Here is a 72,089-nt window from a genome sequence, read left to right as displayed (position 1 = left end):
TCTAACTTGGAAATCCCACCACTTAGTTGTGGTGAGATTTCATGAGGTAATGTGAGGAGGATGGGCCCCCGAGCCAAATGGCCTAGCCCAGAACTTCCAAGTAACCTTGAACCAGGAGAAACAAAGAGAAGGTCAAGGCTTGTCCCAACAACCCCTTTTACCCCATGAAAGGGGTCCCCAGGCTGTGGACCATGATCAACAGAGAGGCCCATCACAAGCCTAGGCCACTCAAGGCCATCACAAGAATTGGAGCTTGATGGGGTCACATCGAGTAGGAAGACAAGCGGCATGCTGGCAGTCAAATTTGCCCAGGCGTGGGTGGCCAGAGGTATGTCGCATTTATGACCTGCTTAGGCGTGGGCAGCTAGAGGCACGTCACATTTATGACCTGCCCAGTCGTAAACGGCCAGGGACACATCCCATTTATTGCATGACAAAATATACCCGCATGCAACAGCGTACCCCTAAAACTACGCAATCACAGTATGGCAAAACACTATCAGAGTAGGGATGAGATAGGCTTGACTCATACATGACTTGGCATCCCACCCTTCTCTTGAAGACAGGGTCTAACCCAGGTATAAATACCCCAACCTCTCCCACATAAAAGGTTTGGATACTCTTTGTTTACACATATACTAGAATTCTAGGCTGACTTTGGCATCGAAGGACTCACAGGCTCAACCTGAGTCTACTCTTTGTTTGTCTTGTAGGTTCTCTGAAGTGGACTCCATGGAACTGCTCAAGCTGCGAAACACAACATCAATACCTTCATTGATAATGAGATTTAAAATATGTGCACAACATAGTGTATGCACAAACTCAAACAATTTCTAATACTATACAATTTCTAACTTTGTCGCTTTTGCTCAATTAATCAATGATCGTTTGATTAGAAGATGCATTGTCGACAGTAATAGTAAATATTCTCTTTATACCCCATTGAAGAATGAATGATTCAATTTCTCCTCCTATTGTCGCCCTTTTATGATTAGAAACTTTCATAAAATTTATTACTCTTATGCAAGTTATAATCATTATCAATTAAATGAGCCATTATGCACATATAGTTAAGGTCTTCAATTGATGTCCATAAATCAGTTGTGATGCAAATCACTAGATGTGATAAACATGTCCTTTGACTTGTCCTTCTCTTACATATATAATTTCAAATAGTCTCGCATAATAGTAATGTGAGAAAGGATTGGAAATCTAGGCTCAATGGTGGCCATAAACTCTTTAAACCCTTGACCTTCGATAGCTCTAAATGGCATCTCATCCAGAATTATCATTTTAACTACAACGAACCTTATCTTGTATTCATTGTAATTAGCAAATTCAACACTAGAACTGCGAGTTGTATATCATCACCCCCTTTTCTAGCTCCGGTGGTTTTGGATTGGAAAGCCCAACAGCCTTAGCTTTATGGCTTTTAAAAATCAATTAAATTAAAAATGAACCATAATAATGACATGAACATAATAATGGCAATTAAATTAAAAATCCATGTACATTCAGCATGGCATGTAAAACAATTCAACATTTGTCTTTGACCTATTATGTTCTAGTGCCTATGGGTGACAAAACGAGAAAAATTGCCCACAGAGAATGATGGGGTCACAAATGAGCCTATAATGACAAGTATAAAATCAGTGCTTCACAATAGAAACCTGAAAGGGACATTCAAGACCCCAGAATTGCCATTAATTATATGTAGGTAATATGTAATACTCAAATTACCAATTTTGTAAACTTCCACTACTCTTGATCTTGCTTTGCTGGAAGCTTTGAAGTTTTTTCTGAAAGTAATTCAAGCTAGAATAAATTATCATCTCTATCCAAACATGTCACATGTCCTGAAATTCCCAGCAAACAAAACATGTCAAAAAAAAGAAATAAATATCCCCCGTGTACAGAAAAGTAAACATGTGCAAAAAAGAAAAAGAAAGCATATGCTAAGTTCAGAGGAGATGGTGAGTTCAGTATTGATGGGGTCAAATTCATGTAGGTACAAAAAGTTAAGAATGCCCTGAACTGAGTACGGTAATAACCCATTTACATAAGTTTGTAAACCCAACATTTCTATAAAAAAAGTTTGTTAGTCAAATCAAGTATACTACAAATTATTACTAGAAAGAACACAGAACTTCTCAATGTTTTGCAAAGCATTTACACAATGCGGTATGATTCTGGGACAATTTAAATTGCTAAAAAAACTTCATGCGTCTCTCTCTAGCAAGAAGTCAGCCTTTGCTAAGTATGGGGCAAAATAGAAGTGTCTAGTAGTTCACCGTGACCAATGCCAACAACAGTGTGAAGCATAGTTTTCCAGGTGTCCAAACAGTAGGTAATGCCGTGAAAAAAGAATAAAACTGCAGGAAATATGTAAAGTCCCGGTCTGGAGATCTGAAAAGTTAGTTTTTATTACTTAATATCAACTCCAATATCATAACTATAAAGTCCAGAAACTTCATAAAATATTAATTTATTTACTCAACTCAAAGATCCATGGTTCTTCATAGGGATAACAAAGAAATTCTCAATAAAATAAATTAGAAATTTCCCAAATTCTTAAAAATATACTTAACTCAACATATCAAAATAATAAAAAATAAACAATTTACTAACTATAACTCTCAAATAAGTACTTATTCCTCTATGATCATCAACCTCCCTATCACTGCCTATTTTTGCTCTCTAGCAGAACCATCAAGATTATTTGAAAAATCTTATAGATCGAGATAAATGACGAGTTATCAACAACTCAATAAACAAAGAACATATACTAGTGTACAAATATAAGCATTTACAGAATATAATATGCAGAACAAAATATTCTCAAGAGTTATTATGCATAACAAAATATTTTTTCAAAATTAACAGAGCGTTAGTTTTAAGACACACATCCACATAAAAACCACTTTGTTTCCAAAGTGGGTGCATTTAGAGACAGAGAAGTTGGTACCAACCCAAACAGAGTAAAGCAAAACAAAGCAAAAGAGAGACAATCAGATACAAAATCAGTACACCATGCCAAAGATTTTTCAAATGTCATATCAAAAGAAAATAGAGTACCAAAACATATTCAGATCATTCTCACATTCTGAAAACAAAAGTCAGAGCATCTTTATAAATCAATGCATAATTTTTTAGATTTTCAATATCCCTCTTTTTCATATTTCAGAGACATCATGATAAAATATAGCTCATGTCCACACAATGCATGCCAAAAAAATATTTTTTATTTTTCATACAAATTTCATGAGTAATGCAAATAAACAACCAATATTATTTTTTCCAAATTTTCATTTTATAACAAAGCATGCAAAATTTACAGAAGAGTCAACCTTACACTTACTATTCTGTTAAAAACCCTAAAATACTAACTTAACAATAAAATCCCACATGCAACGAGTCCATAGAAAAACCAGCATCTCACGTCAAACGTCAACTACCTTCAAAATATCAAATCCAAAAATAAAATAAGAAAACCCCATCAATAAACGGTCCAGCCCAATTCCTTAGCATAGAAAAATTACCCAGAGTTTGAACCTAACTCAAAGCAACCGAAATTATCCTAGAAGGTGCCAATAGCCTACCCAAAGACAAGGCCAGAGACAACACCACCGAGCGAGAGAGGTGCTAGGAGATGGGCTAGGTGGCGCGCAACGGAGAGTTGGAAGATCTCAGACGGACCGACGTTGAGCACCTAAATATATATATATATATAGAGAGAGAGAGAGAGAGAGAGAGAGAGAGGGCGGTGGAAACGTGAGGAAAAACTCGTCGAGGCTTACTGAAAGTGAAAAGGCAGACCCACTGTGACGTGAGGTACCCAGCGGTTGATTCAGTGCAGGCGGCAACGCCGGGGTGGGGGAGGGCGACGTGTCTCACGATGGGGAAAACCTCCCCTGTTTCAGCATGTAAAAACAGAGCACCACGTCCAAAGCTTTTCGGTGGCTGGGCAGAGCGCTACGGTGGCTAGGGCGGAGTTTTTCGGGTTGCTTGACCGGATTTTGTGTTGGCTGTTGGGCAAGGCACCATGTGGATGGAAGCACACGAGTTGGCCTTCTGTGCTGGTGAGGACGTTCAAGTACTAGAGTTGGACGGCGGCAGCAAGTGCTTGGTTAGTTTCTACATGCATGGAATAATGTACGTGTGCGTATATATATGTGATGGAAAAACCCTAAGGGAAAACTGAGAGGAAGAAACGTGCATGGGGTGGAAACAGTGCAAGGCGTGCATGACATGAAGACTAAAGCCTGTAGGGTTCTCCCGGCTTGCGTTTTGGACGGGGCTTTTTCCTTTAATTTTTGGCTTCGATATAACCTCAAAAATAAACTAACTTATCTCACTAATTTTCTCAGCCCAATAAAATATTTGATATCTGCCAAAAATAATATTTTGGGCCCATAATCTAATAAAAAGTTTTTACGTGATAACTTCAAATGGGCCTTTCATACGTATAAACTAAAAAAAAAATTAAAGTCCCTTAGTGCTGGACTCGGGTGTTACAAAATAAATGTCTAAATTAGAGGAAATTTCTGACAAACTTTCTTTGAGAATAGAGAATAATACTATTTTGCAGCCCCGCCTTAAAGTCTAGCCCCCACCACCTCTTGCCAACCTCATCTCTATGTTAATAGGCTTTCAAGACTGAAGACTTGGACTACTGAGAGTCCGACCTATAGGCATAAGAAACACGATGTTAATAGTGGTGCCGTATATGAGATCTTGAGAAAATTTAGCGTGTCCTCAAAAGAAAATATAAGGAAATGATGAGGAAGATGGGCAGCTCGTTATCAGTAGACCAACTGCTCGTCACCATATAGTGCAAAGGTGATGGTGGTTCCATTACTACCAAAGTTCTAGGTCCCCCCCCCCCCCCTTCTCATGGAGGTGTATGATGGCACTCAAGACCCGGTTGAGCATTTTGAAACATTCGAGGCACATATCACCCTATATGGGTTTCCTAGGAAGGTGGCTTACAGGGCCTTCTCGTTAACTTTAAGAGGACTAACAAGGGTGTGATTCGGGTCCTTGACACCTAGCTCCATAGAAAACGTTAAAGAATTGGCCCGCCTATTCCTCACCTACTTCATGGCTAGCAGGAGGACGAGGCGCCATGCGGTGTTCCTTCTCACCATCAAACAGAGAGAAGACGAAAGTCTGAAAGCCTACCTGGCCAGGTTTAACAAAGAGCGCATAATGGCAAAGGTCTAGGATGAGAAGATTACCCTGCCAACGCTCTTGGGGGGAGTATGGCCCTAGTCCACGTTCATGGCAAAGCTAGCAAAGAGAACCCCCATGACCCAACTAGAGTTCATAGACCAGGTAGATAACTTCGTCAATACCAAAGACACACTCCACGCTGTAGCCGAACCAAAGAGAAAGAAACTAGAGAGAGTAGACCAAATAGGGAAGGCCTTGGCTAAAGGCTCCTTTGTTGCGACAATCTTGGGGCTACCTATCTCTCCATGAATCCAGTCTTATATTCATGCATGAAATACATGGAAATTGAATTCTATTTCGTACATGACAGGGTCACTGCCAAAGCCCTTCAAGTTGCCTTTTTACCATCAAAGGATCCATTGGCCGACATCATTACTAAGCCCTTGTCTCAACTTTTTTTCACCAAACGAGGAGCCTCAATCAAGGAATCTAGCATACTAGGATGATAGCTCGACATTCACCATTCAAAGGGACTTTGGCCAGTTCGCTTAGGAGGACCCGATGACGCCTTGCTACCACTAGTCAACCACCCATAACACAAGTGAATTCCATTCTAAAGGCAATAACCTACACCTACCATTTGAAAGTGAAATTTTCAACTGCCCAAGGGATAGGTGAGATCTGCGGAGAACAAGCCTTGGCATGTGAATGTCACATGCAGGATTTGAAAACAAAGCCTGGCGGAATGAAACATAGCATGAATATGCACCTCTCATGAAGCCACGAAAAGCTCTTGCTAGAAACACGACCTATCCTAGCTGGAGGAGGGATGAGGGGCACATATAAGAAAAAAATAGAAGCAACCCGATCCCGCCTGCAATTTTGTAAACTTAATTCTCTATTGTATGAACTCTATTTAATGAAAAATAATAGTCTTTTTAGGAATTGAATGAGCAAACCTCCATCGAAAAAATATCTCCTTCAAATGTCAAATCTTCACCAACTAATTACCTCCCCATGGGACAATAAAGGAATAGGTGTAATGCTGAAGGCTTTTTATCCATCCCACGGTAGACTACGGGCTAGCCCTTGGCTACCTATCAATTTACCTTTGTCGTAAGCGTCGATAAATGGGAGCGGTTCTATTCAGACACACTTCTCGAATGGAGTACCTCCACGTGATAGTCAATAGGTGAGACTAACCCTAGGCTAACCCAACCTCCCCCGCGAAGGAGAGTAAGACCAGCCATAGTGCTACCTGAATTGATTACCTCGTCTCACCATGACAAAGAGTGGGCACAACATGAGCTCGTCCCTCACCTACCTTCCCTGTGAAATCAATGGGTGGAGCGGGTCCAGCCACAAACTACCCAAATGACTACCTCCACGTGAAGGTCAACAGGAGGGACTAGCCTCGGGCTAATCCAACCTCTACCGTGAAGGACAGTAAGTCCAACCCTAAGACTGTCCAAACAAACTACCCCATCCCATCACAGTTGAAGTGCGGACCAACTACACAAAGATTCGATGTTACCTTCCTGCGGGGTACCAAAGGGACTAGTGTAATGCCGGAGGATGCTTAATCCTTCCAGCAGCGAAGAGTAATCCAGCTCTAAGGTCATCGACTAATTACCTCCACCGATGGGACAAATAGGGAGAGCATGTTTTAAGGCACCTCTGCCCTTCATCGACGAAGTACGGGACAGTCCCAAGACTGCCCAACACAACTTCAAAGAAATTATCTCCACCAACGAATAACGATTTAGAGCTCCCCCACACATTGGTGCCCTCTTGCCAAACTAGACGAGTTCAGCTTAAGTGCTGCTTGACATCCGTAAGGATTGCTGGGTGAGCTCGACTTCACAACACCACTTATCCCTCTCGCCAAGTGCGAGAGTCAATGAGGCGAGTTCAGCCTAAGTGTTGCTCAACCTTTGCAAGAATTTCTAGGCGAGCCCAGCTTCATATACGGCTCGAGCCACTCTAGCCAAGCGTGAGGGTCAACGAGGTAAGTTTAGCCTAAGTGCTGCTTGACCTCTATAAGGATTTCTTGTCGAGCCCAATTTCACATGCCGCTCGACCCGACCCTCTCGCCAAGCATGAGGGTCAACAAGGCACGTTTAGCCTAAGTACTTTTCGACCTCCACAACGATTTCTGGGTGAGCTCGGCTTCACAAGTAGCTTGACCCCTCTCACCAATGCCACTTGGCTCGATGAGGTGCCATGAAACACACCGGACTGCCCTTATGATTCGGGCAGCCAAGCCCTTGATGAGCAATCAACACTCAACCACACCCTGCCCGCGCAAAACACGAATGGACGGTAAGTAGGACTGTTCATCCGAGTTCCAACCCAGGAACCCGAATACACTCGGACCGAAACCCGGGTATCAAATCCTAGCCAAAACCAGGCCCGGGTTAAGCCAGGTCAGACCCGGTCCGAAACCTGAATGTATCCGGGTTTTGAAAAACCTGAATTTCGGGTTGAACCCTTTCTTTTTCTTTTTTTTTTACCTTCCTATGTCAGATTGTAGACACTCTGATTATGTGATTATGAACATAAATTTATCACATTTTTCCATTTTTACAACAATTATCAAGATCCAAACCAACCATAAAAATGATGTAATGCTATAAAAATTACAAGCACCCACTTGATTAACAAACAAAATGACAAAAACAATCTGGAAAAACACATCTAGAAAACAACTAGCCAAAAGTAATGCTTAAAATATGCTTGAATCTAGTGAAGATGACCACAAGCAACACATATGACAACCATCAGACTGCAAAACAAGAATCAAAGAAGAGACATTAACATGGAATCCTAAAGAAGAGTGGTCCTTCAAAGGGAACAAACAAAAGTTCTGACTAGTAACATGGAATCCTGAAGAAGAACTACATACACCAGAAACTATGGCATATACAAAGAAGTATTGGAGTACCCATGATGAATAGGATGGCATTTCCATTCAATCCTATCCAGCTTAATTATAATACATGGTGCCAAGGCATTTAAAAGAAAATATAAAACTGAGTGAGATAAATGTGGTCAGCCTCATATCAAATTAGGATATGATCTACTACTTCTCTATTTGTGGTATAAATCCAGTTCCAAGGGGTATTAACCAAATTGGATTTACATAAGAAAAATCTCATTCAGCATCGATCATTGCAAAGGCCAACTAGCTAGCAGCTTATTTATTTACGACTCCAATCCTATTATATTTCATATTTGGATCAATTAGCAAAGGCCAGTTATCATCAGATCATCCACTACTTACATATATATATATATATGTTTTTGCTTTCGCTCTTGCTATCTACTTATAAATTAGTAGTCATGCTAGAAAGGAATATGATACCATATATGCTGTAATTTGAGTTTGTCCTTTAGTATGACTAGTACTCATGATCTATTTTAATTTTTTGTTTGATAATTAAGGAAGTGATTATTAGTGAAAATTATTTAAGTTCCATGCTATATGAGTTTATTATGCAATCAAACCATTCAAGAATAGCAAGTTAACAGAATGATAAACTACCCAAATAAAAAATTAGTCCAGCTCTCCATCATGTCCCCAACATTCACAATTAAGGCCCAGCAAATTTAAGAACACAAACTCTTAAACTGATGTAACCTCAATATATTTTTTGTCCACAACATTATTCACATATATATCTTCAGTATAGAGAATTAATTAATAGATAAACAGAACAATTAAAAGTTTCACTTACTCTAATTTTTTTCAACATGATTGGGAAGGCTGATTCATAGCAGCCTGCTGTGAAGATAAAGCTATATAATCATCTAAAATAATATTAAAAAAATAGAGTTAAATATATAATAAACAAAATTAGATATATATTAAAAAAATATGTCAAGTTTCAAACTTACTTTCAAGGTCCATCAACTCTATATATTCTTCTAACTCCCGGATGTCGATAGGTTTGGTCCTTAACCAATTTTGGGTGCAAATGAGATCTTCGACAGTCTCTGGAGACAATGAACTCCTAAAATGATCCAAGACGCGTCCTCAAGTGATGAATCCGGACTCTGAGGTAACAGTGAAAATGGGGATGGCTAACACATCACGTGCTACCTCAGCAAGAACGGGATAATTGGCAGCATTAACTCTCCACCAATCCAAGATATCAAAACTAAATGATTTTGGTGCACATCCCTCCGAAAAATACCTATCTAGTTCTGATATAAACTCCATAAACCCTTGCTCCTCAAGGTATTTCTCTAACTTGCTCTCAAATTTAGTCAAGCTACTAGAAGAAGTAGAAGTAGTGATTGGCCTCTCTTGAGCCACATTAGAACTCCCCCGTTAGCTACACAAAATTTGTTATACTACTCAATCAAGCGACTTAACAAAGTTTAGCCTTGGCCTCTACCTTATCCCCCAACTCATCCCCTTTGCATCGTCGCAACCAAAACCTCATTGACAACATTTTGTATCTTGGATCAAGCACAAAGGCAACATATATCATCAAGTTAAACTTATATGTGCTACCCCAATACTTTTCAAACTTATTTTTCATATTCGTGCCCATGGTCCTAGTGATTCTATCATTACTCATGCACATATTAATTAATGTATCTTCGATTGTGCACAGTTCCTAGAAATATACATTAGTTGTCACATACAAAGAACCATAAATATTCAATATAACATCATAAAATATTTTCAGCAACTCTACAAAAATCTATGCTTTTTTCCCATCATCATTAGCGGGGCTTACGAATTCATCATCCACATACATATAATAGCGTTCAAAGGCTAATTTGTGTTTTATAGTGATGCTTGACATCAAGTATGTGAAGTTCCATCTAGTGGAAACATCCAAGCAAAGCATCATCCCGCTTATATTTTCCTCTATTACACAAGCCTTGAACTTGGAAAACCTTGACAGTGAAGACTTCACATATTTGACAACTTCTCTAATCATTGATATTAATTGATAAACCTCTCTCAAACTGTGATTAACAACTAAATTCAATATATGGGTAGCACACCGCCTGTGAAGGAACTCACCATCCAATATGGTACAATCACTATCCTTTATCCTCATCCTCATGTAATCAACAACAACATCATTAGAGGAGGCGTTAGCAACTGTGATGGTCAAAATCTTATTAGTCTCCCAATCATGCAACCCCAAGTCTAACACCCTTCCAATAGTTTTGCCCCTATAATTGAAAATTTGGCAAAACTTTATTATTTTCTTATGCAATCTCCAATTGTAATCAATAAAATGTGCAATAATGCACATTTAGTTCATGTTTTGCACTGATGTCCAGGTATCGGTGGTTAAACAAATTCTTTGACCATCTAATAATTTTTTTAACTGTATCTTCTTTTCATTTTACAGCTTAAAACAATCCCTTTTTAGAGTAAGTTGGGATGCCAATGTAAATCGAGACTCTAAATCAGCCACATACTCAATAAGCCCTAAGTACTCCACTAGCCTAAAAGGCAATTCACACCTAACAAAAAACTTAGCAGTTGACACCTTAAGTTTTTTAGCGTCATATTTTACGAGACCTTGTGGGCTACATACTTGTGATATCCCGTTTTTACGTGTATTTTCACTGAAGGAATATTTTAATTTAATTAAAATATTAGTACCTTTCTTTTAAATTATCGTATTTTAATTGGATTTATTTAGTTGTGATATTTATTTTATAGAGCTTTCTTAATATTAATTACGTTTTGATTTTAAATTGTTGTGTAATTTATTTTAGTTTATTTTTGGATTTAAAATTATGTTATTAGTTTTTACTAGTTATTTATTATATTTTATCTTGATGTGGTGTTTAAATTATTTTAATCGTTTTATAGCTTTTAAAATTATTTTCATCGGATCAATTTTCTGGACTCTATAGATGAGGATTGGACCTCATTTCTTTTCCCCATCTTTTCTTTTTTTCTTTTTCTTTTCTCTTTCTTTTTTCTTTCTTTTCTTTCTTCTTCTTTTTTTTCCGTCTTCTTTTCCGATTCTCCTCCCACGCGAGACGCACTCTCTCTCTCCTCACTATGGCTGGTTTCGTTCCACCACCCAGTGCTGCCGCTTGCCGGCGACGTGATGAACACCACCCACCCAGAAATCTTCCCCTCTGGCCGGCGCACCTCCCCACCAAATTTTACCTCCATCCGAGCCACCATTAGCCACCATGAGCTCCTCCAAGTCGCGGCATTTTTGTACATGAGCTCCGCCGTCGTTCCACCTCCGGCCACCATCTCTTCACATCTTCATCACCTACCTCTTGCTGTCCTAAACCACCTATTTCCAGCTCTGATCCGTTGCCGGAGCAATCCTCACGAGCTCATCTTCGTTTTGACCCTTTTTCTCTTCCACCACCATTTCCTCTGCCACCCACGGCCCATTCTCAGTTCCATTAGTTTCGTAAATACCTCTAGGCCATTCCTTATCAATCCCACATCTTGGTTTGTCCCCATTCAAAAGTGGGCATTTTACAACCCACTGTTACAGTATATTTTACACTATTACATTGTTTTTTCTCCGCCATTTGCAACTCTTGATCTTTCAAAAGTTATTATATAGTGCTGTAAGTATTTTTCAAACTCTACTTTAGATTTAAATATATTATTGCTTTTACAATAAATTCATTAACTGTTGGTTAATTCCGGACTGAGTCCGAGGAGTCGGGGGTCGGATGGATTGAGGACAGAGTTGTTTGTTTATTGTTGATGTTGAGTTTTGTTGGTTAATTTGTGTCTTGAGGTGTGCATTGTATGGTGCATTCATGTGCATGTATTAAATTGAGAAAAACTGGTTTTATTAATGTAAATGGATTTTCGGGTGCGTGTGTATCACAACCCCAAGCCGGGATGGGGTATTATTTTGGTAGAGCTCCTCTGGTCACTCGGGAGTAGATAATACTGAGTGAGATCTCCTGGATTGTTGCTGGACGACGACCGGATCACACGATATGGTAATGCTACCGTGTCGACTCCGTGGTCCCTAAGCTGGCGGGGCCTAGAGGATGACCTGGTCCAGGTACGCGCTAGGCACGAGACTGAGCATCGCTCGTTTAGGTGTCACATGCGTAGTCGTTACTTGCGGTGTGCCACAGGAGCCAGAGTGTGCGGATGATTCCTAGGGGAGATCATGGTGCATGCAATAAATTGGAACAGGTTTTGGATATTAGATATGGGCCATTTTCTGGAAAAATTGTGAGGTTTTGTTTGAGATTATTGTGATCCATTTTCTGGGAAAATGGTGATTTCCTTGGTTTGGGCCATTATCTGAGATAATAGCAAGGACTGATTTTAAGGGATATGTTTTGGGCTAAAATGGGATTTTTAGTGTGCATGAAAAAAATGTGAATTTATGGGACATGTGCATTTGGCATCTTTTCATGCATATTGTTGAGTTTAATATATTTTATCTTGTGGCGTTTGGATTATTACTTACCTGCGGCACCATTTTGGTACCGTAGATTTTGATGCAGATGTTGAGGAGGAGGAGGAGGCTGAGCCCGAGGAGGCGGCTCTGCCAGAGTTTTTGATTTGGAGTTGTTTATGTCAAAATATAGCTCTACTAGCTTTTATGTCTTGAAACAATATTTGAGACTTGTAATATTTTATTAGGTGTGGTTTAAACGGGTTTGTATTAAAAAAAATTCTGGTACTTAGTTATAAGACTTTCATTATCCGCTTCATGATTTTATGGTACACTTGTTGCATGTACACATACTTGGCACTTGACGATGGGATGTGTGACCCGTGTTGTCATCATCCCAACGCTTCAATTTCCACGTGTCCGTACGTGGGAATTGGGGGCATCACAATACTCTTCCCTCTGCATCTCTTTTACCACTAGAGGATTTACTTTTTCCATCTCCTTTAATCCTAAGAGGGAAATTTTCACATACATTATAAAGGTGGTGATTCATAGAAGAAGTGTCATTCTTGTAGTGGCAACTATACTGCTTACCACAATAATTACACTTAGCTTTTAGGTTATTGGGGTCAATAGGTAGCACTTTCGTAAAGTATTCCCAAACCCCCGATTGGTTACTAGGTGTTTTCTTCAATTTGTTGGGTAAAAGTGGGATGGAATGGGTAGGTTGTTGTATATATGTGAATGAAGGAGTTGGAAAATGTCCATACTCCTCCACATCAACTGAAAGAGAAAATGAGTCACTACCAACCCCTTGAGTTGTACCGACATTACAACTCATAGAATCTTATTCTATCTATTATTGAGTAACGAACACAATAGAATAAAAAATCAAACACATCAAACAAAATAACCGAACATATATATAAACAAAGTTAATCATTCAAATCAAATGAAAAGAATAATAACAACGACAAAAATTATCATCGTGTAATATTTTTATTTTATTGTAATATTTTTATTTTATCATCATGTATTTCACCAATATATATATCACATTAACTTGGACAATAATAACAACAACAACAAAAATTATAAAAGCAAATAAAAGAATATAACATGACAAGACAATAATAGGAAAGAAGATTTTTCTTGTGAAAGAGGCTAAACAAGTAAACATGATGTCTCCTTCCTTGGTGGTTTCTATCAATTGCTGCATTATATGAGATTGAGTAGAGTATGTTTCCTGCCAAATGGAGGGAGGGTCTAGTCTGGTTGTTTTGAGAGTTCTTGGAAGTTCTCTGTTTTGAGAGTGTTGGCTCATTTGAGTTTGTATTAAATTATTAAAATTTAAATCATAAATAAGTAATCATATTTTAAACGTGCCATTTGAATTGTATGTGAAGATAGCAAGCACCATTTAGATGATCAACCTGATCCCAACTTCGAGTCCCTCACGTCTATGATTCATGTGATAGCTTTTGCTTAACAACATAATTAAGTGGTACCCATCCCTTCAATTTCATTTCTTTTCATTGTTTATGATATATAGCTACCTAACCCAATTCAGCTGTTTAAACTTTGACTTTCTATGCAAAGTTATGCTAGTTTTAATACTGATAGATAGCAACATCCATGAGAAAATTGATATATCTATACTTATATACAAAGTGCGAATTCGCTTGGAACAGTATTTTCATCTAAATTTTTTTTTTTCCAATTTTTCCCTTTGTTTTATTTGAAAATTATGCTCGTTTTAGTTTTTTCTTTTTTCTTTTTTTTTTGCCGATAGAGGTTTTGGTCTTTTCACATTCTTATTGCCTGACTTTTTTTTCTCTATTTTATTTCCGATTTTGCCCCTTCGTTCTATTGTTTAGTTCATTATGCTTGCTGCCGTTTTACTTCATCGCCTAAATATTATTGTCTTTTTACACTTAAGATCTTATCACTTCGTCTGCCACAAATTTAAAATTTCATATTTGCATTTCATTTCATTTGTGTTCTATATTCTCACTTTCTCAAAAAAAAAAAAAAAAAAATTGCTCATGTCTTTCGGATTTATGCTACTCGCCAATCTCGACAGTTGTAGGTATGCTTCTTATTCTTTATTCTTTCAGTATTGCATGAATGAAATATTTCAGTATATATAATTACATCATATGCATATGCATATGCATCATAGCCAAAAAAAAAAAGAAGAATAAAAAAGATGTTTGCATATTTACATCTGTAGTTTACAGAAAATATCCCCTACAAAAAAAAAACAATCAAACAAATAAAACAAATCTGATCTTTTGTCTTCTAATTTGCTAGCGCTTTACGAAAGAGAAACGACCAAAGAACGTTTCTACTGAGATTAAAAAAAATAAAAAATAAAAAAACGTAGACTAGAAACTGAAAAACCCTAGCAACACAGATCGCAAAAAAAAATATTCTACAGATCCGAAATGCAAGGAAAAAAAAAAGTGTTAATCGAATATACATAAAACACAAGAAAAAAAAATTCTACATGAATGTAACAACAAATGCAACATTTAAAAAAAAAAAATTGTGCAAGAAGAAAAATATAGAAGAGACAAGAAGAACAAACAGATTTCTTAAGATCTGTGAAGATCTGTTCAGATCTATAAATAAATGCAAGAAAATAAACCAAAAATAGATCTCTTTAGATCTTTGAAGATGTGTTCAGACCTATAAGAACACACAAAACAAAAAATAAACATGAATGGAAAAGATAAAAAGATTAAAAACACAGATCTAAACGCGGAAAAAAAATAAACAAAAAAATAAGCATCAAACCAAACGAGTAAGAAAGAAAAACATCGAACCAAAAACCAACAACTAAATAAATCCCAATACAAATAGATGAAAGAAACAAAAACTTGCAAGGCAATATACGTTGAACGAAAGGGAAAAAAATTCTAAGTATCCGAGACATAGAAACTAAAATTTGGAAGGTTTTAAAAAAATGGAGGAGGAAATAGAAAAGGTATAGATGAGAAAAGAGAGACAGCGTAGACCTAAGAGAGAGAGAGAGAGAGAGAAGACGGAAGAACGAGAAGAAGAAAGGTGTGTGTGTGTGTGTGTGTGTGAGAGAGAGAGAGAGAGAGAGAGAGAGAGAGAGAGAGAAGGATCTGGAACCGAGGGCGAGTTTGCGTTTATTTATAGTTAGGGTTTTTATTTTATAAAACGATACTATTTTGGAGTGTAAGTGGGATGGGTTGAGGGTTGTTTCGCTAAAACCGGTATCGTTTCAGATTTTTTTGGCTGGTTAGTGGGCTGGGCTTTATTGTTGAATACAGGCTGAGCATTGGGCTGGATTTTTTTTTTACCAAATAAGAAAAAAACCATGTTTGTAGATCTACTGATATATTGTCTATTGAAATGTTTTTCTTTCTATTTGAATCGTACATAAAGTTATATTAATAATTTAAAATATCGAAAAAATAAAATTTACATTATTGTAAAAATTTATTTTTTTTAACTTATGCTCTAATATTAATTCCAAAATTAATAATTATTTTTAAAAGTTTTGTGTTGTGTTGCAGTGAATTGGGCTATTAGTTTTGTTTAATTAAAAATTTTGCTTGATATGCGAGAAATAGATAATCTTATAAATTATTTTGAACTTAATTATTAACCTATAGTGTGTTCAAATTTTTTTAAAATTAATATGATAATTGGCTCATAAATTTGTAGTGAGAAAATAAAATGTTACTTTTTGTTTTTCAATGTTTTGTTTTAAAACTTTAAAATACAAGATGTTTTAAAATTTTCTTTCTTTTAATTTATACATTAATAATTATTGAAAATTTAATAATAATGTTTATAAAAAGTTTTCATTACTTAGTTATTAGCATATAATTCATTTAATTTTTTTCATTTAATATATCAATTTTGCATAAAATTGTATTAAGAATTTAAAATATAAAAAAAATGAAATTTAAAATTTTTTTACTTAATATTATATATAAAATTTGTATTTACTTCTTTATTTTTAAATTTATATAAACTTCTCACTTATAATTATATATTTAAATAGGATATTAACTTAGATGTAAATTTCATGTTTACATATAAATTATCATATAATATAAACCCCAAGCAACGCATCATTTTTTATATTTTTCCATAGGACATCACTAAATTGAAAATTTTTATAAATATTTTTATTAAATTTGCAATTATATTTATTAATGTATAAATTAAAATAAATAAAATTTTACAAATGAACTAACTGCTAATAGCTAAATAATGAAATTTGTTTTTAAACATTATCATTAAATTTTCAATAATTATTAATGTAAGAATTAAAACAGTAGTGAAAATTTTTTTATTAACATTATTATTAAATTTGCAATAATTATTAATGTATAAATTAAAACAAATAAAATTTTGTAGCATTTTAAATTTTATTTTTTTATATTTTAAATTCTTAATAGAATTTTGTGTAAAATTCATATATTAAGTGGAAACATTTAAATGAATTATGAGCTAAATAAACAAATGCAAATATTAGAGGAAAAATATTTTCGCCTAACATTTTTGTATGCTCTAATTATTTGTAATAACGTCTAATGTTGAAAAAAAATTTAAACTATTTTTTTTTCCTTCTATATTTCAATTTACTAAATATCTTCAAGTAGAATAGTAAATTCAACCACCACCTTATTAATTAGTTTATTTAATCTTAGTAAATATGATTGATTACTTTCTTTAATCTTAATGGTAGAGTGATAGTAAATATGATTGATTACTTTCTTTAATTTTAATGGTAGAGTGATTGATAGGGCTCAGGAGACTTACCACACTGAATTTACTAGGGAAAACGCTTACGATACAAAAAAGAATTAATTCACTATTAATCCATTGCCCCACAACAAACTTGAATTTACTATTGTTCCTCAGCATATTTAATCAAACAGAGGTAGAAACAGGCTTTATGATTGTTTTATTCTTCAAAAGATAATAACATGATATTTATCCATCCATATATTCTCAAATTTGTATGAAATTTTAATAATATAAGCACTAATGAATTTAAATGGCGTATTTTCAAATCAGCTCGCTAATTACATATAATGAGTTTCATAATTTTCTTAAGAAAATGTATAGCTCATCACATGTTCATTTAGATGAGAAATTCCAATCATGATCTATATAATATATGTTGATTAGTTCAAGGGTTTCAGTTAACGCAAGCGCAAACGCGCGCATTTCAAGATTCTGAAGAAAGAAAGAAAGAGTTCACATCAAGGGAAATAAAGTCTTACCCTTTTTTTTTTCAATGTTTTGATTTAAAAATTTAAAATATTAGATGTTTTAATTTATACATTAATAATTATTACAAATTTAATGATAATGTTTATAAAAACATTTCAGTACTTGTGTATTAGAGCATAGTTCATTTGAATTTTTTCACTTAATACATGAATTTTGCATAAAATTATGTTAAGAATTTAAAATATAAAAAAATAAAATTTAAAATGTTGTATAATTTGATTTGTTTTAATTTATACATTAATAATTATTGCAAATTTAATAATAATGTTTATTACAAAGTTTTCATTACTCAGCTATTAGCACATAGTTCATTTAAATTTTTTCATTTAATATATCAATTTTACATAAAATTGTATTAACAATTAAAAATATAAGAAAATGAAATTTAAAATGTTTTTTCACTTAATCCTGAATATAATCCTAAACTTGTTAAGAAAAAAATTATGTGAGTTCTTATAATTAGGTGTTCATTTGGAAGCAAATAGCAAAAGACTACTTTACTTACTAATCACTTCAAAGTTATGGTTACTAAGTTTTTATACACAAGTCCGGTATTTAGTCTCATTATTTTCAAAAGTTGTTAGAAAAAATTCAAAAGTTTGATAAACAGTAGGTCATTATTAGAAACATTGTAACAAAAACCAAGAAAAAGAAAGTAGCATTTCCATTTTTTTTTTTTGTGGGTTTTTTACAGCTTTCTATTTATTTTTAATTTTTTATATGTCTTATTAAAAAAATTTTGGTAATAAATTTCATTTAATGCATTAATTCTTTGCTTGTAAGTTTTTTTTTTCTTTTTTTGTAAATACTGAATTTATTTATATTATTTCTCATTATTGTTAGGATATTTTTTTTTAATGTAAATTCATTTCACAGATTTGTTGCTTTTACTTTGACTTGACTCTTCATCAATCTAGTTGTTATCAATTTGTTATGTTCACACTCTTCCTCTGTTTGTCCTTCACTTCCAGTATATTCTTTTCTATCTCATTTGAAAAAACATTATTCAATTTTTTCTATGTTCATTTAAGTGCACTTGTAATTAGGATAAATTAATGATATTATATCCTTATTATGTGAATATTTGCTTTTCTCATTATATTCATTTCTTTTAATACATTTGTTTTATTATAATATTTGTTATCTTGTTTGATCCATTTAATATGATCTGTGTGAAATTATTTCAAATTAATTATTTTCTTCTTTCACTTTTACTATAAATGTTTATGATATTTGTTATGCATATATATTTCTATATGTATATATCCACATATTTGATATATTTTCAAATATTTTTTAGATTACGCTCCAAAATCGACACAAAATTTACAATATTTCATAATTTGCTGACTGGTAAGACAATATTATTAAATGCAAAAATATACTTAAACATTATTAACACCGTTTTTTTTTTTATCTAACTTCTTTTATGAATAAATCCTTAAGAGGGTGAAAACGATCCAACAAAAAGAAATTGATATATTATACACCCAATCAAACGAGAAAAAAGAAGAGATCCTTTGAAAAAAAAAAAAGAGCAAGATATGTTGAGTTGAAAAATTTTCAACATAATAAAGTGTAAAGGCAAAAACAGTCTCAGAATGTTCTCTATCTTTCTTCAAACGACAATGAAGGCATTTATATAAGAGAAATTGGATCACCTTCAAATATCAACTCTTCTGAAATTAACATCCACAACAATACCTCCACTTCAATATAGATTGATCAGGTTTATTTATAACCATTTCTTATTAAAAAATATTTCCTTCAGTTCTTCTCTCATTCTATTCAATAAATATTAAAAAAAATGATTCTATAGGTTAATTATCTAAATGAAGATGAATTCAATTATGAAAGAACGTCAAATTTCAATTTAGGTAATGTACAAACTGACACATTCTTTTGTTAATTTTTAAATCAATATTTAATATTTTATCTTTAATTATTTTATTTTTTATTTATTTTTTAAATAGGAAAACGACAAAGAAGATCTCCTTGTTTTAGAAAAATATTACATACTACAATTCTTGAAACAGATTATTACTATTAGTACCGTCATGCAAATATTATGGAGCAAAAAAAATTTATCATAAACCAAACGGTTTTTGTTGTGCTGATGGAACCATATCATTAGCTTTTGGTCAAATTTATGATGAACTTTATCAATTATTTACTTCTAATTCAAACGAATCTGAAAATTTTTGTACATATTTGCGTACATATAATAATAAATTTGCCTCCACATCATTTGGAGTTAAATTTGATACAAATTTATGTAAAAGAAATGGAGGAATTTTCACATTTAGAGTTCAAGGACAAATCTATCATTACATTAATAATTTAATTCCCGAAAATGGATGTCCTTCATACTTGCAACTATACTTCTATGATACTGAACATGAATTAGAAAATTATGTTAATGATGTAGAAAGATTAGATCCTTCCATTATTAGTCAATTGATGGCTATACTCAAAATTAGTCCATATAGTCATTTTTTTCGAAGTTTGAGCAACATCTCAAAAATCATATAATTTACATAAAATCATACATTGGATTAGATCAACGTATTTATAATAGCCCATCAGTATCACAAGTTGTAGCTATTTGGACTAAATCTAAAAATTATGCAGAAGAAACAAATCGAAATATTATTGTTTTTAGTCATACAGGTCGAAATCATATTGTTCAATATTATTTTGGTTGTTATGATCTACTTCAATATCCATTATTATTTCCTCTTGATGATTCTGGTTGGCATGAAGGAATAAAAAAAAAATGAACAATATTATTAAACAATCAAACGTCAACATTAAATGATTTACACCAATCAAATAATGCAGATGAACTAATTCGAACTGAAAAAGAAGGTAATAATAATTTTAATTCTTCTAACTCTTTATCTTAAACTTTTATATGTTTATATTTCTAAATTTTCTCCCATAATTTTTGTAGTTTTGAAGAAGAAGAAGAAACAACCAACAGTTTTATGCTATGAATATTATTGTTTCAAATTACAAATCAGACAACATAAGAAATCAATTATATTATTATCTGGTCGTTTATTATAACAATTTGTTATTGACATGTACATTAAAATTGAAACATCAAGATTAAATTATTTCAGTTCAAAACAAAAATAAATTAGATAAGATATATATCAAATTATTGTTGATAGTATTTCAATTGGAGAAACTAATGCCTCCAAAATTAAAAGACAAATTATCTTAGATTCATCTTTCATTGGGATCTGAGAGATATGCACAAGAGATATATGGAAGCAATGACATTAGTTCAACGTTTTAGTAAACTTAATATTTTCTTAACTACGACATGTAATCTAAGTTGGAAAGAAATTTTAAATGAATTGAAACCACAAGAAGAAGTTCAAAATTGTCATGATTTAATTGCACGAATCTTTGAAGCAAAATTAAAAGATTTAAAAAATAAATTATTTAAACGAGAAATTTTTGGTAAAGTTGCAGTATATGTTTACGCAATTGAACATTAGAAAAGAGGCTTACCAAATGTTCATTTCTTAATAATACTACAAAAAGACTGGCAAATTTATGCCCCTACATCTTTCAATTAAATTGTTTCAGCAAAAATACCTGACCAAACAAAAAAGTTACACTTATATAAAATTGTTGTTAAACATATGAGGCATGGTCCTTGCGAAATATTGAATCCAACTAATATATGTATGAAAAAAAAATGGAATTTGCAAAATCAATATCCCAACAAATTTACATCTAAAACAACTGTTGGAATTGATTGTTTTCTATTATATAAACGTTCTAATGACGAAACAATTCTGAAAGTTAGAGGACAAAATTTAGATAACCGTTGGGTTGCACCGTATAATCCATACATTCTTTCAAAATTTAATTGTTATATAAATGTTAAAATTTTTTCTACAATTAAAACTCTCAAATATTTGTATAAATATATTTACGAAGAATATGATCGTATCATTTTCAATTTAATCAACGACGAAAATAGCCAACAAATTGATAAAATTGAACAATTTCATTAAGATAGATCGATTACACCACCTGAAGCCACATGGAGAATATATAGTTTTGCACTTAATGAAATATATCCATCTGTTTATAGTTTACATCTGCATCTTGAAAATCAATATATAGAAGCTTTTCGTGCACATGAAAACTTAAACAACATTTTAAATTCAGATTTCTCAACAAAATTAATGTTAATTGAATTCTTTTTAACAAATCATATGATTTGGAACTAAAACACCACCATTTTGGTCCCGTAACAACACTCCAATACCAGTTGTACGTTGATCATGAAAAGTTGCCCCATCAACATTCAATTTAAAGAAGCCTATAGGAGGAGGTTTCCAAGAAATCACCTTAGTAATTTGAAAGAAGAAACATAAAAAACCTAGAGTTGATTGAATTCCGACTTCAAATATAAAGCATTGTTAACCACCATCCGTGTTCCAAGAGAGACCTTCTCATAAATGTGCATGTTTCTTCTATACCATAGATCCCATGAAATAGCAATAAAAGTTGCCAAAATCTATTCTGAACCTTCATCTTGAGCCATATTGCCAGCTCCCAGAAACTACTGTTTGACAACACATTCCTATATGAACTTATATGTTATGAATAAACATGTGTAACTTCTGAACAATAAAAAACTGCATGAGCAACATCCTCTCTTTCCTTCCTACAAAACAAACAAGTATCATTATCAATAACATGCTTGTTTTTGAAATTATGAAAAGTAGGCAACTTTTCTAAACAAGCTTTCCATGCAAAAATCTTCATCTTCTTAGGTAATTTCAAATTCCACAAACATTTCTAAAAAGCTGTTGCATAACTATTTCTTGAACCTTCCCCTTACACTAAGTTTCATAATTTTGTAGCATCCTATATGCACTTTGTACCGAATACATACTAGTTCTCTCATGTATCCAGAAAACAGAATATTCTACATTTTCACATACATTCATCTTCAAAATTTGGCTCACCTCATTTGGATTGAAGAGAGCTTTTAAGCTGTTAACATTCCACCATCTTATGTTCCCATCTCTCAAAGAATTAACCCTCAGATTTGCATCAATATTTGAATAATTAAAATAACCAGTTGATAGGTTAATTCCCAGTAGCCAAGGATCTTTAAAAACTCTTATATTCATTCCATTCCCCATGTGCCACCTGCAACCTTCCTTTAAAATGGAATTATTAGCTTCCCAAATCCCATTCCAAACATAAGAAGAACGCAATCCAGCTTTGGCCTTAGAAAAACTAACATTGGGAAAATACTAAGCTTTGGAAAAGTGAATCTTCATTCATCAAAAGTTGTCAACCTTGTTTAGCTAGGAGAGCCAAATTAAAGAGCCCTAAATTTTTAAAACCCATACCCTTATGAAACTTTGAGTTACATAACTTCTCCGAACTAACCCAATGAATCTTTCATTCTTTAGATTGATTTCACCACCAAAAGTGAGCCATCATGTTTTCTAACTTAGAACATAAGGATTTGGGAAACATGAAACAACTCATAGCATATGTTGAGATAGACATTGCTACAATTTTAAACAAAACCCCCATCCCCCATTGTGACAACATATTTCCTCTCTACATTTGTAGTTTCTGCCATAGCCTTTGTTTAATACTAGAAAAAGCTTCTTTCTTTGATCTACCCACCATTAGAGAAAGACCCAAATACTTTTCAAACTGCTATGTATGATTCCCCCTCTCCCCCCAAAGTTGCATAATTTGAACTTTTAAATCTTCCTGAACATTTCTACTAAAAACCATAGCCGTCTTATCTTTATTAATACACTGGCCATAAGCTTTCTCATAAGCACTCAATAAACGCTAAGTATTCTCATTTGTAACCAAATCTGCTAACAAAAGATCACACTATCATCGGCAAATAACAAATGATTTATTCTTGAAGCACCCCTACAGATTTTTATACCCTCAACAACCTCCCTAACAACTAATTCCCTTTTCAACAAATTGACAAAGTCTTCACTGCACAAGAGAACTAGATAAGGAGACAATGGATCTCCTTGTCTAATTCCTTGACTTGGGATAATAAGCTCCTTTGGACAACCATCGACCATAATAGAGAATGAAACTGTTCTAACACAATTCATGACTAAAGTAATTAGACCTTGTGCAAAACCAAGAGCCTCCATCATTTTCTCCAAAAAAAGTCACTCCACTCTATCGTATACCTTGCTTATATCAAGTTTTAGTGACATAAATCCCTTTCTTCCTTTTTTCTTATCCCTAAAAAAATGCAAAAACTCATATGCAATCAAGACATTATTAGAAATTTGTCTATCAGGTACAAAAGTCAATTGTGTTTCAAAAATGACAGTAGGCAACACTTTCTTTAACCTATTTGCAATGAATTTTGATAAAACCTTGTAAAGCACATTACACAAGCTAATTGATCTAAAATATGCTACTTTATAAGGACCAGATTTTTTAAGAATTAAAGTAATGTAAGTGTGGTTCAAATTCCTAGGGAATTCTCCAGAATTCAAAGCCAAAATCACTGAGTCAATAACAGACTTACCTATCACTGACAATACTTCTGGAAAAAAATTGGAGGCATCCCATCTGGTCCCAGAGCTTTAGATGGATGCATCTATTTAATAGTAGCTTCAACCTCCGCAGCCATATAAGGTCTCAGTAAATCTTTGTTCATTTCATCCATTACCTAACTCTCTACCCCATTGATAACTGCCTCCATATCCACCTCATATGTAGTAGAGAACAACTTTGTAAAATAATTAGTCACTAAATCGTCCAACTAGACACCTTTCTTCCAATTGCCTAACTCATCTTGTAACTACAAAATAGAAATTTTCTTTTTTCTAGCAGAAGCTTTAGAGTGAAAAAATCTAGAATTATTGTCTCCCTCTCTTAGCCACATGACCCTAGATCTTTGTTTCCACATAACTTCATCTCTCTTGAGCCACTTTTGGACCTCATCCCTAGCTTGTTATTGTTCTGTCACTGAAAAACCAGATGGACTAGCCTCTTGCAACTCCTTCAATCTCCCTTTAGCAATAGCTAATTCCTTTTGCACATTCCCAAAACAATTTTGATTCTAACTTCCCAAATCAGAAGTACATTTGGAAATGGAATCCATTACCTGAGTAAGAGAAGGAGAGAGCCTTCCATTTGATCCCAAGTTCTTTCAATGATACTAGCACATTTCTTCTCCCCAACCCACATGGCTTCAAATCTAAACAACTTTCTATGACTTCATTTTATAAACCCACCATCTAAATCCTACCACAAAGGGATATGATCTGAATAGGAGGCTACCCCATGCTAAACCCACATTTTAGGAAACAAATTACACAACAAAGAATTAGCAAGAAAGTGGTCTAATCTTTCACTAAGTAAACCCCCCCCCCCCCCCCTTCCCTCCTATTACTCCATGTGAAAGGGACTCCATGAAATCCCAAATCTCTCAAATTACACATTGATAACTCTAAAGTGCTTCAACAATTTATCAAGCCTGAACCTACCTCCATACTTCTCAATGTGATAAAGAATTTTTTTAAAATTCCCAAAGACTAGCCAAGGAGACTGACAACCAAAGCCCAATTCTTTACTAAATTCCAAACAAAAGGCCTATTATTGGAATCAAGGTGTCCATACTTGCCAATAAGAAGACAATTATCCCCATTAACACCCTTAAACACAACATGAATATGATGTTTTGATAAATTTACTATGGATAAATCAATCTCATCTTTCCACAACAATGTTAAACCACCACTACGACCCACACAATCCACAGCAAAGCAATTACAAAAACCAAATTTAAATTTACAGAGATCAAATTATCTAAAAGACAATTGGGTCTCTTGCAAGAAACACATCAGGAGCTTCATTCATGACCAAATCACTAAGGGTTTGGATTTCTCATAGGTTTGGGAACCCACGAGGATTCCAAGGTGGTTCAATATTTTCAAACGGTATATGGTACATTCGAATGATGACTAATAACTTCAAACCAAATATTATTTGTTCGAATAATCGTACATGATTTCTGTTCGAACAAGAAGTTAATCTGTTCAAATATAATCGATGGTTCTCAACCCATTGGAATGGACTTGATTGGTTGTTCGAACGGAATCTAAAATATGTTGGAACAACCAATAAATTGAATAGTACCTTTCAAACTGGGTATGCTATGTTCGAATGGTAATCAATTGTTAAAATATTATAATTAAAGCATCTCATTTGATCAAATGTTGCATCAAATCATAATTAAAAAAAAAAAAAACAAGTAAACAAAAGACGTTCTAGAATGGTGGTGGCATAGAGTTTTGGGATATCATTAATTGCCATTATTTGAATATATTTTTAGATTGAATCTCTTGCTTCTTCTGCATTTTATTCTAATCTTGCCTCTATATCGACTGCTTGAGCCAATTGAGTCTGCAACTCTCTTTGCTTGGACCTCAAATATTCGATCTTCAGCTTTGCTTCCTCTAATTCCCGAGATTTGTTATTCGATCTGACTTGAGAAGATGATGATGATGATGATGTTGAGGAAAGATTCATGCAATGTCCTAAACCCCTCAGATATCCAGAACGTGGTCTAAGAACTTGATAAAAGATCGGAACATCATTCACAATTGATTCATCAGATGGAGACACGTCAGTTTCCATAAGTGATACCATCTTGTCCTATAAAAAAAATCATTAAAGATGGTTATAAATAACAAAAATATTATTAGACAATAAAAAAAAAAAAACTTGAACTTATATAATTTGCTTCTGTATTGGAACTGATCTAAACACCATCACGATTTTTATGTGATGTAGCATACAATTGGGTTAGATTATAGTCAGTAAGACTTTCTTCTTCCTGCAAAAAAAATATATATATTATAATTGCAATCACAAATTTTAATATGTTAATATTTAATAGGAGACTAGTATAATGTTACCAATTTTTTGATAGTCGATGAAAAAATCGAGAACCCACATGATGGTGTATCGTTAAATTTGTTCTATTTGCTTTGTCGATAGTACTCCATTGCTACCAAAAAAAAAAAGCAACATTATTACTATATTTCTTTAATACATCTATAATATACCATGCATTAACAAAGATAGAAGTGAAATTACCTTATATGAGGTATTTTCAAACATATCACAAAACTTCTGCCATTCGTTTGGTGGCATCTCTTCGAATGGATTTTGGCGCACCTCTATTGCACTACTAAACTTTTGATAGTGTGCATGGCATCTACCTTTGTAATTTCAGAATGCATTAGACATCAGCTCATCAACCGTTAGTCGATCATCTCACCAGCCAAAATTAAGTTCAAACTCATCCTTAAAAAAATTATAAAAAATTAGTCCAAATACAAACTAATTATAAAATAACATGTTATACTTAGTTATTTTCTAATTGAATTATTGTCAGGCAATAATTTTTTATATGGTCTTTCACATCTTAAAAAACTGTAATCCAGGAGGATATAGCCATGGTGTGTATGTGCGAGTAAGGATACTAACATAAGAAGCAAGTCAAGCTGCCGAATCTCCAGAGCCACTAGTGTGATCATCAGGAATATCAACTTTAATTTTTTCCATTTTCCTTACTCTTTCTATACAAACACCCCTAGTAGCATCTCGACCTCGGCGATGGTTTACAACAACAATACAGTAATTAAAGCACATAATATCAAAAAAATTATTTTATTGGTAAAATACTATTACTTAAATCATTAAGTTTCAATACAACATACCTTGTTCTGGGTCTGGTAATGTTGTCCCACCAAACATTGCAGGCAAACCAACTAGATAGTCAGTAATGGATGGAGATGGCACAGGAGTTGATTTGCATTTCGAAGGCATACCTATTTTAAAATGTTATAAATTATTATTCAAAAATTTTTTATTATGTTTATAACAACGATACTTACACAATTGACAGCTATCATTCACTATCAGTTTTGCTAAACCAATCGCCCTCATCCTCACTAGACAATTTAGTTTACTCATGTTCCTCTAACAATTCACCATCAATTGCTTTTGTTTCAACATCTTCTCTACGCAATGGAACCATGTATTATTAGCCGAGATCAACAAATAGATTGATGCCTGATTCATTTTCTTTATATGCTTCTTCATTTGTTTGACCATCATCTTTTTCATGTTGTTCATTTGCCTCTCAAATATAATCATATATATTTCTTAGTGCAAACTTATGCACTACTCACCATGGGTGACCGTATTTCAAATCATCTAAATAAAAAACTTGATTTGCTTGGCAAGCAAGAAAGAAATGATCGTTCTCATACCACGTGCGAGATATATTGACACTCACAAAATATTCATCATTATACACTCCCAACCTAAGATTTGAGACATCCCACCAATTACATTTAAACAATCAGACCATATGTCCTCCGATGTACTTTAACCCAATGATATCTTCAACAACTCTATAGAAGTCAATGTTATCCTCCCTATATCTTCCTTCAACTACGACCTCACAATTTTGAATTTTTCTATATCATTCTCTATCAACCGTGGGAAATCTATATCCACACACCAAACATATAAATTATCACCATATTTAACCCAATGGATGGCCCACCTAAACGAACAACGTGCCAAAGCATACAATTTACTTGAGATTTCTTCTGAATTATCACTGTATTTTGTTACAACCTACCAACATATAAATTTTATTCATGTCATATCAGTGTTAGAAAAAATATCTATTTTAGTGGTATGAAATTCGTGGACAGTAAGACACTTTTTAGTAATACTATCTGTTCAAACCACAAGGTGAACTCATCTTCATGTTTCTTTTCTACATTAGTTACATCGACAAGGCGAAGTAATTGTATATGTTCGCTGTGCATGTTCAAATTAAAAATTAATAATAATCAAGTTTAATTATATTGAATGTCTTTAAATTTATTTTAATATGCATAGATCACTAATCTCAAGTAGTTGTCAATCTCTGCATAGTTCTTCAATACATACCATCTGGCTCTATCATACTCTTGTCCACATAGGTCATAGACCCTTGTGTGGCTATGGGATGTACGGTTTGAGAAAATGCAAAAAATAATGAATTAACTCTCATTTATCCACCTTCATAATTTTGGTTCAATCTCGTGAATCTGGTATCAACTTCACGAAAATACATAAAATAAAATGTATGTCATTCATTATTAATGTATGATTAAGCAATTGAACCTTCCGAACGAGCCTTATTCCCCACAGACCGCTTGAAGTTTTTTCAAAAATCGTTTAATAGAATACATCCATCTATACTATATCGGCTCAGCAACTAAAGCCTCACGTCGCATGTGTACAGCCAAATAAACCATTACATCAAAGAATGAAGATGGATACACACTCTCTAATTTGCACAATATCACTGCAATGTCAGCTTCCATCTTTACAAATGCATCAACTTTCAACATTCTATTACAATTGTCCCTGAAAAATCCCCATAATTCTATAAGAGCTGCACAAATATCTCGAGTAAGCTTTCCACGCACACCAGTTGGCAACAAACATTGCAAAAATACATGACAATCATGACTTTTTAAACCAGTTATCTTCCAATCATGGGTTCACACACATCTAGACATGTTTGAAGCATAGCCTTCAAGCAATTAGATTGTCATGAGCCACTAACAAAATTTTTCCCTCTCATCATTTGACAGTGTATACCAACCTAAGGGCATATTTGAATTTATTTATTTATATTTTTTGTGTATTTATTTTATGAACAGTGAACTAATGACATCTAGTGAAAGAAAACATGGGAAAGAGGGCCAAACTAGTGGTGAAGTTAGTGAGGTGAGGAGGCTGATATTGGTCAAGATTAGCATAAAAGACTTCTATGATTTTGTGTGGAATGGTCGGAGCCTCTTTTCTATTATCGCCGATGGAGAATGGTGCTCGATTTGTCAGCAAAGGGGTGTGACCTATCCAGACATGGTCATTGAGTTCTAAAGGGCCATGGGTTGGATGGAGGTTGACGTGGAGTCCTTCTTGTTTGCTATTCGAGGAGTGACCATTACCATATTAGCATACATTATTGTTGATTTTCTTGGGATCCCATGGGAGATTGGTGCATACACTACACAAAAACCAGCAGCAGTGACAGATGGTGATGATGCCATGGAGGATAAGGCACCAGCAGATGAGGGCCCCTCAGACGACGAGATTAGTCAGTTGATTCATGACGAGTCTGCTTTTCCATATGATGGTAGCAAGATGATCAAATAGATTGATTGTATTGCATTTTTTCTCATGCTAAATTTGATTGTGTCGCATAATATTGATTCGAGGAAACACAAGACTGATTTTGGTATCAAACGGTCTCGATTTATGTTATGGATAACATGAGAAGACCTGATTGATTTGCCTTTATACCAATCCGATCTGAGTCAAACGGTCACTAATATAAAAAACTTACATTAATTACTACAGATTGTATCAAACGGTCTCATCTAACCTCCAGATTTATGTTACATTAATTACTACAGATTGCCTTTATACCAATCCGATCTGACTCAGATGGATAACATTAATGTATCAAACTTACATTAATTCCGATCTGAGTCAAACGGTCACTAATATAAAAAACGACCTGATTGGTATCCAGACTGATTGATTTGCCTTTATACCAATTGATTGTTATCAAACGGTCTCGATTGTGTATACCAATCCGATCTGAGTCATGATGTTCGGGTGGAGGTAGCCTTTTGTATATGTTGATGATCTCTAACCTCCTAGTCAATTTGGGGGTTAATGTGCTATTGACTAAGTGGAGGCAACTACAGATTGGGCCCCTCAACAGGATCACCTTTAGTAAGAGTGAAGGCCACTTGTAGAAAACTTACATTAATGTTCCAGCGGCACAAGATAGTGGCATGGAGCATGATCCAACTTTTACTGATGCCACTGTTGATAGACAGGCTCCAGGGGCTACTATCACGGAGATATGATCCCTCTTCAATGAGCATTTCACACTTTCGATCCAAGAGATGGAGAGGATCACTACGCCCATCATGTTTTGACTACAAGAGATTGAAGGACACATTGCTCTCATCTAGGAGGACCTGGATAATATTACCCAGTAGTTTTGTTTATGTTTGACTTTTTGTTATGTAATTATAAACATGCTGTCAATTTATAAAATATTTCTTTTTTATTTGTTATATACAAATAGTTCGTTTCTTATCAAAAATCATTTTCCTTATTTTACTCATCAATTTATGATAATATAAAAAACTACAGTTCATAGAAGGTAATGTTTTTTTAATTGCAAATTTTTATTTAGCATAATAAAAGTTCTTAATTAATTAATTATATAAAATTCCTAGGAATATGATACACAAATTAACTAACATAAATAATAATAAATACGTATATGTAGATTTGTTACCTTATGAAAATGATAATTAATAAACTCAATAATACTTATTTTTAAAATTATTTGAATCCACCATTCGAATGCTTATATATGCATTCGAATTGTTTATGACTTGGTTCGAACATAAAAATACCGTTTGAACTATGCAGAAATCATTCCCTCCACATTTATTTATAACTTTCCACCAAAAAATTCATTCGAACAGTTATGTCATAGTTCGAACGGGAATTACTATACAGTTCAATCAAGTATAGGTTAGTTCGAACGGTATAGCAAATTCCCCGCCATATTAATTTATAACTTACCACCAAAACTTTAGTTTGAATGATTAAATTACTAGTTCTAACAGTGTTCACCTTTCCCTGACACAATTGTATATGCATTCATGCCACGACTATTATTCGAATAGTTATATAACCTTTCGAATGGTAAGTCACAAACTATTCAAACGTGTTTTTAAGCGTTTAAATGGTTATTTTTTTAAAGAAGAAAAATTCCGCTCCAAATAGTCTCATTTGAACACTTATTTATCAATTTGAACTAATAAAAAGTCACTTCTATGACTTGAGATGAAATTTATTTTTCATTCCAAATAAGTACTTTTAGGGACGAAATTTAATTCGTCCCTAACCAATTTCGTCACTAAAAATCTGATTTATTATAGAGCTAGTGGTTTATACAAAGTCGGTGATGTTGAAAGCTCCAACCGAGTCTTCTAGGGTTGAACATGGCGGACACTAGCCATGGGAGTGATTCCAACTCATGGACGCCGACTCTCTGCTCTCTATGAAATTATCTCCACCAAGCTCTAATTTCCTCAACCCACAAGCATCGATCAAGGGATTGATTTTATGAAATGGGAGAAATTAATAGAGGCGAAGGAGAAATTTAGGAGATTTGGTCTAAGGAGAAAATCAATTTTACCATGGAAATAATAGAAGCCAATGAGAATTCTATTCCCACCGTCAATTTCATTAGAATTTGTTCTCACATTTTACACTTCGTGTAATATGTGGGGATTATTTGTTACAGTGACTTATGTTCATCGCAAAAGGTTTATTTTTTCCACCAACTCTTAATGGTTCGTCATGCTGTCGCTGCAACAAGTGAATTCATTTTCCATGCACAAACTTGGAGTGATCAGCTAAGTATTTTCCATCATGGTTTGCCTTGGGAAAAAAATTTTGTGGAAAAATGCCAAATTTGTTATAGTGATGTACAAGTATTTAACTGTAGCTAGTTATTCGACAAGAAAGAATCTGTAACAGTTTTGATGATCAAATTAGAATATAAATTAAAAATCTCACTTCTAGGTTGAGTCCTTTGGAGAATAGGGTAGGGAAGAAAGAAGAAAGAAATTGAGAAATTTTGTATTGAAACATGATATTTGCAGTTTTAGTGTGTACAATTCACACATACTCCCTTTGAAAAAATTGGACAAATCTGAGATTCACAGAAAAATATTTTTTTAATAGTCAACCCTACTTTTTTTAAAAGAAAATGTGCGGGACATACACATCTTATGATTGTATCTAGTATTATTCTTTAGTATTACCTATGAGTGTAATCGATATGGTTCCATCTAGACATTTGGGTGGAGATATGCCAGGGCCAACCCTAGAAACTAGAAAGTTGAGGACATCCGAGATGGGTTCGGTAGAACGGAAGATGAAGATCATTCGTAAACATCAAAGGGTAGAGTGCAACCCGAGATGCCATCCCTTTAGAATCCACCGCAACTACATGGTGCCTAGGGATCTCTAGGACCGCCGACTCTAGAATGTTGTACATCCTCCTCAGTGCATGGAGCTCATCGACTGAAACTAACGACTCCTAGCTCCATCTAGCAAAGTACAAATAGCAAGCATCAGAAGATTCTTTGGGAGACATTGGAAGCTTAAGGGAAGAAGGGACGAAGTAAGAAAGTGAAGGAAGAAAGACTAGGGAAATAGGCCTGAAGGAGAATGCAGAAAGATGAGAGGCAAATCAGATGGCAAAAAATAGGAGAAAGGAGAGGGGGGCTTTATATAGAGAAGGATGTGACGGTTGGCAAACAATGTAGTGACCTCGAGTTAGAAATCCAAGGGACATGCTAGGCCTCAAGAATCGCATAGAGTGACGTCTTGGAACCCACAAAAGCGTAATGAATAATTGACAGGCACATGGGAAGCACAATCCAATACATAGGCAAGTGCATGGGCGAACTTCCCCCCATCTCGAACCATTAGATAATGAAGGGGTGCGAAAAACATGAGGCAATGCCGAATCATTAATTCCTCTCAGTGTTTTATTTAAGTACTTACGCATTTTCAAATCAGTGTTTAAACTCATCGTTAGATCGTTTTGAGGATCCCAAAGTGTAGGACTAGGATTAAATACCCAGGCCCCTCTCCTTTCCTCCTCACTTTTTCTCTTTTTTCTTTTCTCCTTTCTCTTTCTTCTCTCTCTCCCATGCACGTCCAGCCTGTGCCTTTGGTTCCTCCACCGTATATGACCTTCAACCCTCCCAATCGGCGCCACCTCCAGCCGCCGTACCCCACTTCCCACACCGGCATGATCCTCCCCCACCGGCGACCAGTACCTCATCGGTGGTGAGCTTTATCGGCGGCCACTCCTCCCTCTTTCTCCTCCCAAGAAAATGGGTTTTACACCCATTTTCTCCTTCTTGAGCCACCATACACGGCCAAAACAGCCACCAAGCACCACCAATGAATTCACCACATCATGGACTTCCTCCCCATGTCTTTCTTTTCCTCTAACTCTCTCTTTTTCTCCAATGGGTCTCCATAGCCTTAGTTTCGGTTGCACTACCGTACGCCACCGTACACAGCTACCCACAATGTTTCACCACCACCACCTTGTTCCTATCATCACCATGATCTTCTCCAAGAAATTTCATGGCCAATAGAGCTGTACACAGCTCTAACTCTCCCTCACTCTCCAAGGCATGAAATCCACTTCAAGTAGCCGATCCGCCGTCGTGAGCCACCGAATGGCTACCATAGCTCCACCACATCTTCCTCTACTTTCCCTAGCTTTTCATGAAGTTCTATGGCCTTCATCCACCTTATTAAGCAAACTCCTAGCATTTTAGATTCACTGTTCAAGGTATGATGTCACCGTGCTCTGCCACCTTTGACCACCACGAGGCCATCATGAGCCTTTCCAAAGCCATGCATAGCTATTCTCAAGCCCGAACTGCCACTTTATATGGTGGATAGCCACCGTATGCGGTGTTACAGCCAGGTATGCTCCTCCGACGCTTAATCATGATGGACAGCGAGTGATGCACGGGTTATCTCGTCAATGGTATAGCCCTCTATCTTTAGTTATTTACGTTTAAAGTAGTTGATTGGTTGAATTATAGACTGTGTAGTTAGTATTTGTAGTGTTCGCTACGTAGTTGTGAAGTGAAATGCAGTTGTAAAGTGCTGGGCTTGATTGTGTAGTTCTGTAGACTGTGCTGTGAAGTGGGCGTGAGATGAACGCCGTAGTTATGATACGGCATGATGTGTGAAGAGAGTATGCGTGGAGCGTACTCTATGTACTGCAGCGACGCATCGTATGACGTGCGCTGTAGTAATGTGTGGCATAGAATGAAGGGAGTACGTGTGAAGTGCACTTCGTGTTGTATGGCGATGCAACGTGTGGTGTGCATCGTGATAACAAGTGTTGTAGCAGAAGGAGTACGCGTGATGCGTACTCCATGTCGCGTAGCTATGCACCGTGAGGCGTGTATCGTAGTGATGTGTGTCGTAGTGTGGATGGAAGAGAGTTTACGTGAGTGTACTTTGTACTATATCATGATACACCGAACGACGTGTCACGAAGGGTTGGATGATGTAGCAAAGAAACGTGGAGTGTATGGTGTAGCGTTGAGAAACTGTGTAACAGTGTCCCGAAGCAATGGTGATATGGCTGTAGTCCAAAGTGATGGGTGTCGCCTTGAGGCTGACTTGTGGTTGAAAGTAGGTGTGAAGTGGTGAAAAATGTATCAGAGAGTGCAGCGGAAGCACGATGGACATCATGCTATTTGTTGAACCCAAGGTTTCAAGTTTTGTGTAATTATATATTTATACATGAATTTTGATGATAACAAATGAATTCAAAGAATAAAGAAGTCTCAAGCTCAAGTTGTCTACACAATAGAGTCAAGCACATCAAGGCAACAAGCATGAGCAAGAAGGGAACAAGTTCACATTAAAATTATAGAGTAATGTTGTAAATCTCTTAAAAATTCGAAATTAGGATTAAGGCTCAAAATTAATATTTTATCATAAAGTATTAAAATACATTTTCCACATGTGCATGAATTTGTTGAAAGTTATATTTAAAAATTTTGAAAGATGATTGATTGTCATCTTTTACATGTGTATGCCTTGATTAAAGGGTTGAACTTTGAAAATATTAAAGATGATTGATTATCATCTTTCACATATACATGTTTTATTTGAATATTTTCAAAAGTGATTGATGTTTTTTTTTTTAATTATACAAAAGGTAGATGATTTTGTTTGAAATATTTGAAAAGTAAAGTGTGCTCCTTTTGTCATATGCAAAAAGTAAAAGATTAGGTTTGAATTTTTTGAAAAGTAAAGTGTGCTCATTTTGTCATATGCCAAAAGTAAAAGATTGGGTTTGAAGTTTTTAAAAAATGAATGATGTTGTCTTTGAGAATTGAAAAAGAAGAACCTTTTATTTGAATGTTTTGAAAAAGTGAATGATGTTGTCTTTGACATGTGAATCTTTTTAAATTTGAATATGAAGTCTCATATGCCTATAAATAGATCATTTGAGAGCTTCACATTTACAACACCATACAACATTCATTCAAAGCTTTCATTCTCTCTTCTCTAAGCATTGAGCCTTAATTCTTGTTCATTTTGAGAGATATAGTTTGTGCTGTATTATTCTTATTTCACTCATTGAGGAGTGTTTTCTGATAACCTACCCACTATCAACTCTTGTATCAATAAAAGGGTCTGTATAACCCTTGTGTGTGTAGAAAGTGTTCTACATAGGGAATAGTTGAATCACCACGTGTAAGGTAATTACAAGTGTAGAGGGTGTTCTACACAGATCCTTTGTAGCGTGTTGTTCAAAGGCTTAATAGGTTTCTATCTCCATCTGAAGGAGGTTGAATAGTGAATTTGGGGATCTTCAAGGGGTAGCTTAAGGCGAGAACGTAGGCAGTGAGGCCGAACCTCGTTAACATACTGAATTTGCTTCTCTCTTACCCTTGCTCTTTATATTTATTACTATTTCGTATTTTGTTTATATTTTATATTGTATATTTGATTTATAATTGTTATTTTTTTTAAATAAAACTCAATTCACTCCCCTCTTGTGTTAGTCATCTGGGCAACACTGTTATTTGAGAATATTTCTCGAGCTGCATAGTGTGATAGAAGTGCGCTTTTGGATGTAGTCCTTTTGTCAAGTGGCAGGAACTGTGTATAAGTAACCCGAAGCAATGGTGATATGGCATGTAGTCTAGGGTGACGGGTGTCACCTTGTGGTTGATTATGGCTAAGAGTATAAGGAAGGGGTAGAAAAGTATCAGAGCATGCAGCGGAAGCATGATGGGTATCGTGATGTGACTCGGGATTAGTCTCGAACTACATGACGTGACAGAGGTGCATTTGTGGATGCAATCCTCTCCTATCAAGTGTTGGGATGAACTCTTACAAGGCCGGGAAGTAGGAAGAGTCCTATCTATCGGGTTGGAGCAAGTTGGTATCGGAGTATGGAGCTTGTTTATAAAAGCGGGCGTTCATTGGAATTATAAGTTACTCTTAGGTGATAAAAGGGGATGAGATACAGGTGTCTCTGGTGAGACACCTGTACCAGACAGGTTCACCATATGCAATGGGTAATCTATCCTAATCATGATTACATGGTGTTTTAGCTCCAAAGTTGGCTTGAATTCATGTAGCTTGACTGGATGGGAATGAGGATTTAGTATGGGCTATAATACGTGAAGATAGTAATGGGTAAGTAGACTAAGGTTAGGACACATGACTCTGTTGGTCGGAATCATGCGTCGGATTGTGGAAATAAAAGATCGAGACAGAGGTCTTAGTGTCTTAACCCTATGGTGAATCACGGAGGTTCACTTTAAATAATAAGACTTAGAAGGTTTTAGTATAGTAAATGATATGTAAGAGCCCAGGGATGGACGGAGAGTGTTCCAAGTGAGGCATAGTTCTATTTTTAGAATAGTTACTTATCCAATAGATAGATGATGATGTAAAGTTATGTATATGCATGTAGGTCGCCATCTGACACTCACAAGAATGGACTGCATGGATTGAGTATGGCATGAAGTCCAAGTAAGTATTACGTTCATACTCTTCTAGAGTTTTCTTTATACAAACGAAGAAGAAGACGAAAGCTTTTCTTTAAAAGGAAATCGAAATGTAAGTTTTCAAATATAAGTATGTAGCAGCCTTCATTGGCAGCCCCTTTTTATGCACCCAAAGTATGTACGTGTATGTATATTCATGGATGCTATAAGTAGTACGTATTGTATATATGTTCACGAAAGGAAACGAAATGAAGCTTTAAAAGACGTAAGAACTGTTAAGGACTATAAGGACCAAAAAAGAAAGAAAATTATCTTTTCTAAAATAAGATAACTCTTTCTAAAACAACTTTTATGAAAAAGAAAGAAAATCATTTTCTCTTAAAGAAACTTCTCTTAAAGCAACTTTTACAAAAAGAATGAAAACCATGTTTTAAACGACGCGAAAAAAGTGTTTTAAAATGTCCATTTGAAAGTGAGACTTCGGCCCTATGTTAAAAATGTCCCTATGAAAGACGATGTTTTAAATGATGCCATGAAAAATGATTTTTTCTAAAATGACTTTAATAAAAATTATTTCTCTTAATATGACTTTTATGAAAGAAACGAACGTAAGAAATGTAAGAACTGTAAGAATTGAAATGAAAGAGTGGACTGTAAAGGAAAGAAAATAACTGTAAAGAAATGAACGGACTGAATGTATGATGTATGAAAATACGTAAGGGCCATATGGATTGGAATGGAAATGGTACCAATAAATGGACTGGACAGGGCAGATTGCAATGCTGGGTAAGTAGTACTGGTAGTGCACTCAGTACTGCACCCTGACGGAATGGATTCCCAACTCATGGCCAAGGGCGGAATGAGGTCCAAAAGACCGCTAACCCCAGCACACAAGGCGTAACAGCGTGCAATGGCCAATGAAAGTGAAATGAAAGAATGGATGCATGTTAAGAAAGGATGCATGTATGTATGTATGGACTGTATGCATACACGTAAGTAAGAATAGATGAACGCATGAATGTATGTATGTATGTATGTATGTATGAATGTACGTAAAAAGATAAATGCATGAAAATACTTTTTAAGAAATGAAGGCAGCGATGCGTGGGGAACTGTTTTAAAGAATAAATCATGTTTATAAAGAAAAACTCCACCTCGCAACGTTTTAAAATGAAAAGAAAGACGTATGCATGCTATGTAAGATATGTATGTATTGAAAATCTATGTTATTATATTTTAAGAATGATAAATGCATGACTGAAAATCTATGTTATTATATTTTAACTGTATGAAGTAATGCTTACGAGTCATCGACTCATTTTAACTTTTATGTGTGCCCTCCTAGGCACAAGATGAGCATGACAGGTCAAGGCGAGTATAGCCCAAGGAGAAGAGCATGAAGGCCTAGGCAAGATCTTTTACATGAGAAACTTTAATTATAAAAATTTAATGTTTTCTGCTGTAATCTTTTAATTAAGAAAATGAATTTTATTTATGACATGGAGTCTTTTGTATCTTGACATGAATGGAAAAGAAATTTTAAAGGAATCGTAATTCCCATCGATTTTTATCAAAATCGCTATGAAAAGGACTCACCATAAGGACGAGCATTACAACTCGGGCTGTGAAACACGACATCATATATCATAATACCATATCAACGCTCAAGCCATCATCATGGGCTATTCAGTTGAATTATTGGGTTTTGGCCATGTCAGAAAAATGCATCAACACCTGTATTTCTCTCCTTGATAATTGTTTCTTACTTCATTTAAAGGTTCCGCCCTTAAGGAGCATAGAGAATCTTCGTTAGGTTCTACAGCCATTCGAGAATTCAAGATTTAGAAGGATGCTTTAACATAGCAGAAGTTTAAGCATTAAAATCGAACAATGCATTGTTTTCAGAGATGGCAGCTTATTTTCTTTCAAAAAAGGGCTCAAGAGTTCTCAACTTGGACATCATTCTAAGTTCTTCAACTCAAATTACAACCTATAATACAAAAATACTCGTGAGACATTTATTCAAGATTGATGAATCACAAAATAAACAAGCATTTAATAGAAATAATGATCATAGCCAAAAACCATGTACTAATAAATCTATTTCATAAATATCAAGATGCATTCTGATTAGTATTTGCATAATTATCAAACACCAAAAGTAGTTTTCTAGTCGTCATGATAGTTGGGACCAATAAGAAAAGGGAAAACCTTCAAAGCATTCGGGTGCGTATTTCTCATTTATACCTAGCAGTAAAAACCCAACACATAGTAGACTTATGGTACTACGGTGGGTGTGCATCCAATTAAACCCCCTCTCCCTTTTCCCTTCCCCCTACTCTCTTTCCTCTTCTACCCAAAAGTCTTCTTCTCCCACCGAAGCCATTCTTCTCCCCTGAAGCCATTTTTGTCAACAATAAACAAGACATGTTGAAGAAATTCAGAGGGCCATTAATACTTAAACCATGTTCAAATCAAGAGCATGAAGAAGGCTTATGGGCCATTAAGTAAAGATGAGATTAATGTGATCTTGGGGGTAGGGTATCATTTGGTGTTGTGCAAAATGGAGGAAACTAATGCAAAGCATAGAAGAATAAAGAGACTAACCCTGCGATCACTGGGTTAAATTTTGCAAAGTTCCAAGGGCATTTCGTCACCCTTGTTCCCTCTGCAATCTGTACCTCTATGACCATGGCTCCAAAACATATCACCCACACACAAAGATCTTCTCCACCCAATACTCTCCAGTTTATATTGACTATCCTAACTCAACGTCTCACATTTTCCAAAGTCAGTGGCTCACGAAAATTGAACAAATATCAAGAGAGAGAGAGAGAGAGAGAGAGAGAGCCTATCGCACGACAAGCACAAACGACAGTAGCACTAGCAAGATCTTCATTTGTTTCACCTCGCGCCTCTCCTCTTCTTCCATGAAGCTCTCCAAATCAATTCTCAGCCGAGGTTTTACTAGAGAACCATCTCAAATTTCTTTTTCCTCCTCTCTGAGCCTAAAACTGAGAAGCAGTGGCAGCATGAAGGGTGGCCAGGCTTCACCAAACAGCAGTACATTTTCTCTCATCGATGGCCACAGCTCTCTTGATCCTTGAGGGGAGCAACAATTGGAGATTTGATGAGGGGGAGAGCAGGTCACAGGGTGGGGGGAGGGAGGGAGGGAGAGAGAAATGGAGGGAGAAAGAGAGCGACGGAGGGTAGGGGTAAGATAGAACTGTAAAAAAAAAAAAAAAAAAAAAAAAAAGAAAGAAAGAAAAAATCACTTGTATATGAGTCTATGTTTTAATTTACTGCATCTCCTATGTCGTAGGTTGTGATTTGTTGGCGTAAATTTACACCAATCACCTAATCGATCTGAAGTTACTCTCATAAGAAAAATATTGATATGATTTTATGAAGTAGTTTTCTCCGGCCGTCTGAATTGTTTGCGAGGAATAGTTAAGGAGATATCGTTTTGGAGTTTTGTTTTACCTTTGGAAATGCTGGAATGTTATCTTGGAATTGGAAATGTGTTTTTTTTTTTTTTAAGGGCTACCAAGTAATAAGAAGTATACAGCTCAACATATTGGTTCCTTATTTAACCTTTCCCGGGGATTTTTTGAGTAACCAAACAAGGTATAAAGAAAAAATGTAAACTATTTTTTGAGGTAATGTAAAATCATTTTTGGAGTTTTATGTACTTGGAAATAATGTAAGATCGTATTTCTTGATTTCATACTTGGTTGAATATTCAAACTTGAGGGGTGCAAGACAAATATAATAGAGAGAGAGAGAGAGAGAGAGAGAGTCTTTATTGTGGTTAAAATGGCCTTATGTTTGTTTTGTTTTGACACTTGGGCTAAGAATTTTTTCAAAGTTGGGCCTAAAAATAAAGGAAAAGTATCTGCTACAAACGGATTATGCAAAAGCAATATGATAAACTGATGTAACTTGATGTGATTCGTTAGTTTATAAAGTTATTTTTATTGTGAAATAGATCTAACGGATCAGATAAAATCATATCAGTTTGTAGGATTACTATTATGATAGTAAGAGTAATAAAAAATAATTAGTATTCCATTGGGTCAAAATAAAATGGGGCCCATCACGCCATCACAAATTATAAACAATTTAAAAAACTGAAGGTTGTAGTGTGCGAAAATTTAAAACCATGATGGTTTCCAGAAAAGAAAGGAGAAAAAAAGGAAAAAAAAAAAAAAAGATGAAAAACCTAATAATTGATTTTATAAGTAATTTTCTTCATCAAGTTCTAGAAGAGAGAGATTTTTATTTTTTATTTTTAGATTTTTAGTGATGCTTAATCAAAAATATTAATTTTTAATTGAATTATTTCAAATTTTATTTCAAATTTTGCGTAACTAAATTTCAATTTAAAAAAGTTGTATACGTATTATTTACTCACGCAAAATATCATCAGAAAGTGATTCCGGATGGACTGAACTTGTTAATACAAATTGGAGTACAAAAGTCATTTTGTATTTAACATTTTCTAAATCATTGATTCATTACCCAACAAGTGATGAAATTGGATTTGATTAACTTCATATGGATTTCTCTCGTTAGTTCCTTTTGCAAATAGCAAGAATGGGGACATAACCTTTAAGATAGCTAATAATCGACCTTCTTCTTCTTCATTCTTCTCCTCCCATTTTAAGTAAATAAATTAATAAAAATCCACGAGGTAAAATAAATTGAATAGGCAACTAGTCATCGACCTTCTTCTTCTTCTTTCTTTGCTTAGGACCTTTCTTTTAAGACATTTGAAATGGCTTGAGTGGTGGAAGGTGTTGTTCGACAGCAGCCTCCAATGAGTTTAGCTCCTGCATCGCGCCATCTTGATGCAAACAACTTGAATTTGTCATCGTCAAAACACTTTGATGGCTGTTGATCGAACCATATCACAAAATTGGTTAATACTAAGACGGCATAGTAGAATGTGGGTCTCAGTGTTTGTGAAAGAGAGCTTTTAGAATAGAAAAAATTATATTTGCAAGCCGATGCAACACTGCAGGAATTGATTTTAAACTTCTCCAGCAAATCAAATCATGCCATGTCAACACGGGCTTGCAAGTAGGAGTTTCTAGAATAACCTCGACTTACCAGCCATCTCTTAGCTCTGCCATCCCATACCTCTCCACTATTGGGGTAAACAACTATTGCCTTCTTGGTTAACTGGAGACAAAAGTTTTGCACCTCAGTCGCTGACTAGAAAAATCAAATGCTCTCTCTGTGTAAATCAACTGATGATGGTATATGTTTAGAAATTACCTCCTTAAATTTGCAGATAAGGGCTTCGATAAAATGGGGAGGGGCACAGTTAATTCCCACTGCCTGTACTTTGTTACTCTTGTTTATTATATCTAGGCACTCCTTAAATCTCTCTCCTGATGGGGCATTCTCACCATCCACAGAGCTAAAACATATCCAAGATGGAACTTCAATGTTTTGTTCTTCAAGCAACTCAACACAGGCCTGCAAATTTTTCTCAAATTTAAAAATGCTGTAGAGCAAAAACATTGAGCAAAATACCAAAATAAAGTTCAATGCTCAATAATTCATACCAAAATAAATTCATACACAAAAATAACTGGCTCACAATCGCTAACAACATTGGATAGGAATACTTTCAATTCATTGAGTTTCATTGTTTTATACATTAATGTTACAATTAAAAGTCAGAAAATGATATTTCCTCAAAAGAAACCCACAGTTTGTTACTACTCCACATAATCAATTGCTCAAATAACAGGTGAGGAACAAACCTGAGCTTCAATTTTATTGGGAATAGTCTCAAAGGCAAGTAAATCCGGACCTGCTTCCACGAGAACTTGCAATCTGCGCCGGTGGAAATCCTTCAGCTTATCCAAATCCACATCAGGTCCATAGCTCCCACTGGAAGCAAAATACATTATCACATATGCAATAAAACTAATGATGTAGAATATAATTTTGACTCTAACAATGAAGATCATTAAAACTATCTATGGATTGTTAACAGACACCTGTACTCTGAACCATCAGCAAGATAAGCTCCATAGCTTCCGATGGAAGCTGCAACTAAAGCTTTGTTATAGCAATGTCCAGGAGTCCTTTTCACAGAATCCCAAAAACTATCCCGGGCTTCAACAGCCAACTTGACGCTCTTTTCTAGTAACAACTCCCCTTCTTCAATAGAAAGTCCTCTTGACAGAAATCCAGGAAGGGTGGCCTAATAATTGTAGAAAATAGAAGTGTGGTAAATACAAGTTGCTGCGACCACCTAGAATGGGAGGTATGATGAAATCTAAAACCCAAAATCAGATGAATCTCAAAATTTTGCTGGTAGAAACATGATGGTGATCAGCTTCGGGGGCTTCAGGGGAAATAAAAGAATTAATGTGGATGCTCTAAAAAGTTACCTTCCAGCTTGAAATCAACATGCTTGATGGAAAACACTTAAAAATTGTCTAATCTTCTTGGAAGAAATTAACAATGGGAATAACGTGCAATTATATAGATCTATTTCTTTATGGAATGGTGAGAAAATCTTGGCTTCTGGTCGGAATTACACATTCCAGCAAGCTCCATGTTCAACAAAACTTGTGCCATAATTCAAAGCTTTAAACAAGAAATCCTCCATATTCAATTATTGTAATACATATTATACATACTTATCAAGCACACCGTTTTCACTCAGCACATTCATTCAAACCTCTCTTTGGAAACCAGAAATTCCACCAACTTTCATTCTGATTCACTTATCAAATCCCTCTTTGGCGCAATATTATCACCTAATACTTTAATACGACGTTTTGCACTCGCATACCACATCCATTCATATTCTCTTTAAAGCTTATAAATACTTCTGTAAACCTCATAAAATTTTAACAAAAAACAACGAAGGGATCAATACCAATTAAAAAAGTAGAGCAATGAGGAATCTGGAAGATAAATAACCAGACCTGATAAGAGGAAGTGACCAAAATATCAGCACCAGCCTCCAAGTATTCCAAGTGGACCTAAAACAAATTTAAACAACCCGAAAAGAAATCATGACTCCGTCAAAGTTTGAAAAACAAAAGCATCCCAATTCCATGAAAGAACGAAAAATGGCAGAGAGAGAGATAGAAAGGGACCGACCCGCTTGATGAGATCAGGGTCTTTGATGAGACATAGAGCGCTCCAAAGAGGGTCATTGATGACGGCGCCGTGTCTCTCAAGCTGCGTAGCGAATCCTCCATCTAACACCGCACAGCCCCCAGCCTTCTCTATCAGATCTTCCAACGACGCCGTCTCCTTCTCCTTCCCCATATCTCTCTCTCTCTCTCGGTATGGAGGTTTATGGAGAGCCAGCACGTTAGAGAGAGAGAGAGGAGAGAGAGGGAAGACTTTTATGGGGCAGGAGACAAAGGGTTGTTGGGTTGAATGTGGACAAAAGTTTGGTCGGTTTTTTTTTTTCTTCGCAAATCTAAACTTCATTACTATAATAAAGGTACATAGATAGCTAAAGTTTGTTAGCCCAAAAGTAAACAGATATACACAACATATTATATCAAAGCATGGGTGGATCCTTGCCACTGTGAAAGTTTAACAAGCATTGAGGAATTTTAATAAGAGGGATATTTTCAAATTGTTTGTTGGAATGTGCCCATTACGCAATAGAATGCGCGCATCGATTCTGAGATCGATGTATTTTTGTAGCTTTCCAAGTCTCAAAGTCTTTGAGTAGATATCTTGTATCCCTTGTTATTCCTTCCATAGTCCAATCAGTAGCTTTTTGAGGATTGTTCAAGGCTGAGATGGTTAGTGAAGAGTCACCTTCTATTAGGACCTGTCTTATCTTTTGTATATGTGCTTCTTGAACTCCAATAAAAGCTGCAGTTGCTTCACCTTGGTTGGGGTTGATACTTGAAGAGAAGGAAGTGATGACAAAAGAGATTTTTCCTTCATGGCTTGTGCAGATTGCTGCTGATGTACTTCCTTCTGGTCTTACAGCTACATCAAAAGTGATTATAAATTGGTTCTCAACTGCTGTAGGATTCCAATGTCTGATTTTCTCATTACTTGTTTGGTCCCAGGCTTGAAGATGCTCTTTGAAGATTTTCAAGATATTGGAAGAGTGCTAATCTACTGATGAGATTTGAGTTCCATGGATTGATTTATTTCTGATGAACCAAAGATTGTCCATGGCAAGAAGAGCAAAAATTTGGAATTGATGAGTTTCTTCTTCTGGGATGTTAATGGTTGAAGAAGGATTCAGGATAATTTTTATCCAATTATCAATGCTTGGGAGAGCAAATTTTGTAGTGTCTATAGGCCAAAGGGACTGTCTCCATGTTATTCTTGAGTAAGGACAATTTAGAAAGAGGTGGGTGAGTGTTTCATTTTCTCCTTGACAAATAGGGCAGATTAGTTGGTCATTTTCAAGAGGGATATAATTACTTAGAAGAGTTCTTGTAGGAATGATGTTGTTTGCCACTCTCCAAAGAAAATGCTTTAAACGTTCATGAATTTTTAATGACCAAATTTGCTTCCAAAATTTTTCGGTTTGGGTATGGGAAATGGTCTGATTTGAGGATAAAATGTTAGCCACATATGAGGATTTAATCGAAAACTTTCCAGTTGTATGATGTTTCCATTTAGGAATGTCTGGTAGGTTGTGGAATTGAAAGTTGGGAAGATGAATTTTCTCAATTTCATTTAGTATGTTCTGGCTGAAAAGGGCTTGGAGTAAGATTGTATTCCACCTTCTTGGTTCTTCCAGAGTTAACTCCGACACTTTTAAGGTTGGATCTTTTGTTATGTTAGGAGTTCTTGGTTCAGGGATTGAAGAATTAAGGGTGGGAATCCAAGGGTCATACCATACACTTATATTGGTTCCTTTGTTTATCTAAAAACAGAAGCTACTAGCTAGAAATTGTTTTTGTTTCATTAATGTTTTCCATAATCTGGAATCTGAAGGTTTTGGATGTGCTGAGAACCAGTTTGATCTCTTCAAATATTTAGCCGATAGATGGGTTTTCCAAAGGCTAGTTTCATTGCTTATAAGATGCCATCCAAGTTTACTAAGTAAGGCTTTATTAAAGATTCCTGTTTGTCTGATTCCTAAACCCCCCATTGTTTTTGGTTTGCAGATTGAGAACCAGTTTTTAGGGGTAAAATTATGTGTCTTGTTAGCTTCGAAGCCCCACCAGAATCGCATGATGATTTGGTCCATTTTTTTTGTCAAGGAAATTGGGATAAAAAGAGATGACATCGTGTAAGAAGGTATTGCATTAACAACAGATTTGATGAGGGTTGTGCGACTAGCCTGTGAGAGAAGTTTTGTTTTCCAGCTTGCTAGTTTTCTTTGAATTTTGTCTATGACATCCTTGAAATGAGAGAGCATTGGATTCCCTGAGTTTAGAGATAGCCCTAGGTACTTAGCTCTGGAAGAAGTGAGCTTGAAATGAAAAATGTTCTTAATGTCCCTGCTAGTATTAGGGGCTGTATTTTCACTGAAATGGATTGAAGATTTTCCCGTGTGGATTTTTTGGCCAGACCAGTTAGAGTATTTGTCTAGACAGTCTTTAAAAGCAAGAACGTTATCCATTGTGGCTTGGCTAAAGAGAATTAGATCATCCGCAAAAAGAAGATGGGAAATAGGATTTCCTTGAGGACATAATTTAATCCCTTGAATGTTACCCTTCTGTTCCTTTCTGTTTATTAGACGGGATAAAACTTCACTACCTAAGATAAACAGGTAGGGAGAAAGTGGATCTCCTTGTCGCAGTCCCCTTGAGGGTTTGAAGAAACCCTCTGGTTTGCCATTTATCACTACAGAATATGAAACAATTGATATGCATTCTTTAATTCATTTAAGTCAGGTCTGATGAAAGCCCAAAGCCTTAAAGATGGTAATCAAGTAGTTCCATTCCATGAAATCAAAGGCTTTTTCCATATCTATTTTTATTGCCATAAGTCCTTTTCTACCTTTCTTTTTTTTTCAAACATGGAAAATTTCTTGGCCAAGGATTGTGTTATCTTGAATTTTCCTGCCAGGAAGGAATGCTGATTGCATGGGTGAAATAATTTTGGACAAAAGTTTGGTCGGTTACTTGATTATTGGTTTTTCTTTTCCTTTTTTTTTTTTTCTTTCCAATTCGATAGATCCAAGAAATGATCTGGGTAAAAACCTACCTATTAAAATCGGATAATCAGACACACTACTTTTAAATCAAATATTTCAAAATAAGTAATGGTGAATAAATTTATAGACAAGCAAGTGTAATATAATTATTTAAAAAAATAAAATTTATTATTGAAAAATTAATTTATTTTCATATAAATATTATATTTATTTTTTTTTTCAAAATAATTGTATAATCCTTATGTACTCAAAACTGTAATTATCATTTCACTTTTAAAATTATTAGAAACATAAAATACACACTCACAGATATATATATATATATATATATTAGGTCGGAGTAACGTGCAAAGCATGTTTACCTAATCAAAATTCGTAATATTTCAAAAACCTTATTTATTGAACGAAAAACATTAAAGATTTATATTTAAGGGGAGGATGTGATACCTGTGATATACGTTCATTCTTTCTTCTTCTTTATTATGAGTCTCGATCTACATGTCCAACTTCGATTTACGTGTTAAACTTCGATCTACGTGTTGAGCCTCATTCTACGTGCTAAGTTTCAATCTACGTGCTGAACCTTATCTTACATGTTGTGTCTCGACTGTATATTCCAAAAGTTATCCAACAGATTTTAAAGTAAGATAAATATTTTAAAACTTACGAATATTTTAAATATTATGGAGATATCTATAGGAGATATTTCTAGTGTTATTAGATAAACTTGTTTTTAAAGTAATACAATTATAATATTTTAATAAGATCTAAAATTATTATAATTGTGGATAATTACTTACATTAAATATTTTAGCTGTTTTAAAATGTTAAGAGGTTTAACTTTATGTTGAAAACTCTAAAATTAATTTAAACTTTATGTTTAACTCTCTTTGAGTAATTAACGATACTTTATTATTTTAAATAATAATGAAAAAATATTATTTTATAAACTTTAATTTATCAAATAATATTCTATCTAAATTCCTCTCGGTGTTTTTTTTTTAAATATTTTATTAAATTTTAATAAAACACTTACGCGCTTTCAAATCAGTGTTTAAACTTATTGTTAGATCATTTGAGAATCTCGAAGCAAAGGATTTGGATTAAATACCTAGGCTCCTACCCTTTTCCCTTCACTTTTTCCTTTCTTCTTTTCTCTCTTCTCTCTCTCTCCCATGCACGTCCAGCCCGTGCTCTCTTCTTCACCGTGCTTGTTGCACTTCTAGCCAGCGCCACCACCCATCACGGCATCTCACCTCAACCTCCGGCCTAATCCTTCCCCACCAGCTAGGACTACCCCACCAGTGATGAGCTACACCGGTAGCCCCATCTCTTTCCTTCTCCCTCCAAGCAAATGGGCCTTGAGGCCATTTCCTCCTCCTAAAGCCACCATACACGGCCAAAATGACTACCAATGGCTTCACCACATCATGGGCTTCCTCCCCATGTCCTCCTTTTCCTCTACCTCTCTCTCTTTCTCCAATGGGTCTCCACAACTACCCATTCGGTTGCACCACAGTGCACCACCCTGCACAACTACTCATGGTGTTTCACCACCACCACCTTGTTCCTCTCATCACCACGACCTTTCCCAACAAATTTCATGCCCAACGGAGCTGTATACAGCTCTCACTCTCCCTCACTCTCCAAGGCACGAGTTACACTTCTAATGGCCGATCTGCCGCTGTGAGCCGCCGTCTGGCCACCACCTTGCCACCACAGCTCCACCACATCTTCCTCTACCTCCCCTTGCTTCCCATGAAGTTCCATGTTCCACCACCTCAAGCAACCTCTCTCCTTTTCGGATTCACTGTTCACGACATGATGCCGCCGTGCTCCGCCACCTTTGGCCACTACGAGGCCACCTTGACCATTTCCAAGACCACGCCTAGCTATTCTCAAACCCAAAACCACCACTTTACGTGGTGGACAACCATTCTACACGGTATTACCGCCATGTACGACTCCTCCAATGCCTTGATCGAGACAGGCAGCGAATGACATAAGGGTTATCCTGTCGATGGTATAACCTTCTATCTCTAGTTATTTATGTTTATATTAGTTGATCAGTTGGATTGTAGATTGTGTAGTTAGAAATTTTGGAGTTCGCTGCGTAGTTATAAAGTGAAGTGTAGTTGTGAAATGTTGGGTTTGATTGTGTAGTATTGTGGACTGTGCTATGAGTATGGGCGTGAGATGGATGCCGTAGTTGTGATACAGCGTGAAGTGTGAAGAGAGTATGTGGGGAGCGTACTCTGTGTAATGCAGCGACACGCCGTGTGAGGTGCGTTGTAGTGATGTGTGGCGTAGAATGAAGGGAGTGCACATGGTACGTACTCCGTGTTGTATGGTGATGCATCGTGCGATGTGTGTCATGATAATAAGTGTTGTAGTGAAGGGAGTACGCGTAGCGTGTACTCTATGTCGCATAGTGATGCACTGTGAGGTGTGTATCGTAGTGTGGATGGAAGAGAGTTCACGTGAGTGTACTCTGTACTATGTAGTGATACACCGCATGACGTATCACTAAGGGTTGCATGGTGTAGCGGAGAAGCGTGGAGTGTATGGTGTAGCATACACAGTTCCCGAAGCAATGGTGATATGGCCTGTAGTCCAAGGGGACGGGAGTCGCCTTGAGGCTAACTTATGGCTGAAGGTATGTGTGAAGTGGTGAAAATGTATTAAAGAGTGCAGTAGAACCATGATGGGCATCATGCTGTAACTCAGGAAATGGTCTCGAGCTGCAAAATGTGACAGTGGTACATTCTGGATGCAGTCCTCTTGTTAAGTGGCGGGAACTGTGTAATAGTGTCCCGAAACAGTGGTGATATGGTTTGTAGTCTGGGGTGATGGGTGTCACCTTGTGGTTGACTATGACTAAGAGTATATGGAAGTGGTAGAAAAGTATCAAAGAGTGCAGCGAAAGCATGATGGGTGTCGTGACGTGACAGAGGTGCATTTGTGGATGCATTCATCTACTATCAAGCATGATGGAGCTTGTTTGTACAAGCGGACGTTCATTGGAATTATAAGTTACTCTTAAGTGATAAAAGGAGATGAAATACATGTACCTCTGGCGAGACACGTGTGTCGGATAGGTTCACCATATATAATGGGTAAGCTGTCCTCAGTATTGTTACATGGTGTTTTAGCCCCAGAGTTAGCTTGAATTCATGTAGCCTGACTGGTTGGGAATGAGGGTTGAGTATGGGATAGGATACGTAAAGGTAGTGACAAGTATATAGTCTAAGGTTGGGACGCATGAATCTGTCGGTCAGAATCATGCGTCGGATTGTGGAAATAGAAGAACAAGTTGGAGGTTTTAGTGTCTTAACCCTAAGATGAATCACAAAGGTTCACTTTAAGAAATAAGACCCCGAAGAGTATTCCAAGCGAGACATAGTTCTATTTTTTAGAATAGTTACTTATGCATTAGATAGAGGATGACGTAAGGTTATGTGTATGTATGTAAGTTGCTTTCTGACATGCACATGTATGGACTACATGAAATGAGTATGGCATAAAGTTCAGGTAAGTATTACGTTCATACTCTTCTAGGTTTTCTTTATAGAAACAAAGAAGAAGACGAAAGCTTTTCTCTAAAAGGAAAAAGAAATTTTTCTCCACGAAGACACATTTAATGAAAGAAAAAGAAAACGAAACATAAGTTTTCAAGTATAATTATGTAGCGACCCTCCTTGGTAGCCCCTTTTCATGCATCCAAAGTATGTACGTTTATATATGTAAATGGATGCTATAAGTATTGTATGTATATTCACGAAATGAAGCTTTAAAAGACAAGTAAGAATTGTTAAGGACTTTAAGGACTGAAACTGTAATGGACTGTTTCTAAAACAACTCTTAAAATAAAAAGAAAGAAAATTATTTTTTTTAAAATAACTTTCTAAAACAACTTTTATGAAAAAGAAAGAAAACTATTTTCTTTTAAAGAAACTTCTTTTAAAGTAACTTTTACAAAAAGAAAGAAAACTATGCTTTAAACGATGCGAAGAAAGTGTTTTCAAATGTTCCTATGAAAGTGAGGCCTTGGCCCTATGTTTTAAAGTGTCCCTGTGAAAGTGTTTTAAAATGTCCCTATAAAAGATGATGCTTTAAATGATGTCATGAAAGATGACTTTTTCTAAAATGATTTTTACAAAAATAGAAACTTCTTTTAAAAATGACTTTTTATGAAAGGAACAAACTGAAGAATTGTAAGAACTGTAAAGGAATGAACAGACTAAAATGAATGGATGATGTATGAAAATACGTAACGACCACATGGACTGAAATAACAATGGTACCAAATGAATGGACTGAATTGGGCAGATTGCAATGCCGAGTAAGTAGTACTGGTAGTGCACCCAGTGCTGCATCCTGATGGAATGGATTCCCAATCCATGGTCATAGGCAGAATCAAGTCCAAAAGATCGCTAACCCCAGCACATGGAGCATAACAGCATGCTATGGCTAATGAAAGTGATAAGAATGAACGTATGTATGTTAAGAAAGAATGCATGTATGTATGGACGAACAAAATACATGAATGGTACATTAGTAAGAAAAGATGAACGCATGAATGTATGCATGCATGAATGTATGTAAGAAGACATATGCATGAATAGACTCTTTAAGAAATGAAGGCAACGATGCGTGGGGAATTATTTTAAAGAAGAAAGCATATTTTTAAAGAAAAACTCTATCTCGTAACGTTTTCAAACGAACTGAAAGATGTATGCATGTTAAGTACAATATGTATGTATGGAATAATGAATGCATGACTGAAAATTTATGTTATTATATTTTAACGGTATGAAGTAATACTTACGAGTCATCGACTCATTTTAGATTTTATATTTGCCATCCCAGGAACAAAATGAGCATGACAGGTCAGGACATGTACAATCCAAGGGGAAGAGCACGAAGGCCTAGACAAAATATTTTATATGAGAAATTTTAATTATGAAATTTAATGTTTTCCGTTGTAATCTTTTAATTAAGAAAATGAATTTTATTTATAGCATGGACTATTTAAAAGAATCGTAATTTCCATCGATTTTTATCAAAATTGTCTTAAAAATGACCCACCATAAGGACGAGCGTTACAATACCTCGTATTTACATGCATTTTAATTGAATGATTATTTAAATTATTATAATTAGTTGTTCTCTTGTTTTAAATTTAACGTGCTTTTCGTTAAATTATTTTGTCATTGCTAAGTTGTGAAATTTAAATAATGTGCATTTTTTATATTGATTATTTTTTTACATTTAAATTGCTCTTTGCTTTAATTATTCTATTGTTGGGCTTTAATTATTTTATTTTGTCAATATTGAGTTGTAGTTTTTTTTTTTTTTTTTTGGCTTTTATCTATTTTTATTGTGCCATTTTTATTTTATTGGACATTTATTTTTGGATTGGGCTTGTTTTTAGTGGGTTCCTTTCTATTTTGAGCCCAAGTCCAGTCAATTTTTAGGCCTAGCTTGTGGGCTTTTTCCAGCTTCTGCACCATACGGTCCATTTTGGCCTCAATGCCCTTAGGACTTTATTTCTTTTCTCTTCTTCCTTCTCCAGCCGCATGCTGCTTCTTCCTTCTCTTCTTCAGTTTTCGTTTCTGCATTCATTCTCTTAAGTAGATTGCTTCATCTTCTCATTTCTTTCATTTTTCAACTGGTTTTATTTTCTCATTTCTCATTTCATTTGGTTTTATTTCATTTTTCATTTTTCATCTTCTCATTTCTCTTGAGCCGTACGTGGAGCTGGATGTTAGTGTTGTTGAAGGTGCTCAACGGTGTGGGTGGTTAATTTGCTTGTTGACGCAGTGGCTTGGTTTCTCATATGGTGGCTCCCTATGGTGCTTTTCTGTTTGTTTTAGCCATGGTTGGATTTTGAACGACCCCTATGACTGCTCTATTTTGGGTGAAGGAAAATAGAATTGTTGCTGGTGAAACTAAACAAAATAGTAGCCCCTTGTTTGGAAATCTCAGTGAAGCATGATTCTTTGATGGAGTCCGAGGAGGTGAAGACATAGTCACACATTATTCTCTCACCAGTGAAGAGCCTCCTCATGGATATTTTCACTGTGTCCAACCTGTGATGACCCGCTTTTACGTGTATTTTCACTGAAGGGTTGTTTTTAATTTAATTAATATATTGGTTTATTTATTTTAAATTAATGTATTTGAATTGGTTTTTAATTTATTTGATGTTGTGTTTATTTTATTTAATCGTTTTACGGTTTTTAAAATCGTTTTCGGCGGATCAGTTTTGGTTTCCGGAGTGAGGATTGGACCTCATTTCTTTTCTTCTCTCTTTTTCTTTTTCCCTTTTTTCTTTTTCTTTTTCTTTTTTTTCCTTCTTTTCTTTCTTTTTCTTCTTCTTTTCCCGGTTCCTCTCTCTCTCCCCGTGCGTTTTCTCCCATTTTAACCATCCCGTCGCTGCCCCTTTGACCGGCCGGTTCTCCGCCGTCCGGCCACCGTTTGATGCACCGTCACCACCGTTCTCTTCCCCTTCCACCATAGATCATCCCCACCAATTTTCAGAGCCATCGGACCAGCCGTTTGCTTTCGAGAGCCGCCGGAAGTCGCTGCACCTGCCCTGTTTTTGCCCCTGTCGCCGGAACTGTTTTCTGCCCAGACCGCCGCCGTCCGGCCACCGTTTGGCCCGCCGCCGGTCCCGTTTGAACCCCCTCCCTCCGGCGCACCTTCCCACCAAATATCTCCCCCATCCGGCCAGCCGTTAGCCACCTAGAGCCATTTCTTTCCCCACGGTTTTTGGCTCGATCCGCCGCCGTCGCTCCACCTCCGGCCACCATTTCTTCACCACTTCATCACCGACTCCTTGCCGTCCTAACCCACCTATTTCCGGCCTCCAACGACCACCGGAACAGCTCCTACGAGCTTGTTTTCCGATTTGAGTTTTCCGGCCTATTTCCGGCGTTTTCGCCGCCACCCACGGCCAACCACCACTTCCAATAGCTTCACAATCATCCCTAAACCATTCCCTATCAATCCTAAGCCCTGGTTTGTCCCCGTTCAAAAATGGGTAATTTATTACCCACGGACACAGTGTAAATTACACTGTTACGTTGCTTTTCCTCCGCCGTTTGCAACGCCGCGAGCTTTCTAAAAATACCGTATAGCGCTGTAAGTATTTTCCAAACCCTATTTACAGATTTAAATATATATTGCTCATTCAATAAATATTTGTTGTTGGTTGTTGATTCCGGACTGAGTCCGAGGAGTTTCGGGGGTCGGATGGATGGAGGACGGAGTTGCTTGTTTATTTGATTTATGATTGTTGGATTATTTTATTGTGCATTGTTATGGCATTACATGGTGCATGCACGTGTGTTGTGGGTTTATGAGAAAAGCCTGTGTTTTGGCGTGAGTGTGTTGCGGGTGCGTGTGTATCACGAGCCCAAGCCGGGATGGGTTATTATCTCGGTGGAGCTCCTCTGGTCACTCGGGAGCGGAATAAACTGAGTGATGTCCCCTGAGTTATCGAAAGCGATAATGGGAGCGGGACTAGGGGGTGCTTGGCTACGAACGCGCCGGGCGCGGAACCGGGCATCGGCCTACTCACCGACTCCGTGGCCCTTCGCTGGCGAGGGCTAGAGGATGCTTGGCTACGCACGCGCGGGGCGCGGAACTGGGCATCGCTCGTTGGGTGTCACATGCGTGGCGGTACTCTGCGGTGTGACACTGGAGCCAGGGTGTGCGGATGACCCCTAGGGGAGGTCATGGTGCATACGGTTAAAATTGGATAATGGTTTGAGATGTCAAATGTGTCTTTTGGCGTGCGTGGAAAACTTGTGTTTTACGGGTTTGTGCATTGGGCATGTTTCATGCATCTTGTTTGAGTTATATGTGTTTTTATCTGGTAGTGTTTGGGTTTTACTTACCTGCGGTACCATTCGTGGTTCCGTAGCTTTTGGTGCAGGAGATGAGGTTGAGGAGGAAGAGGCTGAGCCCGAGGATGCGGCTCCGCCGGGTTGCTGATGTTATCTTTTTATTTGTTTAAAACTGTATTTGTGGTATATGTAATATTTTATCTATGTACGTTTTAAACAGCTTGTATTATGTTAAGAAAAATTCTGGTACTTAGTTATGACTATCTTATCCGCTGCGTGTTTCTCTGTACACTTTTGCTGCCTTGCACACACTCGGCACCCGTCGTTGGGGTGGTGACCCGGGTTGTCACCATCCGGACGTCTCAAATTCCCCCTGTTCGGGCGTGGGGATTTTGGGGGCGTCACAGGTGGTATCAGAGCGGTTTGGCTCTGGGTAAAACCACATGTCCCGTAGGTAGTACCAGAATGTTTTAAAGTTGTGTTTTAAAATTTATTTTAAGTATAGTTTCTATTTAACATGTTTTATTTGTTTTATTGATTTGAGCTTGTTTGCTTGTTTTTATTTATTTAGTTGTGTTGTTGCATGCTGGTTTCTTTCGTTTCCTGCTATATGGTTTTGTGTTTTTGGTTTTTGGTTTTATGTTGGTTTTATTCGTTTTCTTAAAGGGGGTCAAAGGTTGTGTTGTGGCAGGAAGGCAGTATAATCGAGGATACTATCATTAGGCATGAACATTTAGCGTAGTAGGCTTGAATTTTGAGCGACGTGGTTTGCTTGTATGATGTTGAGGTCTGAAGGGAACGTCATGGTTTATAGGCAATCTTAGTAAGGTGGGAACTCACGTAGCAATGAGGAGAGGAATTAGCTTTAAGTCGCTTAAGATGATTGAGGTCAAGGTTTTGTAGAATTTATGTAACGAGGCTATAGTATTGGAGAGTGCAGGTTCAACGAACTTTAAGGACATATTTAAGGGAATTTTATTTAAGGTTTGAGACCAGATATATGTAACAATGGTGGTCAGCCATCGGATATCCACCTTTCAGGATTTAGTGGATGTGGCCACTCTTGTGGAGCGAGAGCATAACTTGAGTATGGGCTCCCCTCTAGGACATAAGAGGCAGAGTTTTTATGGTGAAGGAAGTAGTTCGGGTTCACCTCAGAATTTATTCAGCGGACCGGAACTCGACCGCAAGCGTCCTCAAGTGTTCGTATGGAAGGACGAGTGCCAATTTGCGGAGTTTATAATAGAGCCCATGTGGGTGAGTGCCCCATTAGAGTTCAAGGAAGCCGTGGAGCTCGTCGCAGTGATAGAACTAACTGGAGGCTTTTAGGTCGGGCTCGAATGTACGCGGTGACTCTTGGTACCGTTGGAGGTGAGGTTAAGGAGACTCAGAATGCTGGAGTCATGGCGGGTAGGGGTCTAATCTAATCTTTAGTGATGAACGCCTTGTGTGGTTTGTTTTTATTATCGAGGCCTGGAGAGAATAGCATGATCTGGATGATCTTTCAGGGAAGTAGAATAATTGAGTTCTTTGGTTCCATGGAGTTTATGAAATGGTCTTTAATGTAGTAGGTTGTAAGTTCAACAAATTTCGATGTTAGATTTTATGAAGTTTCGACAAGTTTTAAATTTTGGGGCCTTATAGATTTTAGGAAAATAAGTTTATGGTAATTAAGATGTTAGGTTCGACAAGCTTTGGGGGGGGGGGATAATTCAATTTCGAGTTTTAGATTTCGTGATTTGGATGAGTAATTTGGTGGCAATTGGGGCTTTAGATTTTACCAGCGTTTAAGGTGAATGATTTGGATTAAAACCACCAATCTTGAGAATTTCAGAAAATGATTTATTATCTATTAATGTTTTAGGATTTGAAAGATTTGAGAGTCGATTTTCTTTTATAGGATGTAAGTTTCATTGATCTTAGAAGTTCCGGAAGATGATTCTTATTTGATTTAAGGTTTTAGAATTGTAGAGTTGAATGATTGATTGCTAATAAGAATTGAGTTCTTAGTTTTACAGACTTAGTGCTGTAGCTTGATCTACTCTAGTGAGTGATTAGTTTGTAACCATTAAAATGGAGTTGATTAGAGTTGAGTTATAGATATGAAAATTTTTCTAGAGTAGATTTCTTTGAGAATGGAAGGTAATGATCTAGCTCATATACTTCTTTGAGGATTGTAGATATTGACTTAGTTCAGAAAATGACTATTGTTAACTCGAGGTTGTAGTAATCGATTTTAGGAAATGATTTTGTCGGTTCGGAAGAAATAGATCCATTGAGGTTTTGGAAGCAATAGTTTAATTGTTGGTATTGAATTCGATTGAAGTTGAGACCTTATGTTCTATAAACTTTTGGGAACGGATTATTAGCAGGTTTAAGGTCATTTTCAGTACAAAGCTTTAAGCGATAACTATTTACTGATATTAAGGGTATAAGTTAAGCAGATATAGGAATGATTCATGTTGATTTGCGGATACGAGTCGAGATGATGGAAATAGTAGTAATGGACTATTTGTGTGTTGGAATGACTATTGGTTTCGGCTAAGGACGTATGAGATCGACGTGTGATAGTGGTGAATCGTTTGGAGTGTTCAGTCGAAACATGTTACTCAATGGAATGTGGGTTGGCAATAATTGTTATAGCTCGAGGTTATAGTGACAAGTTTTAGGATTGATTCATACCGAGTTGAGGATAATAGATGATGCAGTTTTGGGAAATGAAATTTTGTTTATTTTGAGGATAAGGTACGGATGTTGGAAATGGAAGTGATGGATCACTTATACGTTAGAATGATTATTGATCTTAGCTAAGGGTACATGAGATCCATTTATAGTGGTGGTGAGGGTGTATGGATTTCGGAGAGTACAAATCCTAGTCTCTTTTTGGCTTGAGAGAAGTGGCTTTGGTGAGTACTGAAATGGATTAGATGTGATAGTATTAAATTCAATAGATTTTAACTTCGAGTTCTTAGTGAGTTGATCGGAGTGTACAGTTGAAGTGGGTTACCAATTGGAGTGATAGTTGGCATTTATTGTGGAGACTATCTTAGAGAATTAATTGTAACTTGAGGTCACACAGGAATTTAAATTTTGAGGCTATACTTTCTTTTGGAGTTTGAGTGTCCAATTGGGAGAATTATATACATTTTTTTTTTTTACTAGAAGAGAGATTGTTGAGTCGCCATGTGTAGTGGTTAATAAAATCTTGAAAGTGGAAGTTTGGGAATCAACGGTGATTAGCCTAAACAGGTACGTAAGGTAATAAGCAGTAGAAGCCAGGAGAGTAGTGCCATAGTTTTGATGGATTGAAGATTTAAACAGTATGGCCTGTCTTGAGATTTAATTTTGTATGCGATTGAAGGACATAGTCGTGCTACTACTAGGGTTATGGGAATGGAAGTAGGTAAGTGAGTTTTCAAGAAGAGTTCATTAAGGTTATGGTGAATTCAATCGTGGTTCGTAGTGTGTTTAGTCATCTCTAAATTTAGACGTTATTCAGAATTTAGGGGATGATTTTGATTTGATTAAGGTAGCTAGAGATAATTGAGGGATAGGAGTGATGATTCATGATTTTGGGAGATTTTATTTTCTATCAAAGTGTGGTAAAGGATTTTCTTGCTTTCAGGTGTTAGAGTTAGCTTGTACTCAAGGGTGTTATTTTATGAGGATATAGTCTTTTTACATTTTGGCGAGTTATCAGAGTGCGCACAGAAGCGCGATATTTTAGAGATAATTAGGTGTTTAAATCTTGTGCTGATTTTGGAAAAATAGTGATGACTTGAAGTTTTAGTAAGAAGTTAATCATTTGGTGGTATAAATTATGTTGATTGATGGTTTATTTTGGAAGTGATTATTAGGTTACCAAGAGATAGTGTATAATGAAGGTTTGGAGGTTATAACACAGGAGCTGATTGAGGTTAACACAGTTTATTGTGGAAAGATACTAAATGTTGGAATTTACTTGGGTGCGGTTTTGAAATTCTTGTGGATGTAGTGATTTCTGTTTATGTGGTCACTTTAAGAGTTCTAGACGTGAAGCATTTCTGGGAGATTAGTGCGAATATGATGGAGTTGTTTATAAGAGTATTTTTGGGAAGTGCATTCTTCATACTTGTGTGGAAATGGTTGATGGTATGATTTTCTCAAGTATAATCGGAGTTGTTTATGGTATCTTTTTGGCGCTGGTAGTTGATCTTGCAAATTTCGAGGACGAAATTTGTTTTAAGGAGGGGAGGATGTGATGACCCGCTTTTACGTGTATTTTCACTGAAGGGTTGTTTTTAATTTAATTAATATATTGGTTTATTTATTTTAAATTAATGTATTTGAATTGGTTTTTAATTTATTTGATGTTGTGTTTATTTTATTTAATCGTTTTACGGTTTTTAAAATCGTTTTCGGCGGATCAGTTTTGGTTTCCGGAGTGAGGATTGGACCTCATTTCTTTTCTTCTCTCTTTTTCTTTTTCCCTTTTTTCTTTTTCTTTTTCTTTTTTTTCCTTCTTTTCTTTCTTTTTCTTCTTCTTTTCCCGGTTCCTCTCTCTCTCCCCGTGCGTTTTCTCCCATTTTAACCATCCCGTCGCTGCCCCTTTGACCGGCCGGTTCTCCGCCGTCCGGCCACCGTTTGATGCACCGTCACCACCGTTCTCTTCCCCTTCCACCATAGATCATCCCCACCAATTTTCAGAGCCATCGGACCAGCCGTTTGCTTTCGAGAGCCGCCGGAAGTCGCTGCACCTGCCCTGTTTTTGCCCCTGTCGCCGGAACTGTTTTCTGCCCAGACCGCCGCCGTCCGGCCACCGTTTGGCCCGCCGCCGGTCCCGTTCGAACCCCCTCCCTCCGGCGCACCTTCCCACCAAATATCTCCCCCATCCGGCCAGCCGTTAGCCACCTAGAGCCATTTCTTTCCCCACGGTTTTTGGCTCGATCCGCCGCCGTCGCTCCACCTCCGGCCACCATTTCTTCACCACTTCATCACCGACTCCTTGCCGTCCTAACCCACCTATTTCTGGCCTCCAACGACCACCGGAACAGCTCCTACGAGCTTGTTTTCCGATTTGAGTTTTCCGGCCTATTTCCGGCGTTTTCGCCGCCACCCACGGCCAACCACCACTTCCAATAGCTTCACAATCATCCCTAAACCATTCCCTATCAATCCTAAGCCCTGGTTTGTCCCCGTTCAAAAATGGGTAATTTATTACCCACGGACACAGTGTAAATTACACTGTTACGTTGCTTTTCCTCCGCCGTTTGCAACGCCGCGAGCTTTCTAAAAATACCGTATAGCGCTGTAAGTATTTTCCAAACCCTATTTACAGATTTAAATATATATTGCTCATTCAATAAATATTTGTTGTTGGTTGTTGATTCCGGACTGAGTCCGAGGAGTTTCGGGGGTCGGATGGATGGAGGACGGAGTTGCTTGTTTATTTGATTTATGATTGTTGGATTATTTTATTGTGCATTGTTATGGCATTACATGGTGCATGCACGTGTGTTGTGGGTTTATGAGAAAAGCCTGTGTTTTGGCGTGAGTGTGTTGCGGGTGCGTGTGTATCACGAGCCCAAGCCGGGATGGGTTATTATCTCGGTGGAGCTCCTCTGGTCACTCGGGAGCGGAATAAACTGAGTGATGTCCCCTGAGTTATCGAAAGCGATAATGGGAGCGGGACTAGGGGGTGCTTGGCTACAAACGCGCCGGGCGCGGAACCGGGCATCGGCCTACTCACCGACTCCGTGGCCCTTCGCTGGCGAGGGCTAGAGGATGCTTGGCTACGCACGCGCGGGGCGCGGAACTGGGCATCGCTCGTTGGGTGTCACATGCGTGGCGGTACTCTGCGGTGTGACACTGGAGCCAGGGTGTGCGGATGACCCCTAGGGGAGGTCATGGTGCATACGGTTAAAATTGGATAATGGTTTGAGATGTCAAATGTGTCTTTTGGCGTGCGTGGAAAACTTGTGTTTTACGGGTTTGTGCATTGGGCATGTTTCATGCATCTTGTTTGAGTTATATGTATTTTTATCTGGTAGTGTTTGGGTTTTACTTACCTGCGGTACCATTCGTGGTTCCGTAGCTTTTGGTGCAGGAGATGAGGTTGAGGAGGAAGAGGCTGAGCCCGAGGATGCGGCTCCGCCGGGTTGCTGATGTTATCTTTTTATTTGTTTAAAACTGTATTTGTGGTATATGTAATATTTTATCTATGTACGTTTTAAACAGCTTGTATTATGTTAAGAAAAATTCTGGTACTTAGTTATGACTATCTTATCCGCTGCGTGTTTCTCTGTACACTTTTGCTGCCTTGCACACACTCGGCACCCGTCGTTGGGGTGGTGACCCGGGTTGTCACCATCCGGACGTCTCAATTTCCCCCTGTTCGGGCGTGGGGATTTTGGGGGCGTCACACAACCAGTTCTTGATTTTAGCTCCTTGTTTGGAATTCTTGGTGAAACATGATTCTTTGATGGAGTCCGAGGAGGCAAAGACATGGTCGTATAGTATTCTCTCTCACTAGTGAAGAGCGTCCTCATGGATATTCACTGCGTCCAACCAGTTCTTGATTTTCAACTTGAGCACTTCCCAGTCCATCTTGTTGATTTGCGTTAACTTTAAAGGGAAACAACAAAAAGAGTTAAAACATCCGTTAAAACAATAATTTCTATTTGATAACCGTTTGATAGCCACTTTATATATATACACATACATTGTTAGGGTGCAAATAAAACAATTACTCTATAAGTTACTTGAAATTGATTGGTTAAACTCGAATTTAATTTGATTTATTTATTAAGAAAAATAATAGTATGATTATTAAATATATACATTTATATATTTTTATTTTAGTTATTATTTTATTTACTAGTTAAGAAAGTGATTATTAGTAAATTTATTTTTTTTATTTTTTTCTTAATACTTAAGAATGTTTAAAAAATGCTTCAAGAAAAATTAAAAAAAAATTATTTATATTAGTGTGCACATTTGGTGGATACCCTAGCATTATCTATTTATTAAATATAAAATATAAAATTATAATCATTTATTAAGGAGCTATTTGGATAGTGAGATGAGATAAGATGATTTTAGATAAAAATTAAGATTTAAACATATATTGTTAAAATATTAATTTTTAATATATTATTATTTTAAGATTTAAAAAATTAAATTATTTATTATATATTATGTAAAAATTAAAAAAATTATATTAATAAAATAAAATGAAAAGGTTACTTAATTCAAACATGCTACTAAACAAAACAAGTCATATAAAATTGGATATGACTCGAATATTACTATTTAATGCACCGACAAAAAGGGAAGAGTTGGATTTATTTTTATAGATGTTTATGCACGTATCCGAAGGAATTAAAATACTATTTAATGCAGTTTATATTTTTAATAAAGCTTTGCAGACGGTAGTGTTTAAAAACAAGTATTTCCAGATGAATTTAAGGATTAAAGGAATCCAACTGTAAAGAAGAGAATTTTTTATAGACTGTCATGTAATTTCAAGGAAAATGATAGATTCTTATCTATTTTTTATTTATTTATTTTTATTGAAATGTGTTTTTTTAAGTATTTGTATTTATTTACTTTTTAGTATTATGTTTTCTTTTATATCTTTTAAAAAACTTTATACGCCTCGCGGTAAAAGAGTGTCAGTAACTTTCCTCAATGTTAGTAGCTGACATTTATGGTCATTTATTGCTTAATGTAAAATAAAGAATAGTGTTAGGAATCGCTGGACGTGTCTCTTGGTATAAATGTGTTTATTTATTTATTTTCTTTCTTTTATATTATTTTACATATTTAAATATTTTTAAAAAATAAATAAAATATGTCAATACATTAAAAAGTATTTTTTTAATTATTAAGATAAAAAATAAAATAAAAATTAAATTGATAAACGGTTATTTAAAACGATACACTTAAAGCAACATATTACCATTTCTTTTAAAGAAAAGTCAAAATTTACGTGGTCAAAGGTAAATCTCAAGGAATGGTAAATATTACAATTTACGGTTTAAGAGAATATTTTGGCAATTTTCTAATACGATCTATTAGTTACTAAGTTATATTATTTATCTATTTAATCCTTCAAAAAAAAAGTTATATTATTTATTGCTTGAACGTCCTTAAAACATAACCATTAAGATAGAAAAAATATAGATGACATAATACAATCTCGACCGGAAATCTTACCATTCACCTAATAGTGAATATTGAAATTTATGGTTTAAATTGAAGGTCATATTGAAAAGAGAAATGCTACTCTTACATATGGGGGATTCCAACCGTTCTTTTTTATTTGTTTATTTAATAATTAAGAAAATATTTTTTTAATGATATTGTGATTTTTTAAAAAAATATATATATATTTAAAAGTATTAAAAATGCATGAAAAAAAGCATAAAAAAGCACTGTCTAGATCCTCCATATGTGGCTGTAGAGCCACTCTGTTAAAAATGGTGATAGTTTAGATTACTCTTAAAGGCACAAATTATTAAACATTTTTGTATTTTCTTTTTTCTTTTTATTACCTATATTTCAAAATTTACACCAAATAAATACTCATGAACTCTTTGAGCAAGCTGATGCTTGGAAGGAAAAGGAAAGAAATGCAAGCCAACAACTAGCATTGAAAGGGAAAGGGGTTGGTGAGATAGAGATATGCTTTGACATTGGTGTTGTTTACTTCCTACCAACCCATGGTCCCATACAACGTCCCCCTTGCACCGCAAACTTCATTTATAAGAACATCAAGAAACATGTAGTCGGGTCCGCATTCCCAATATCCAGGGTTGGGTACTGACTCTGAGGAAGTTGGAAACCAAAACACCAACCACAGACTCCGATTGGTATTAGAGTTTACTTTGAACTTTCAAAAGGGCACAATTATAACTTCATTATGTTTTCTTGGAGTCGAAAGTATTTCATTTCATTTTATCTTATTTTATTATTATAATTTTTTTTTTTAAATTTTTACACAAAATAAAATAAATAGTCAAAATTTTCAAATTTCAAACAATAATAATATAAAAAAATAATATTCTAAACATTATTTTTTTTAATTTTTAACTTTCATCTTAGTTCATCTCATCTCAATTTACTATCCGAACGACATCTCAATCTAACCACCAATGGTGGCTGCTGAATGGTTCCTCCTATCTGATTTGGCATGAACTAAATTTTTTATTTGAATGCGAATACGAATTCATCTTAAATAATTAATATTAGTCGTTGAAAAAAAAATTTGACATTAGTCACTTAATGATTCATTGAATTCCATTGTAGAACTGGGATCTAAGCTATGGTTCACTTAATGATTCATTGAATACCATTGTAGAACTGGGATCTAAGCTATGGTAACCCAACTTAAGGGAGTACCTGTGACGTTTCATTATTGAGATCCTCCAGTTCGATTCACAGCTTATAGGGTGCTACTAGAATCAGGACCAGGTAGGGAAATCGAACGAGTTTGAATAAAAAGGTTTTGGCTAACTCACCAGAGCCACAGGCCCATATGCTAGGTATTCATTATATAGTTGGTACAAATCAATGGACAATGTGAAAATTCATCTTGCAGAATATAAATTGATTGCTATATACAATAACACTAATATAGTTGACATAAATATCATGAGTGTGTGCTAAATCAATGGGATTGTGGAGTGAGTACTGATATGTTGTTATGTACGCTGACTTGATTGTAACTTTCCATGTTGGTAGAGCTTGATATCTAGTGGCTTGCTGATATGATTTGTTGGAGATGTTCTTTCCAAGTCTGCACTAGTGACTACTGTTATACATGCGTCTACACTAGCACTAGCTACACTAATAGGAGAAATAATATTTACAGCCATAGAGTATACAAGTATCATACATTTATTTTGAAACAAGTAAATAAATATGAAAGCAATATGACAAAATTATTCTTTTTCAAAAGGAGTGCATGATATCATAGATATTAATTTAAGTTGGCATATTGTAATTGGTATAGAACTAGTTAGTTACTTAGTTATTCATTTTAGTTAGTTACTTTACTTTAAGTTCACTCTACTCTTTTTGTATAGATATTGTACACGTCTCTTTGTAAAGTTCAGTTTGTATATGAAAGAATCATAGACTCTTTCTTTTAGTTTTTTCAAGATTTGCTCAAATTGCTTCATGGTATCAGAGTTGATACACTAGGGTTTCGCTTCTGTCCCCTGCAATTGGCTTCAATAGCCTCTGTCTCATTAAGTTTTGAAGATTCAAATCCGTATGTACCATTTACAAAATAGAGATTTGCCAGGATCCATGCTCGTGTCTAAGGTGCTTACGGGAGACAACTATCACAACTAGTGTAGATCAATAAAGATGACTTTGAAGGCCATGAATAAGATGGGGTTTATAGATGGAATAGTTGTTCAGCCGATTGACACAAATCCATTATATGTTGTGTGGGATTGATGTAATAGCATGGTGCTTTCGTGGATCTTGAATTTAGTATCAAAAGAAATTGGAGAAATGATCACTTATGTGAAAACAGCAAGAGAGATGTGGGAAGACTTACGAAATCTGCAAGATAATGGGCCAAGAATCTTCCAACTGCAGAAGGAACTTTCTTCTCTGACTCAAGATCAAAACTCTGTGAGTATATACTATTGAAAATTCAAATGTTTGTGGGATGAGTTGTTGAATTATAATCAAATACCTAATTGCATATGTGGAGCATATAGAAACTCAACTTGTGGTGCTATTGATCGGTGCAAAACTGCAAGTGCACAGTATCGTAGTTTTATAGTAAAGTGGTGAGAAAAGTATTGTCCTCAGGGATTGTCAACTTACTTTTGACAAATACCGAAATTATACTAACCTCAATTTTATCTAGAGAAGTCACTAAGATTTTTGTAATTGCAATTTAAAATAAAATCAATTCAAAGAAAAATACACAAAGGAAAAGAAAAATAATGTTTGAACATCAAATTAATGGGAAAGAAAATTTCTAGGAAATCGATTTTACCTAATCCCTCACTATACTTTACTCATCTAACTAATTGAATTTAATTCTCTCTATTTGTTAGCAAATCTCTAATGCATCCAAAAGCCTCTTTCGATAGTCAATTAGAAATTATTCTTGTTCATCATTTTACACAAGAGTATGCAAATTAATAAAACAATAAATCAATAAGACTAATGATTTTAATACTACATAGATTCATACAAGTCTTTCGATCTTTATATTTACCTATGCCGAAATATTCGAGATCTATCTTATAATTCCTTATTTTGATAGCAAATCACAATATTAAAATCATCTCATTAATAGCCAGTTAATTATAAGCAATAAGCTTAGAATAAATCAGAAAAATAAGAAAAGAATTACTTTAAATTAACATAGAAAATCAAGCATAATTCGAAATTAGATTACATTATTTTCTTAAAATAAAGAAAATTTAGTACATGCTAAAAATTAAATTCAATAGAAACGAATTTGCCATATTTTTTTTTTTTAGAATAATAGAAGAAAAATAAACACTGAAAAATACTCCTTTTAGTCGCAGCTCTCAATCGCAACGTCCTCCAGTCGCAACTCATCTTCCAAACCACAGGAAATTAAATTTCTAAATCTGTGTTTTTTCTCCTCTAAGAGCCAAGCCGAAAAAACAAATAAATTCCTAGAAAATGCCGTCCGTTTCGTGCCAGCCAAGAGCAGATGAAATCTCAAGTTTCTCACTTCTGTCAATTTCTACGTGCCAACCAAAAAGCCCTGAGTTGCATGCCATGTCAAATATAGTTATGATGATTCCATGAACACCAAGTCAAACCGAAAGAAAAGCCTCCAGTGTTAAACTCTATCTTGTTTACTTTTTAAATCATTTCATCTTCACATGCACGTGAACTTCAATAGAATTATATTGTAATTTTTTTTTTCCTCAACTTTTGACCTACATGGTGGTAGGTAGAATAGATAGATTTCATTCCAAAGCATGCGCTCCCTCTCTGATCTTGGTCTTCCATGTTTTGCGTTCTTTCCATCTTTTTTTTTTTCAACTTTCGTAGCATCTTCATATTTTTCATCTCTTTTGATTTTTTTGAATTCAAAAACTGCCATAGTTTATTTCCTCTTCGAAAAATCTGGTTCTGTTAATGTCTTGCAAAAATCTACTTTTATCTTCTTCAAATATTAAACTTGATCTTTATTTCCAAAACAACATCGATGACCAACCCTTGTATTTGGATAAATATTCATCTAAATGAGAGAGATTTCTTAGACAACAAGCTTCTAAAATTTAGACCTTCATTTTCTTCAAATCTGAAATAAATTTTAATGATGACAATGAAGCCTAAAGTCAATAAAAATAAATAAAATTAGACTAAACTTTAAAGTTAAGAGGATAAAATATACTAAATTATGCAAGTCATTAAACACCCCAAACTTAAAACTTTGTTTGTTTTCAAACAAAAAGAAAATAAAATAAAATACTACTTTAGGCAATATCAACTAGACCCCGTAGAGAACTATCATCACTCACTAAGCCATGATCTGAATTTAGATTTTATTACTAGTATCTTACTCTTTTAACATCAAAGATAGCAGGAAAATCAATAAAAAATTTAGCAATTTGTCAAGCAAGAGTTAAGTGTTTACTTCAACCTAAAGCTATGACCTTGAGTGTGTGTAATATAGTCAATTTAACCTCAAACTATCTGCAAATTCTGATAAAAGTAGAACAACTAAAATCAGAAGAATTCTCTCAAAACTTAACCCCGTAAGTCTAATTTTCAGAAATCCTCTCCACTAATGTAGTCAACACCAAAATCAGAGATCAAAAGGTTTTTAATAAGATTGTATTGACAAGCCACAGGGTAAGGGCTAAGAAAGAATTGAATATGGAGAATCAAAGTAAATTGAAAAAATACTTGGTGAAAAAAACAATAAAAGAGATATCTACATGATTCAAATCATAGCTCTTTCTAGACTATATACTCATACTGGTGACATTATTGTTGCTCTAATCAATGAAGCAAAACCAACTATTCCTTTAACAAAATCTGAAGTGATACACACTTCACTTATTGAGGTTTTTTTTTTCTATTTTTTTCATCTTCTTTTTTCTTTCTTTCTTTCTTTCTTTCTTTCTTCTTTTTCTTCTTCTTATTTTTTTTTTTTTTGTTCACACTTTGATCAAACAGAGCAAACGTCATATGGATAATTTTCTTTGAACTAACTTTCTCTTTAAATGTAAATTTCCACCAAAATATTTTCTCAAATTGTAAATGGTAAATTCATGGTTTTTCAGGCTTAGAGCGGGAATGATTTATGTAGTTAAAAGAACAAATAAATGATTATGTAAAATAAGACTCGAGGGGGTTGACTAAGGAAATACACCATACAATGATGGCATGATACTTAAGATGACTGAGAAAGCTTTTTGGTTATGACAAAAAAATTGCCTAGATCATTTCTCTAGTATTTGGTATCAATTAGGATTCCGCCTCAAGGATCCATCAACGGATTCTAGAGCAAAGTAAGATTGAACTTTCCTATTCCAATTAATTCAACTTCTTCTCTTTATAAGTAAAATGGAATAAAAAAAGGACTATGTGCTCAATTATGTTCAAGGTCAAAAATTTAAATCAAAGTATCCACAAAACTCTGCCTGACATAAAAGAAATTTTTGAAATTTTTTTCTCAAAACCATCATTAATCACAAATTTTAGAGTCATATAGAATTCAATCGTACTTAAATGCATGCTTGGTAAGAGAATCAAACAACTCAAGACTCATAAAATCACAAGTAAAATAAAATAAATAACAAACAAGAAGACCAAATGATTATAGGAGTTTACACTCCTAAACTTAAACTAAAAAATGTCCTCATTGTAATGCAAAAGTGAAAAGGATTGAAGAAAAGAAAGAAATTTCCCTGGTTTCATGTTGAATCAGCCGTAGTTTGTAATTTTTAGCTCTTTATTCATGCTAAATAAACCTGCATCAAAATCTAAATTATTAAAAAATAATAAAGATAATAAAAAATAAAAGAATAAAAGAAAATTCTATGGGCTGCCTCCCATAAGTGCTTGTTTCAAAGTCTACAGTCAGACTTTTCAATCTTCATCAATTAGGATCTCCAAGATGAATAAATGCATAGTTGCTCTCTACTTGTTCTCCATAGTAGTGCTTCAAGACTTTATTCCTCTGAAGGACAAGAGGATTAAAGTCTTGTCCTTCAAGTCTATTGCTCCAAAAGAGGAAACTTTAACAATTGTATAAGAATCTGTCCATCTTGATTTTAACTTACCTGGTAAGAGTTTGAGTCGTGAATTGAAGAGTAAAACCTACTGTCTTGGTGCAAACTCACTCATAAGAATCTATTTTTCATGCCACTTCTTCGCCCGTTCTTTGTAGATCTTTGCATTTTCATATGCATCATTCTGAAACTCATCCATCTTATTCAATTTAAGAAGTCGTTTTTCCCCTACTGCCTTCAAATCAAAATTAAACACTTTTATAGCCCAATAAGCTCTATTCTCCAACTCCATAGGAAGATGACATGTCTTTCCAAACACTAATCGGTAAGGAGACATCCCGATAGTTGTTTTAAAGGCTGTAAGGTATGCCCACAAAGCATCATCAAGCTTCTTTGCCATATCCTTTCTATTGGTGTTGACCATCTTCTCAAGGTGTTCTTGATTTTTCGATTTGAAATTTCAGCTTGGCCATTAGTTTGAGGATGGTAGGCAAGTGCTATCTTGTGCTTCACACCATATTTAGAAAGAAGATTATCAACCAATTTGTTACAAAAGTGGGTCCATTCGTCACTAATAATAGCTCGTGGAGTGCCAAATCTTGTGAATATATTCTTATGCAAAAATTTGAGCACTACCTTTGCATTATTTGTTGTTGTAGCAATTGTTTCCACCCATTTTGACACATAATCAACTGCTAACAAGATATAAATAAAGCCAAAAGAAGAAGGAAAAGGCCCCATAAAATCTATTCTCCAAACATCAAATAACTCAACCTTTAAGATATTTTTCAATGGTAACTCTTGACGCCTTAAAATATTTCCCATACGTTGGCACCGGTCATAAGTTTTCACCAAAGTATAACTATCACGAAAAATAGAAGGCCAAAAGAAACTAATTTGAAGTACCTTAGCTATTGTTTGGGTTGCTCCAAAGTGTCCTCCATATGATAATGAATGACAATGATGGAGAATAGCTTACATCTCTTCTTCTGGCACACATTTTCGAATGATTTTATTAGGGCATCTTTTGAACAGTAAAGACTCATCCCAAAGATAATATTTCACATCATGCAGAAACTTCTTGCATTGGTGGTAAGTAAGATTTGGTGGCAGTACTTTGCAAGCTAGGTAGTTTACAATATTAGCATACTAAGGAAGCTTGATCTCACATGCAAACAACTACTCATCAAGAAATGCTTCTTGGATCACTGAATCTGGTCTTTCTTCCTTTTGCTCCAGCCAGGAGAGATGATCAGCAACTAAATTTTCGCTTTCTTTCTTATCTTGAACCTCCAAATCAAATTCTTGAATAAGTAGGATCCAACGAATTAACCTAAACTTAACATCCTTCTTGCCAAACAAATAGCGAAGTGCTGCATGATCAGTAAACACTATCACCTTTGTACCAATGAGGTAAGACCAAAATTTGTCACAAGCAAACACCACAGCAAGCATCTCATTCTCAGTTGTTGTATAATTTAATTGAGTTTCATTTAATGTCCGACTTGCATAATAGATGGCCCTAAACAGTTTGTCTTGCCTTTGTCCCAACACTGCTCTAATTGCAAAGTCACTTGCATCACGCATGACTTCAAAAGGTTGACTCCAATCAGGTCCAATCATAATTGGTGCTGAAACTAGTTTCTCCTTGATTGCATTAAAGGCCTGCAAACAAATATTATCAAAGTCAAATGTAAAATTTTTTTCAAGAAGATTACATAAAGGTTTAGAAAGTTTAAAAAAATCATTTATAAATGTTCTATAAAATCCTGCATAACCCAAAAAGCTTCTAATTCCCTTCACATTCTTTGGAGGTGGTAGTTTTTCTATGGTTGCAATTTTAGCCTGATCAACCTTAATTCCTTTAGATGACACTCTATGGCCAAGTACAATCATTTCTTAAACCATGAAATGACACTTCTCCCAGTTTAAGACTAGGTTTTTATCTTCACATCTCTGCAAAATAAGAGCTAAATTATGCAAAAAAATGATCAAAAGATGTACAAAAAACTAAAAAGTCATCTATGAAAATTTCCATAATAACTTTCGCCATATCAGAAAAGATAGCCATCATGCAACGTTGAAATATCGCTAGAGCATTGCACAATCAAAAGGACATCCTCCTAAAAGAAAATGTTCTATAGGGGCATGTGAATGTAGTTTTCTCCTGATCTTCAGGGGCTATGGCAATCTGGTTATACCCCGAATAACCATCTAAGAAGTAATAATATGAATACTCAGTCAATCGATCCAACATTTGATCAATGAATGGAAGTGAAAAATGATCCTTCCTTGTTGCTTTGTTCAACTTGCAGTAATTCGTG

General features: G+C 35.4%; 1 protein-coding gene and 2 long non-coding RNA genes across 3 annotated transcripts in view; 1 reads left to right on the top strand and 2 right to left on the bottom strand.

Moving 5' to 3' along the window:
* Window positions 1-974, top strand: part of LOC122297775 — a 4,476-nt gene extending 3,502 nt beyond the window's left edge. The window contains exons 1-2 of the long non-coding RNA XR_006238891.1: window positions 1-578; window positions 714-974. The exon at window positions 1-578 is cut by the window's left edge and continues 3,502 nt beyond it. This is a non-coding gene — a long non-coding RNA (uncharacterized LOC122297775). The remainder of the gene's footprint in view (window positions 579-713) is intronic.
* Window positions 975-39,660: 38,686 nt separating this feature from the next.
* LOC122297785 lies at window positions 39,661-40,709 on the bottom strand. The gene is made up of 2 exons (XR_006238894.1): window positions 40,169-40,709; window positions 39,661-39,956 (listed from the first exon to the last, which is right to left on the bottom strand). It is a non-coding gene; the product is annotated as an uncharacterized LOC122297785 (long non-coding RNA).
* A 1,369-nt stretch (window positions 40,710-42,078) lies between these two features.
* LOC122295665 (homocysteine S-methyltransferase 1) lies at window positions 42,079-44,984 on the bottom strand. The gene is made up of 7 exons (XM_043104747.1): window positions 44,693-44,984; window positions 44,515-44,571; window positions 43,576-43,781; window positions 43,336-43,465; window positions 42,842-43,045; window positions 42,674-42,745; window positions 42,079-42,454 (listed from the first exon to the last, which is right to left on the bottom strand). The coding sequence occupies exons 1-7, from the start codon at window positions 44,861-44,863 to the stop codon at window positions 42,311-42,313; spliced, it is 984 nt and encodes a 327-aa protein (XP_042960681.1). The 5' UTR covers window positions 44,864-44,984; the 3' UTR covers window positions 42,079-42,310.
* Window positions 44,985-72,089: the final 27,105 nt, after the last annotated feature.

Source organism: Carya illinoinensis, chromosome 15 (assembly GCF_018687715.1).
Source record: "Carya illinoinensis cultivar Pawnee chromosome 15, C.illinoinensisPawnee_v1, whole genome shotgun sequence".
Taxonomy (NCBI): Eukaryota; Viridiplantae; Streptophyta; class Magnoliopsida; order Fagales; family Juglandaceae; genus Carya; species Carya illinoinensis.
Note: the sequence above shows the minus strand (reverse complement) of the source record. Positions and strands in the feature narration are given on the sequence as shown.

Bases quoted from the DNA above. Each gene is read 5' to 3' on its own strand.
- LOC122295665 (XM_043104747.1), bottom strand. From the start codon at position 44,863: ATGGGGAAGGAGAAGGAGACGGCGTCGTTGGAAGATCTGATAGAGAAG. The intron at 44,572-44,692 runs GTCGGTCCCTTT...AATTTGTTTTAG, and splicing joins ACCCTGATCTCATCAAGCGG to GTCCACTTGGAATACTTGGA. The intron at 43,466-43,575 runs GTGTCTGTTAAC...TTTTGCTTCCAG, and splicing joins GCTGATGGTTCAGAGTACAG to TGGGAGCTATGGACCTGATG.